This window comes from Panthera onca, chromosome A1, assembly GCF_046562875.1.
Source record: "Panthera onca isolate mPanOnc1 chromosome A1, mPanOnc1 haplotype 2, whole genome shotgun sequence".
NCBI classification, from domain to species: domain Eukaryota; kingdom Metazoa; phylum Chordata; class Mammalia; order Carnivora; family Felidae; genus Panthera; species Panthera onca.
The window spans coordinates 6,429,922-6,502,010 of record NC_138339.1 but is presented as its reverse complement, the minus strand read 5'-3'; the positions used below and the strand labels follow the sequence as shown (position 1 = coordinate 6,502,010).

Genomic DNA, 72,089 nt, shown 5'->3' with positions numbered 1-72,089 from the left:
AGTGAATAAATAAATATGTGGATAAGATGAATGAATGAATGAATGAATGAATGCAAGTGAATGAATGGGATCTCTATTGTAGGTACCTTCTTTCTCTCTGTGTACAACCTTCCTTGTTTGTTTGTTTGTTTGTTTGTTTGTTTTTAAGAGCAAATTTGATCATACTTCCCCTCTTAAAATCTTCCAAAAGCCTTTCCTTATCTGCACAGGAATGAGAAACTCAGCAATGTCCAGGAGCCAGTTCGGGAAGCCGAATGAGTGGAAGAGGCCAAGGAGGGGTGAGGACCGTGGCAAACCAGATCGCCAGGAAAGCACAGTCTTGGATGCTGTGTGGAGCCCGGGACCAGCCTTGCCTCATTATCTGGATTTCTCTAAACGGGTTGAGACCTTGATTTTATGTGTGTGTGAACTCCTTCAGAAATATTGGAAAATATTTTTTCGAACATTTTGGGGCTGATCCCGTAGGGATGAAATCAAATGTTTCCGCAGGCTGAATTCAGTTGCAGGCTGCCAGTCTCCAACCTCGGGGGTTTGGGATAAAGTCTAAACTTTCTGCCCATGTCTTTGTTTTGCGGCCTTTTCCACTCTGCAGCTGTCCATAATCCCCCTCTGTCCTTGTAATCCTCACAGCCTGCAAAATGCACATGGCATCCTTCGAGAAACCTTCCTAAATCTCTTCAGGGTGGTCTTTGCTTCTAAGGGATTGCAGCGTTCATGCTACCTCTCTACCCCTTGAATGTCATCGACCGACTCTATGTCAGGGATTGAGCTCTCTTGGGGCACGCAGCTTAGAGGAGAGAAAAGAGCCTGGAGTTTAGTCACTCAAACTCAGCCACTTGGGTGAGTTGATTTCCTCCTGAGGCTCAGTGTCCTCCTGCTTTCTTTGGTGATAAAGACTCAAAGAATGGATATGCGGAGCCTGGCCCACACTAAGCACCCAGTAGATAAAATATATTATTAACTGCCTGATGCCTGATGTAATTTCCAACATGTAGTAGGCATTACTAAGCATTTGTTGAATGGCTGAGACATGACACTTGGAGTCTCCTTTCTATCTTGCCCCACTCTCTCGTCTGCGTGATTGGTTGCCTCGCTGGCAAACCAGCTGTGGGAGCTGAGCTCTGCCGGCTCTCCTGGCCTGTCGTTACCTGCACCCAGGGCCCCCCCCCCTGAAAGCACATTTCACACAATGCCCGTTACTGTTCACCCTTGTCTAGACTTCAGCAGGATTCAGAGCCTCGGGGAGGCTATCACTCATCGTCATAACAGCTGTTCATAAATTGTGAGGAACAGAATCCTGGTACTGGGCATTATCCAGTGCCCGGGGCTAACTTTGTTCCCCTAAATTCATACGTGGAAGTCCCATTCCCAAGCACCTCAGGATGTGACTGTATTTGGAGACAGGGCATTTAAAGAGATAATTAAGGTACAGATGAAGTCATTAGTGTGAGCCCTAATCTAATATGGTGTCCTTATAAGAGGAAGAAATTAGAACACAAATACACAAAGAGGGGAGACTATGTGAAGACACAGGGAAAAAGTGGCCATCGAGAGACCAGAGAGAGAGAGAGAGACCCCTCAGAAGAAACCAACCATGCTGACACTTTGGTCTCAGGCTTCTAACCTCCAAAATTGTGAGCAAACAACTTTCTGTTGGTTAAGGTGCCCAGTCTATGTACTCTCTTAGGGTGGCCATGGTGTACTCATACAACAAATTCATCCTGCCCTTTCAGGTTGTACAAAGAAAAGTGTCTCAAGCCCCAGAAGATCTAGATCGAGCCTATTAACTATGGGGGAAAATAAAGAAACAAAACAAAACCAAAACCTTCTTTTTACATTCACTGCTTGTGATTAAGTTATCCGGGGGGCAATTTGTCAAACGATGAGGTGGCTCATAGTTCTTAGTTTGTCAGTTCCTAACATTTAGTGAGTTTGCCTGTACCAGAAACACACCTGGCATTTTTCCTACCCAGTCATTCACTCTTCCATCATCCATTATCCATCCAATCACCCAGCCGTCCATCCAGGCCCATGCCACTCCCTTCTCACTTCTTGGCATAATGCCATCCAACATCTTAAACCACAAGGTCTTGCTTTCTGACCAAGACTTGAAGTTTTCTTGAGTTGCAGGTGTGACGTTCTTCAACTTTCTGTCTTAGCCCTATTATTCTCGTATCCGTTACATATAATTTCATTTTCCCAACAAGAAATGAAGATTCTTAGGTAAATTCAAGATAACTGTACCTCCTCCTTTGTCAGAAAACAGTCTTGTTTACGTGTAATTATTCACATCATCCCTTTCATTCTCCGAAGCATCCTGGTTTGGACAACAAATTGTATGTTACCTTGAATACAGACACATTCAAATCGTTCTCAATTAGAAATATCAATTCCCTAGTATCACACAATGTTGTATATCAGACGACCACAAGCTTCAGTGGTCTTTACCAACAATCAATCGTTACCACGGGTGTGTGGTGTTCACTGAATCCGGAGGTGAGGCGGAACGCCTGTGGCCATCACAGGGGGGCTGAATGGGGACGAACTTGGTTGGGGTGACAGGGGAGACTCTTCTCTGTTCCACGCAGTGGTGTGGGTACGTCCTTTGGTGAAGACGGAGACATTAGGGAGGAAGTAAAAATAGGCACCTTTCCAAGCCTTTACTCGTGTTGTCTGCTGACGTCCCGTTCGCCAGATCCAATTCCACAGCCAAACCCGGAGTATGAGGGCACGGGAGACTGACAGGACAAAGGGTGTGGATATAGGGACAAAGGGAGACTTAGGCCATTAGTGTAACCGATCCACCACCCAATCTACTGACAACATTGCCTACGTTCACGGGCTCCTCTCTTCTTGCCCCAGAGCCTCAGAGGAAGGGGCCGCCCCTCACTCTACCTGAGGGCTGGTCTTGAATCCCTTCTTGCTTCTTAGATCCCTTGTTTCTCCAGGAAAAAGTACCGCTGGGGATGGCATTCTGAAAGATCCTCTCAACATACGGAGTCGAAAGAGTGGCAAAAAGGGTTCCCTGAGGCCACAGTCTCGGAGAAGTTACAGTGACAGCTAGAGGTGCAGAGACCGCGTCTTCGGGAGACGTTAGCAATCGCTTCAGTGTGGGGGACATTCCAGGCCCCCTGGTTCCTCCGGGCAGATGCCCCAGGTTGGCAGGGGTATGATTTGGCCCGGCCAGCAGGAGGCTCTGCAGGTCGCAGGTCGCGGGAAGCCCTGAGTAGGGGTTTACTAAGCTCCTTGTAACCCCAGTCACATCGTTCTCAAACTCCAGCATAAGCGTATCTCATGGGTGCAGAAATCTCCCTTTTGGAAGCTGGTCCTTTGGATCTAGGTGAGCTTCGTATCCCCTGTTGCATTATAACGCAAGTGTCCCCCTGTGGCCTGGGCCACTGGGAGACATCGCTACGCTGCACAGCACACGGGCACCGTTGATCCCATTCGCGTTTGGGAGACCCATCTGCCATCCTCACGGACCAGGGCGTGAGCGCGTCAGGCCCAGCCAGCACCCACCTTACTTCTTCACTTCTCTTTTCTTCTGCCTCTTCCCTGGGGTCGGCCTGCTCTCTCGGCTTCAGCTCCTACAAGCCCTCCAACACGTAGCCGCGTTTTCCTTTGAGGAGCAGCCCGCAGTCTCCTGAAGGCGACACACCCTCCCTGACTCCAGCTCCCTTACAAACGGTGTGGGTTTTCACTTCCGTCCCTTCCTTTTCCCCCTCTTGGCCCCTTCCTGCTCCTCCTTCACTGCCCTGTGGAGTTCTCGGTCTTTCTGAGGCCATCAGTTCTCCCTCACTTTTATCAGATCCCTGAGTTGTGGTGCTTACTTCCACGGTCCGGGAGCTCTCGCTCTGTCCTCTGTCGACACCTGCAACAGGCAGGCCCCACTTTCTGGTCTGGCGAACTCTGACGCCCTGCTCTCTGGTCCCCCACATTCCCCCTGTCATCGTCCCCTCTCGCTCTCTATCTTGTTCACACAGCACTGGCCACACTGGCCTCCTTAGTCTTTCTCTAAAATACCAGACATTCGTCCTTGCTTTTCCGCCATATGAAATTCCAGTGGGCCAATTCCTTCAAATCTTTGCACAAATATCAGTCTCTGAGTCTTATCATGACCTCCTTCTCTGACGTTCTAACCCCTCCACTTACAGCCCTGGCCCCTCTCATCTTCCTCCATTTATTTCCATAGCTCTGGCCGCTTTCTAACATACCACGAAAGAACGGCTTTTTATGATTATTTGCATTGTTTGCCTCCCGCTATTGGAGTGTGAGTCCCACAAAGCAGGCAAATGCCTATGTTTTGTTCACCGATGTCTCCTAAGTGCTTAGAGATACTTTTTTTTTTTTTAACGAATGAATAAACAACAGCTTTACGGGCTCCTTTAGGTCCAGAGTGACATCTTATTCATTGAGAGCCCAACATCGTACTCTGGACTCAGTCAACAGTTTGTGGATGTATAAGAGAGAAACAAATTATCTTGCAATTTAGCAGAAATGTTAAAAATGTTAAACAAGAAGGGGAATACTCTCCACTACTTATGACCAAGAAGAAGACAATAGGTCAATCTTATTTTAAACAAATGGGGGGGGGGCGGTAAAAATGGACAAATCTTACTTTCTCCATTGTTTGTACCCTGGTTCTCAACTCTCTTTATTGCCTTATTTATTTATTTTTGAGAGAGAGAAAGATCAAGTGAACAAGCAGGGGAGGGGCAGAGGGAGAGAGAGAGAGAGAGAGAGGGAGGGAGTGAGAAACACAGAGTCTGAAGCAGGCTCCAGGCTCTGAGCTGTCAGCACAGAGCCCGACACGGGGTTCGAACTCACGAACGTGGAGATCACGATCTGAGCCCAAATCCGATGCTTAACTGACTGAGCCACCAAGGCACCCCTCAGCTGCTTTTAATCATCTATTTGGGCAGTGGACTCATCTAGATAAATCACTAAAGGAAACAGGAACACAAAGTTCTGTGCGTCATGAGAAATCGGAGCCTCACGATTGGATTAGTTCATTTCGCCAAAACGGCTCCTAAAATTAAATGTGTGTGCTAAGGGACATGCCTAAACTATCATAATGCCCTTGCAATCTTAATCGGTGGGTAACCCTCTTTCCACGATTCTGTAAGGCAGGATTACTGAAAACAAATAAACCCTGAACGAATAATACCCCAAATAGAGAGGCTGTAAAACTTTCCTCCAATAAATAGCCTCAGGAACGGCCCTTCCAAATTAGAATGTAAAGCTGGGTTCCTGAGCCCCCAGGGAGCTACCTGCCTGTCTGTGGATTGGAAAGTCAGCGGGAACTTAGAAAATCCGTCTCACAAATCTTCACTGCCTCAACATGGACTTCAGGTCGGCCTGCACTAAATGACCCTAATTTGTCTTCCTTTTGCAGAAAAACAATTATTATTCTGTCCGCAGTAACCACAATGAATTCCACTGTTTCCTTCCTTCGTAGGGTCGTGACCTCATATTAAACGATCTTATATGAAATTCACTTACTTATTACTTATCTACAAGCCTCCTTAGTTCAACTCAGTCATTTTTATGAGCTATTATTTGCAATAAAGAAGACTCCTAAGCACACTTAATTGTTCTGGTTTGAAATGTTTTGACGATGTGAGCTAAGCACGAAATAGACTCTCTATGGTTTAAAAATAACAATCATTAACTTTCTAGTAATTAAAGGTAATTTAGTTGGAGGAAGAAAATCCGATCTGAGCTTAACTCAAGAAATCGTTTCCGATTATCGTGAAGACAGGTGCTTGGGGAGCCTGGAGCCCCTCCCTGGGAGCAGGCACACCCCTGAGCCACCCAGACATGGCCAGGCTGGGGTGGCTTTTTGGAGCTCCGTCCTGGGCCCAGGGAGAGCCCTGTTGGCAGAGTCCACACAAATCAGTGCCCCAAGGTACGGACTGCCGGTCGTAGGCTCCTCCCGGACCGGTGAGATTTACTCACGCTGGGAATTTATAAGTGGAAAAGGAAGGTGGGAAACAGGCAAAGCAAAGACAAGTGGGAACTGGGAATAAAGTTTGTTGGTGAAGGAATTCAACACCGAGATGAGGAAGGGACTAGGTAGGCGCAGGCTGGGCGTGGATTTTATCGTTGGAGAAATGCTTAAAAAGGGGCTCCTTTGTGAACAGTGGGCTCTCTTCACAATGTGCAAGCACAAGCCAAAGCCTGACTTATGGCGCCCGCCTAGCCTGCCAGCCTAGCACACCGTGTTTATCCCGCGTGCTGGAGGAAGTATTAGGACGTGTGAACCTCTCCTTCCTACCTTTCAGGCCCGATTTGGCTTCATAAGAAGCCATTGGGCAGATTGGGTAGGACGTGCAAGTCAATCATTTGATGTCACAGAGTCAGAGGTTATTTTAATGAAATAGACATTTCATTGTCCTGGCATAATAGCAGTATCTTGTTTCCCTCTTAGAAGTGCTCCAGCTTGGATCATAAATTTAATTGTCATCCCATCTATAAAATGCTCGGGTCTAGGTGTTTCAGTCAATTTGCTCCAATCATTTCAGCATTTTTTTCTCTAGTAAATTATGAAACAATCATTCATCACTGCATTTTGGGAAAATATCTCTGGAGTCTCTACCTTCTCTTTGTCTTGGCCTGAATCAACCCCTTATTTTCTCAAAACCATTTTTTTTCCTTCTAAGATCTAGGCATCAAGAACCTATGTTCTTTCAGTTAAACTCTTTCAAAAAAAAAAAAAAAGTAGACCTTTTAACTTTATTGATGTGTCTAAAATACAGAGTCTTCGAGTTCAAGTTAATATTGTTAAAATTATTTTTCTGAGTCGTTCACGTTTAAACGTTCCCCACAGTTCTAAGAGCTGTCGTTTCTGATCCTGGAGGTTACGTTATAAACAACAACAGTATTCACCTGTGATTTTGAAAATAAAATCAGGGAACCTAACAAGGCCAAACTAACTAGACCGTTCTCGTAAAACATTCACAGAAGCGTGTCCTGAAGAAACGTACATATGTAACCAGCCAGCCAGCCACGCTGGACTCTCTTCCTCTCCTGCTGTGGTTGTTCATTTTTCTCAGCGCCAAGTGTTTCTGTAAATTTCAGATCTTTTCTGAGCAATCTCAGAGACCTTATTTTCACACGACCATTTTGGCAGCGAAACCCTAAAACAAAACTCTTAAGTTACATGTAATTCCTTTCCTGCACACGAATTTTTATAGGAAACCGTGTAATTCATGGGTGCGCATACTACCCAAGCGCGTGCGATAAAAGCCGTATGTGCACACGCGCATCCAGGCCTTGCTTCGTTAGCACATCTATTCACGTGCAGTCGTGAGAATTATGTACAAAGCCCTTTCAGATCCTCCTCACTTACATGCGCCGTAAATTAGGCGCTGTCTGCTTTACGGTTTCTCTGATTGACTCAGAGGCCACACAAATTAGATTTGTGGCAAATTGCACTTTAGCAAGAAACGGACTTTAAATATTTAAGTGAAGGAGGGACAACATGTATCCCCCCCCATCCTCTGTGGCGAGACCGAAGCCCCCTCGCGTCCGTCTCCAACCAGACCGTATCGGTAACTGTGGGCCAGGGCAGGTGTTTGCCACCTAAAGGCTCCGTGATGCTGGGGTGGGCTCAAACCTTGTTCTTGTTCTCTGGTGTCTTTGAAAGAGAGAAGACGCTGCTGGCTGAGGGTCAGGAAGCTTTCTCAGAAATGGAGCGTCTCCCTTCCCACCGCAGGCCACACCGAGGCCGGGCCGTGTCCTGCAAGGTCCCACGATGGGGCCTCGCACGTGTTCCCAGGTATCATTTGCCTCCAGGACCACAGTGGCCCGTCTCTGCTGAAACGTGCTCTCTTCCTGTTTACTTAGCAGGGCAACATTTGAGCGTCTCTATCAAAAACGTGTGTTTCTTTTACAACATCAGAAAAGTCCTCTCTGGAGACAGAAAGATGAGGGAGTTTGGGGGCCACCGGAAGAGGCTTTTACGACGTGGGAGAGGCCTCCGTGAGAAATTCGGGGCGGGAGGTCGTTTAGTGTGATGCACGACAACCACGTGCCGGATGCACAAAGCACTCATGACACTGGGGCCGCGTGGGCGCGGCCTGAAACGGCGTGTCTGCAGCTGGGTCACACGCTCTCCAACAACGTTCTTATTTAGCAAGGTCTTGAGTTATCCCGCTTCCTGCCCTTGCTTCTTGGATGCATTCCTGGGAGACCTTGGGGCAGTGAGATTCAGTTCCACCTGGATGTAAGCAAAGAGGACAGCAATTGGGCCAACAATATCCAACGACAGAGTTTGCATTTCTCTACAGTGGCTTGAGATACCGGGGCGCCTAGGTAGTTCGGTGGGTTCAGCGTCCAACTCTGGATTTTGGCTCGGGTCCTGATCTCACGGTTTGTCAGTTCAAATCCCACATCAGGCCCTATACTGACAGTGCAGAGCCTGTTTGGAATTCTCTCTCTTTCCCTCTCTCTCTGCCCGGCCCGCACTCGCTCTCTTTCTCAAAATAAATAAATAACCTTAATCTTCTTCTTCTTCTTTTTTTTTTTTTTTTTTTTTTCATATTTTAGATGCAGGAGCTCAGGGTTAGATGCCGTGGTTTCTGACAATGGTGAATTCCAGTTTGTATTCAGTCTTTAGGAGAGTGCTCGTAACTCTCTTACTCTAACATTACCAGCCCTTTTTGCTGTCCAATGTGTTTTAACCGCTCTGTTAATTATATGTCAATTGGTACAATTCAGTTTAACCTACCGGAGCATACGACCGATTCGATTTCCCCCACCAGACATCTGATTATCCCTGAAGATGTGTTCTAAGAGATATAGTTGTTATCTGTACCTTCCCAGTCATTCTGAATACCGAAGGTTGTTTTGCTATAATTAGCCTATTCACACTGTAAAATTCAGTCACTTGCTTATTAATTGGAAAGTCTTCGAAATAGAAAAAAATAATACGAATCAACTCTAGTTGTTAGAATTAAAACAAAAGAACTAAATCTAAGGGACAACTGTGTTTGTAAAGGCATAGAGAGGTCCAGTGGGTACACTATCCAACAAAACGTTATGCAAATAACATTTGAGAACAGGCCCAAAGGAAAAAAGGAAAAAAAAAAAAACAGCTCCTTACATCTGGAAGCTGACTTGGTGCTCATGGATGGGCCAAGTTATTCTCCCATTACACAAAAACAATCTCAGTTAAAGCTGGTTGACTCTGAGGCTATTGTAAGATGAGGCAAAAACAAAGCCATTTCATGATTTGACCTAAGCACGGACAAGAAGAAGGTGACTGTTAGGGATGGAAGCTTTGTGTCTCCCCAGGTTCATATGCTGAAATCCTAGCCCCCAGTGTGATGGTTCAAGGAGGTGGGTCACCGGGAGATGATCAGGTCATGAGGGTTAAGTCCTCACGAATGGGGTTAGTGCCCTGATAAAGAGACCCCGGAGACTCAATCTCTTTCCATCGTGTGAGGACACAAGGAGAGGTCGGTAGCCTTACCAGATCCTGACCATCCCGGCACCGTGATATTGGGCCTCCCGGTCTCCAGAACTGAGAGAAATAAATTTCTGTTGTTTGTAAGCCACCGTCTGTGGTATTCTGTCACAGAAGCCTGAAGTGGCTGAGTCAGTCACTAGGCCACCCACAGAATAGCCCAGAACGCTCCCCCTCTTGCTAAACAAGTGACCGTTACTTCTTTAATGATAGAATCGCCCCAGCTTCGTGATATCACCCAGTCTACAGCAGCCCCCTTAGACCTGGCCCTGGATTTCCTAGCTCAACTCCAAATACTATAATAGCTTCATTGTAACCCTTTCTCACTGAGACTCACTACTCAATACTCACTACTGGTACTCACCCTTGGAGCAGGTAACAAACCCAACTCAACCATCTACAGATGTGCTCTGAGATCTTTGGCTCTCAAGTTAGAAATAAAACTTAATCGGAAGTGGGTACAATTCCCAAATTTCCCTTGAGTTTGCTCAAAGCTCTGTGCAATTTCGTCAGCTCTTTCTCCCCACTTTTTGGGGAGAAGCTTCTGGCAGCTTTCTAGAGCTTTCCTCTGCCTTTGGTTTTCAGAAGTGTTACTATGATAGGTCTCTGTGTAGGTTTCCTTGACTTTTTCCTGTTCGGAGTATCTCAACTTCTTGAATCTGTGATTGCGTATCTTTTGCCATATGTCAGAAGTTTTCAGCCATAATTTCTTTAAACACTCTTTTGGTCTTACCCTCTTTCTCCTTTCCTTCCGGGGTCCTGAGAATAAACGTGTTGGGTCTTTTGTTATTTTCCCACAAGCCCTAAGCTCACTCCTTTTTATCCACTTATAGTTTTTCACTCTGTTTTCTCTCTGTTGTTTGGACTGGATGAATTCTATTGATCTGGCCTCAAGCTCATCCTCTGTCACCTCCAGTTTACCGTCGAACCCATCCAGCGATTTAAAAATTTTTTCTCATCGTTGCATTTTTCAGTTCTAACGTTTCCATTTGCTCCCTTTCCGTGACTTTTTTTTTTTGTTGAAATTTTCTGTGTTTTCCTTTGTCCCCAGAGAGGGGGTAACAGACTTTGGAAGTTGTGTTATGACGGCCACTTTAAAATGCTTGTCGGATAGATCCAACCTGTGACTTATCTCAGTGTTTTTGTCAACAGATGGATTTTTGTTTTGTTTTGTTTTCAGTTCTAGGTGTGATTTTCTTGGCTTTTGTAGGATAGGTGAATTTTGACAGAATTCAAAATTCAAAATTCAAAATGACCTCAGACATTTTGCCTATTATGTTTAGAGATTCCAGTATTATTTAGATTTTTTTATTTTACTACATACTCTGTTCAGGTTGAGCATGCAGGTCCTGTGCTGCTTTGAGGGCATTGGTTCCAATGAGGGTTTGCTTTGTTGTATCTCTTTATTTTGAGAGAGCGGGAGAACACAAGCTGGAGAGGGGCAGAGAGAGAGGGAGAGAGAGAATCTCAAGCAGGCTCTGCACTGTCAGCGTAGAGCCCAATGGAGGGCTCGAACTCGTGAGCTCGTGAGATCATGACCAGAGCTGAAGCCAAGAGCTGGACACTTAAGTGACTGAGCCACATAGGCACCATAGGAGATTGCTTTTTATTGCATTAATGGTGTCACTTTGATCTCTTTGATGTATGCGATGCCACTTGAGCCTCCCATGCTTCCCCCCAAACCCCTGCTGGTGTTGTCCAATAGAGCAAAAAGTGTTTTCCTAGACCAGATGTAGGAAACCAGATACAGCGTGGCTGTCTGGTGGGGAGAGGAATCTCAGACCTGCGGGACCAAGAGATTTCCCTGGGGCACTGGCTGTGGAAAGACCCCACCCTGTCTCTGGGGATGGAGGAAGTTTCCCAAGATGGGTAGAGTTATTGTTGTGGGACTCCCATACTGGTACACTTTGGCTCTCCTGGTGTCTCTGGGTGGGGGTGGGGGGGGTGGAGTCTCAATTCAGTAGAGTCAAAAACTCTTCCTGGGCCAGGCTGCTTACTGTGGTGGAGTCCTTCTCCCCGGTTCTGCCTGCCCACCTCAGTATTTCTTGGCAGAGGAGGGAAACCTCACTTGCAGGAAAAGAGGGCTTCCCCTGGTTGCTTCTTATTGGTGAGGGTCTTTAGGGCCCCCATTGTAGTGCTGCTCAGACCACCTGATGTCAGGGCGACTCCTATTCAACTGGGGGAGGAGGGGACCTTCCTTTGCCAGGTCAGAGGCAAGCGAGTGTCAGGCTTGAGTTCCCTTCTCTGTTGGATGCATGGTTGTAAGACCTCCCGGTGGCCTGAGTCAGTTCATCTCCCCGCCACCTTTCGGGGTGCTCCTTCAGATGCCTCTTGAATTACTGCCAGGGTTTACAGTTGTGTGTGGTATGCGGCAGGGAGAGATAGATGGGTCTGTCCTGATTTGCCCAGCTGAATTTTGACAAAGGTATAACAGCAATTCGATAGACAAACGATACTTTTTTTAATGTTTAGTTATTTTCGACAGAGCGCAAGTGGGAGAGGGGCAGAGAGAGAGGGGGACGGAGGATCCCAGGCTGGCTCTTCACTGACAGCAGTGAGCCCGACATGGAGCTTGAACCCATGAACTGGGAGATCATGATGAAGACGGACCCTCAACCAACTGCATCACCCAGGTGCCCCAACAAAAGGTAGGTTTTTCAACACATGTGGCTGAAGTGATTGGACATCCATAGCCAAAACCAAAAACAAACAAACAAAACAAGCAAACAAACAAACCCTCAATCTTAACTTCACATCTTAAACTATAGGGCCTTTAGTTAAAAACAAATAGAAAAATTTCATGATCTAGGGCTAGGCAAAATGTTCTTAGACTTGACATTAAAAACATAATTCATAAAAAAATCAATAAATTTGTACATCATCAAAATTAAAAACATTGACTCTCCAAAGACTCTGTTAGGAGAATGAGAAAGAAAAAATGAGGAACACCCTGGGAGAAAATAGTTATGAACCATGCATCCAACAGAGGTCTCATATCTAGAATATATAAGGAAATGCCACTATGCGACGGTTAAAGAAAAAGAACACAACAGCGGAAAACAGCTCAATTTGCAGATGTCCAAAAGACACAAGGAGGCATTTTGCCATAGAAGATATGCCAACGGCAAATAGGCACATGAAAGGCCACCCAACACTTTCGCTATCAGTGAAATGCAAGTTGAAACCACGATGAGTTAATGCTGCTTATGGAAATGGCTGTCATGAGAAAGAGGGACAACATTACATGCTCACAGGGCTGCGAGGAACCCGGATCATCCTTGCATTGCTGGTGGGAAGAGAGGACGGTGTAGCCACCCTGGAAAATGGCTCAGCAGAATTGTGTGAAACGGTCATACGACACAGTGATTGCACATCGGGCGTTCATCCCATGAACGCTACTCTGCAGGACAAAGGCACAGACTGGTGACACGTTCAACAACAGGGACCTGCAGGAAGTTACTCTGAAAAAGTGGAAAAAGTCCATCCCCAAAGGTTATATAATACGTGATTCCTTCTATATAACGTCTTGAAATGACTAAATTATAGAAGTGAAAATAGGTTGGTGTTGCCAAGAACTGGGATGGCAGGGGGAGAAGGAGGGAGGGAGGTGTGACTATAAAAGTCAACAGAAGTGGTCCATTTGGTAAGGAAACCTTTCTGTATCTGCACTGTATCAATGTCAATATTCTGATCGTGCTATTGGACTGTAGCTGGGTGAGATGTTACGACGGGGTAAAGGGTATATGGAATCTCTGTATTATTTTGTAGAACTGCGTATGCTACAAAGATCCCAAAATGAAATTTTAATTAAAAAATCAAGGCCACGTGATCACCTCCTTTACTGGTAAGAGACAGATCAGTTATGACCTGCATCTTGACAACCAGGCAGAACCAGGGGCAGGGCAGTGCCCGTCACCTGACCTCGTGAAGCCTCTTCAACTGACTGGTAGGCGCCATAGGAAGGTTTTGGCATTGAATCAGGTATTAGACCTGGCGCGTAAAATCCCTTTGGCTCCAACATTCTAGAATCCTTCAGTGTTTCCTCTCCTCTTGTAGCATGCAGAACATGATATCAAATGCTTCCCATGTATTTCTACTTTTAAAAAGCATTGTATTTTTTACACCTCTAATCTATTATTAAAAGCAAAGATGGAAATGACATGTTATAAATGGTAGTTTCGTATTGTTACAGACAAGGAAATGTACTCCTATCAAGCCAACCCACATGAAATTCTGATCGTTATTTCCGTTTCCATTTCACAGGATTTAGAATATACAAATAAATTTTAAAAGGCTTATGGTTTCCTGACTCAGTCCTCTGCTTCGGGAAAGCTTCACTTTCTTTCCTAGATCTTTTTAGTTCATCCTTGCATCCTTTAGTTCATCACACAGGATACAATCCCAGCCCCCCTGCAACAATTAAATTAAACTTCAAGAAACTTCCAGATCTTTCTTTCCCTTTTAGGCACAACTTTCCTACTCACGGTTTTCCTCTCCTTGAACATCTCTCTCTTCCTTTATTCCTTTTTTCTCCTCCGTTCCCTTTTCCTTCTCTCCCTTGCCCTGTTTCTTCCCATTATGCAAAATTTGGCATGTTTCTCAGATTTCTAGGAAGTTTATTATTTCTTATAACTTGGAGTAACAATCTAAGACAGTAAAGGAAGCATGGATTTTTATAGCACATATGAACGATGTTGTAACAACATTATACCGTCGCCAGATGAAACTAACATAACTCTCCCTTCACGGCCTTATATAGGCCCGTTGCTCCAATAGGGAAAGTAATAAATCTAAATGATGTTCTTGATTGCTGCATTTTCAATTTGGGTGCCTGATTTATCAGACGGATATAATAATATGCATTTAGACAGACAGCTCCCAAGTGACTTAAAATATGCTGAGGAGTTTTTACGCATATGCTGTTCAAATTAAAGTCAGCAATAACTTCCGCGTTCTATTTTTAACATCTGATCATATGTTTCTGTAATGGAGTCGAGACACTCCCCAGATGTGATGGGTTCAAATCTAGAATGGGAGGGACCCGAGGGAGGGGGGACCTTGGAGAGAGCAGAGAAGCACACATGTTTGCACACTGACGTTCTTAACCTTCCGAGTCCCCGTCCCGCCGGGGTGGCCAGGATCAGCTGTGCGTGTCCAGGTGGCCGGTCCCCGTAACGGCCTGTTTTCCCTTGCAGTGTGGCACGGTGGACCAGGGCCTGTACATGAACCTGACCGAAAGGAATCTGCAGGATGCTCAGAAGTTCATCCTGATGCACGAGGTGGTCCAGCCTGTGACCTCGGTGCCCTCTTTCATGGAGGACAACAGCCGCTTTTCCCACATGGCCGTCGATGTGGTACAGGGCAGGGACATGCTCGTCCACATCATCTATCTGGCCACCGATAGAAGCTGTCTCCTCATTGAGGAGTTTCCTAACATCTTCTGATTCCATGGTTTGCCTTCAAAACATGCGATTTCAAGGTCAGGTCTTCTGTCTTTTTTCCTCATGTGGCCAAATCGCCCACATTCCCTTACCTTTGTCATCCTCCGTGCTTATTGTGGGAGGTCCTAATTTCTCTCTTTCTCATACTTTCTTCACTGCAATTGGAAAGACAATACACCGTACCTTACTATGACTTCTTCACTTGTCCCAATATAAGTCGTGTCTTGACAAAACCTTTTAATTTTAGTGATTTCAGACAATTGAACATTTTGTTCGATGACATTTCTAAATTAAAAAAAAATTATTTGAAAGTGGGAGCAGACGGAGAGAGAACAAATCATAAACAGGCTTCATGCCCAGTGCAGAGCCCAAGGCGGGGCTCGATCCCACGATGCTGGGATCATGCCCTGAACCGAAATCTTGAGTCTGGTGCTCAACTGACTGAGCCCCCCAGGTGCCCCATGTTAGATGACATTTTTACGTGAGGTGCAATCCTGTGTTTATCATGGCAATTTCTTAGTGGCTAAAAGATAATACACCAGAATATTTTTGTGGTAGGATGGTATATGGAAGCGTTCTTGGAACCATGCCCTTGGGACAAGGGGCAAAGTATCTTATGAAAAATCTAGAGGAAAACACGCATCAGGTACCACAAGTAGAATGTTGAGTTTCCAAAGTAGTGTCACGCTGCCGTGCAGCGAGTAAGGCAGGAATGTCCTGTCTCTTTGTTAATCGTACGTGCCGCTCAGGGCACCTCAGGGGTCTCCTGCAGTTGCGCATGTTCGTCCAGCGTCTCCCTGCATTCCGTCCCCATATTTTGGATTCCCTTGACCTGTGTTATGCACACTCCCTCCCCACTTATAACAATTCTCCGTTCAGCGAATTTTTTCCTCACTCTTCAGGTTCAGTATAATCAGCACGTCTCATCTTGTAATTATTCATTAGCTTGTTTAAGTTGTTCATTGATTCACTAAAATTTATTGAATTTTTACTAGTCTGTGCCTCAGGTGAGCACTGATGAGGAACATGGTGAACTTACTGGAGGCGTCCTGCCCTCTGGGAGCTTACATTCCAACGGGGGCCGCGGATGGTGAAGTAACCACTAACTCTTTCCACGACACTGGCCATTTGAAGGCCGTGTTTGCTTCCATTGTGTTTATAAGGACAGGGTTTTAGAAGCTTCGGGTTTTTTTAATGTTTATTTTTTTTGAGAGTGAAAGGGGGGAGGGGCAGAGAGATGGGAGACAGAGCATCCCGATGCGGGATGCATGAGCCGATGTGGGGCTCAACCCAATGAACCATGAGATCATGACCTGAGCCGAAATCAAGGGTCGGAAGCTTAACCGACTGAGCCACCCATGTGCCCCTTAGAAGCTTCTGATGACTTTTAATGAAACTGGGTTTTCACGTTAATTCTGGAAGATTCGGCTTGTTCCATCGTTATTCAGAACATGCCTACAAGGATGGGAATACATACATGAAGATTTTCATGCTACATAGTATGTTTTTTTTTTTTCCTTTTTTTTTTTTTTTCAACTTTTTTTTTTATTTATTTTTGGGACAGAGAGAGACAGAGCATGAACCGGGGAGGGGCAGAGAGAGAGGGAGACACAGAATCGGAAACAGGCTCCAGGCTCCGAGCCATCAGCCCAGAGCCCGACGCGGGGCTCGAACTCACGGACCGCGAGATCGTGACCTGGCTGAAGTCGGACGCTTAACCGACTGCGCCACCCAGGCGCCCCAGTATGTTTTGAACAAAATCTGAATCTGCTCAAACAGAACACTTGACCTAAATTACAGACTCCTAAATGACCTTCCACATCGGTTGTTTTTCAAACAGCACAGCCATCTAGAGACCTGAATGCTGAGTCTGTTTGGAACAATGTTCCTCCTGCACACTGCAGTGAGGGGGTCAGCTCAGGCCTCAGCAGCAGTGAGATGCGGGCTGTCTGGTCATGTCTGGGGCTGCAGTGGACCCTGCCATACGCTTGTAGTTTTTGTTGTTTTCTTTTTTTTGTTTGTTTTGTTTTGTTTTTAATTCACAGCTATTTACAAATTGAAATTATGTAACATGCATAATCAAGATGTTGCTAACTCAACTCAGAGGTTTGTATTTTCCTTAAATATGCTCATACATACACAGAACTCTGCTGTTTCTATTTCTTCCTAGCAAGGTTGTTAAATTCAAGGGGAAGAGCCATTGACAGTGAGAGAAGGCACCTTCCAGGAGGACAAAACCGTGGATACACAGGGTTCTAAGGTTAGATGCCTGCTCCAAACCATAGTCAGTGACACAAGAGAGACACGTAAAAAGTTCTACTAGAAGCTGGATTCCCAGACAGCATGTAAGTTTGTTTAGACTAGCTTGACAATTCTTCATCACCTCCATAAATTAACTTCATCACCTCCATAAATTACCAGTTTTATGCCTCCACTAACTTCTGGATCTTTTTATTTGAACGATTGCAGCACGTTTAATGTATTTTGAAAGAAACGTCATCTCGTACAAGAATCTGTTTGAAATCTGGGGTCTGGACTCTAGAAAAAGAATCCAAGTTTGGAGATAAATTTCTTTCCTCACACTTTGGTTTTATTCGAACAGACATAAATTGGAGAAGAGGCGCCAATGGCCGTTTGAAAAGCTGGCTTGTTTTTATTTGTGGTTACCTAGCAATCGCAGTCAAACAGACTCTGGTGTAGACACAGGACATCTTGCTTTCTCCATGTGGCATTTCCCAGCTGCCTAACACTGAGCTGAGTCAAACAGCTTCCCTAGACACTTAGGGACACTTAGGGGGCCATATGCTTGCTGCGCCCATGTCCTTCCACTGTTGGAAACCCAGCCAAGATAAGGCACATTATCTGGGCCGTCTCTGGGCAGATATTTTTGTGACTTCTTTGAAGGTCTTCTCAGGGCAGGAGGCCAAATAGTAGATGGTAACTCCTTTAGGATGTTGGCGAGTTGAGCTCTATAAATGACCAAGTCCTATCCAGACCGCTGCTCGGTTCCTCTCTACATGCATAAAATTAAAGTTGTGTTGACGGTCTGTGTATTTGGGGACTTGTTTCCTTACCTGATCTGCAGAACTCGGCCTCTTCGGCTCCTCTTCCACCTCTGTGGTTGTTCCTTTGCTCCTTCCATCTCATCTGCCTGCCTGGTGTTTACATGTGGCCATTTCTCAGGGCTCTGCCTGTGGCCACAGACCGGCTCTCATGGGTCTAGGGAGGGTGCCGGGTCAGTGAGGAGGCATCAAGTCTGGAATCCAGGAAAGCCATCTCAGCTTTGTCGGCCGATCAGAAAAGAGCGAGTAGAGAGACTCTGAGTTGCCTTTTGTTCCCACTCACCATCTATTGCCATTTTGTTCACATTAACATTTATTAGGGACATTAAGTGCAATTATGTGATTGCCCTGGGATAGGTGGTTTCAAGAACAGGGACAGGCTTTTTTTGTTTGAACTCATTACACTCAGTCCAAAAGGAAATGAGTTAAGGTAGACTTCGCCTTGGATGCAGAGTTGTAACAGATAATAATGCAGTATTGTTTTACATTGACACGTGAAGTTCTGCCATCTTAAAACGTAATATAATTAAGTCCCTCAAGTCCTTCATTCTGTGCTTTGGCTGCCGGGGACGCTTTGCTCTAATACTATTTACTTTGCAGTAAAGTTTAGCCTAAGACGTAGCTGCCTTGAATTCCAGACAGGGAGCTTATTAATTAATAAAGTGAGAAGGTCACAGTCATGCAGTAATTCTGAATACACATCCCTGCATTGTGTCGCATACTTTATACATTCAATAAATATTTGAAACAAAACTGTGTTGTGCTCAGAAGCTCCGGAGGTCCCCAAAGCAGGAACGTTTTGTGAGGGTTGCCAGGAGCTGGGCTCCATTTTGTTCTTTTAAAGTAATATGGTGCAGAGGGCGAATTACACCATATGGGAGACAAAGCAAAACAAATAAAACAAAGCCACAAAGTGGGGAGTGGGGGGTGGCATCCGTTCCCGGCTTAAATACAAACCCTCGGTGGGACTGTCTGTTGGCCAGTGGCCACACAGCCCTGGCTCTGGGGAGTTCTCAGAGATACAAACAGTCTTTGCTTACCATTTCACCAGTCTCCGCTTAGATTAAATAGGCTCAAGGACTTCCCAGATGCTGCAGAATTGGGGAAGTCTGTTGGAAGGGCTCGGGGAAATATGTGCACTGACTGTTACGTGAAGACCAAATTAGGTCCTTTTCACTGTAATGTATGCCAGCCTCTCCACCATGACGCTGGTTGGCTCATTACTAAATTTGGCCCATTGAGAGTGTCAAACAAAGTCAGATGTGTTGAGAAAAATATAGTGACATTAACTGTTTTTCAGGGAGTTAAAGTTCTAGACAGCCACCTCTGTTTCCTAAACAACGTGCCAACAGCTGACACGACTTGGAATAGAAACGACTCAAGAGCTGTATAATCGGTCACCTAAAGCGTGTGCAGATAGATGTAGTATTGACAGGAGTCATATCATAGTAAATGCCAAAATGATCGTTTTTGAAACGCGAGGTAATAAAAGGACACCGACCTTCATAGTTTTCAAAGTGGGAATCCACCTGATTTTAGTGACATCCTTGAGTTGGATGGGGCTGAGTTTTACCCACAGAGATGCTAAGATACATGGAACATATACGCACACGTAAACGTGCAGTGGAGCTGAGAGTAGGATTCGTGTCCGCTCACCCTCACCCATGAATTTAGACTAAACGGTACTACTGGGCCCTGGGGCACCTGGGTGGCTCAGGTGGTTAAATGTCCGACTCTTTAGTTTGGCTCAGGTCATGATCTCACAGTTCGTGAGTTTGATCCCAGCATTGTCTCTGCGCTGGCTGCTTGGGATCCTCTGTCCCCATCTCTCTCTGCCCCTTGCCCGCTCACATTCTCTCTCCCTCTTTCAAAAATAAACACACAAGCAAATAAATAAAGGCCACATAAGTTACCTCAATATTTTGTTTAGCTCTTTGCTCATACCTCGATGAATATTAAGACTAACTTAAATACAAATTAAAATCATATTGTAATAATAGATATATAAACAGATAAATAAACAAAAAAATAAATACATAAATATAATACAGCTGTATTTCCTTAAATTAAGACACAGGATCTTAAGTGATAAATGTTTTAATGCCATAGACCATTTTTGTCCTATCCTTTCACTTACATTGAATAATTTTTTAAAATATCACTCGGAACCTAGAAAGAATTACTTCTTCTTGCTAAGATCTACCTCCTTTGCAACTTTCAAAGATGCAAAGTAGTATTATTACCTACAGTTTGAGGATGACTTCTTAAAATAAGTCGGTAACAGAGGAACAACCATATTCAGAAGGGATGTGGGATCGAGCCCGTGATGAGCATGGTCAGTAGTCCACAAGCATGAAATAAAATATTTGGTGATCTATTTCCCACCAAGATGAAGTTAAAATAAATTTCACTTTTCCACTAAGTAGAATTTTTTTTCATAGTTACTAAGCACTCAGCTTGAGAATAGTAGTGCTTTGAATTGGGGCTAGAGAAAGAAAAGTCTGGCAAAAGAAAAAAAAACAGTTAAATTGCTGTCTAAACAGAAATATGAGTGTTTTTCCTCCTAACTGTTTGAATATATTTTCATGAATCAGTCTTCCCTCTGTTTTCGAATCTAAACCGTTTTTATTTATTTTTAATTTTTTTAAGTTTATTTATTTATTTTGAGAGAGACAGAGACATCGCTTGTGGGGGAAAGGCAGAAAGAGAGGGAGAGAGAGAATCTCAAGCAAGCTCCCAGCTGCCAGCACAGAGCCTGATGTGGGGCTTGAACTCATGAAACCATGAGATCAGGACCTGAGCTGAAACCAAGAGTCAGAAGCTTAACTAACTGAGCCACCCAGGTGCCCCTTTATCTATCTATCTATCTATCTATCTATCTATCTATCTATCTATCATCTATCTATCCCAGGACAAATGTTGCTTTAATGAAAGAATAGTATACTTATTGGCACTATAATTACTTAACAAATTCTGAGTCTCTTTATTATATCCCCCCCCGACAGCAAGCCAAGTATCTATGAAACACAAATAAGAACACTTACATATTTTATAATTACACATCGTCCTGTGTTCTCAGAAAGGTTTCCATAATACAGTTTTACAGGTTATTTTTTTTTTAATTTCAGCCTTTTTAACATCTGAGTGTAACTTAACACTTAAATAACATCAAGTACCAATTTTATTCCACACGCTTAAGAAAAGCTAATACAGATTTTAAAGAATAAATAAATACAGCGAAAAAGCCCAAATGATTGTCTCTGCAAATGTTAGCAGGCACCATGCAAGGAGGCTTATCAGCAGGCTGGGAACTGCCCTCCTGAGAAAGCGCTGGTGGTGAGTTCACACCTGGCGGGCATCCAGGAACTTGGCAGGTACATGGTGCCCTGAACTGATATAAAAGTCTTTCTCGATGATGTACCTACACTCTCGCTATGCCTATGCTGTTTGTATGAGCAACATAGTTCATGCAGAACACCTGCCTTCTTTCTGGGAGACTACGATGTTGGCGCATGCTGGTAGAGGGGGGCCTATATGAGTGCCCCCCGCCCCCATCAAACCCTGGTCACTAAGTCTCCAAGGAGCTTCCCTGGTAGGCGACACTTTACACAGATCATCACAACTCATGGCTGGAGGAATTAACCTTGCCCCGTGTGGCTCCCCTGGGGGAGAACTCTTGGAATTTTATGCCTGGTTTCCTCCAGATCTCTTCCCCCTGTGACGTTTCCCTTTGTATCCTTCACTGTAATAAATCTGAGTTACCAGTGCAAGTACCTGCCGAGTCTTGTGAATGCTTTTAGCAAATCACTGAACCTGGGAATGGCCTTGGAGACCCCAGACACAGACACCGGAATGGAAGACGCTTGTGTTTTTTCTTACAGTAGAAATACTAACTAACCCATGTCTGATCGATAATTTTGCAAATTCCCATGTTATTATTGTTTAAAAGACTGCTCACATATATTATGTATCACATCAAGGAAAGTATTAACATATCACTGAGACAGAGTCTTAGGCCCTGTGGAAAACAGGCTAACTATTGAGGTCCTCAGTTACTGAGGAAGAAATTCCGTGGTCAAGGTAGGCAGTATAATTCGTACTTTGTCTATTTTTAACATTGTGATCGTGGTCGGTATTTAAAAACGACTCAAGGATAAAGCACTAGTTGATAATTGTGGCAAAAAAGGCAATCATTTGTCGGCTGACGTTTTGAGAGTAACGTTAACGGTGGTAAGAGCCATGCATGCTTGGTCTCATGTACTCTTTTTAGCCGTTTCCAAGTTATGCAAGATTATAATCTCCAAGTTACGGAATCAGTTATGGAATCAGTTAATCTCCAAGTTACGGAATCAGTTACGGAATCAGTTAATCTCCAAGTTACGGAATGCCTCCTCAGCAGTAGATGGAAGGCCCACCTTTCACTGTTCAGGGTCTAAGGGCTGCGTCTCTCACCTTGTGTGTTGGTGAGGCCTGTTATCACAGTGAGTAAATGGGGCGAGGCTATTTGAACTCCAATTTGGAGGAGTGGAGGCCTGTGGAAATACACAGGGTCTCTTCTGCCACCGTTAATTTCAGCTTCAGCGTCTCCAACGCAGGAATGTGTGAAATGCCAAGTCCCTATCACCTTTTTCTCTACTTCTCTCTCTCTCACCTCTTCCAGCCTCAGAAATGGCCGATGAGGGGTAATTTGGTGGGAAAAAAAAAACAAAACAGAAAAACCCAAAAACCTGCTTCTTATCTCCTGAATCATGTTAAGTCATTTTGTTATTTTCCTTGCAAAGTGTCTGCGACTTCTAAGAAAGAAGATTAACTTCTTTGTTTGTTTGTTTTTACCAAACTATTTTACCTTTCAGTTCCCTCAGGTAACGTCTATTTGCTTTTGGAAAAAGTCATCTCAACATTCCTTTTCAAGGTCACCATCAAGTGCCTCTGAAGACGGACCACTCACTGGTGAATGATGTAACAGACCTTAAAAGCGAGATACGTGAGTTTGCCTGACCATGCTATGTTTTCTCATTAGGTAATACTTCTTTTCACATTTGATTTCTTTTCAGATGTTGTGAATACCTTTATTCCCCCAGCCTGATTGATGAATAATCAATATACTATATATATTTAAAGTGTACATATTAAGTATGGATCTCAGATGAACACTTTCTGAGAAAGGCGGTAGGATCAAAACAGGTCTAGAAATAAGACACACGGGAATCTGAGTCTAGCCATGTCAGGTCCGTACCACTGTTTTCTTCCCTAGAAATCATTCACCTCTCCCAAAGTATTTTTGTGTCCAACACAGCGGGGGGCCCGAGGTCTGGACGGCAGATTGCATTGAAGTGTGCATGTACCCTCTGTTCTGTTTCGTCTCTACGTCTAGGCATTTGACCAAATGGTGACTGACATATCCATGCACATATTAGTGGGTCAAGTCAGCTGCTCCCCAGTAAAAACTAGTGAGTGAAGGAAAAATAAAACTATTTGTGTGTCAAAAAACCCAAAAACCACACACACACACACACACACACACACACACACACCAAAACCTCTTGCTACATTTTTAGCTGAAATTTATGGGCTCAGAAATGTTCCATCCTATAATCAATTCAGCTAGTGTGGAGTGAAGATTTGCCCATGAAATGGCCCATGTAAACATGGACCTGACTGTGACTGTCATTACCGCCTGTAGGCTGGTAGCAGGTGCCTGAACGGCCAGTGTTGTCAGAGACATTGAATGAAAAAAATAATAGACTCAGTGCTTGGAATCCGAGAGAGTCTATTCTTACAGATTATCCCATGGATGTTGGAAGGAACGGGGAAAGAGCAGGGTCAGCAACTTCAAAAAGAGATCTAGCAATGACACTATCATTATCATTATCATTATTATTATTATTATTATATCTAGAGATTGAGTACATCTATAAAAGGTTAGCACCTTAACACATTCAATACCCGTTTCTTAGCCTTGATATTTTACAAATTGCAAAGGCTATACTTAGTCTGTACCTTTCCTCTTACTAGATCTTTATCTTGGGCAAGTTACAGAAGCTCCCTGAACCTCGGCTTTCTCATTTATAAAAAGGAGCTTAGCAATAATAGTATCTACATCTACTACCTAGAGACACGGTGAGAATTTTATGAGTCAATACAAGCACTAGCATCCGTGGGATGACGTCAAACTAAAAGGCTTCTGCATGGCAAAGGAAACCATCAAGAAAACGAGAAGTCACCCCTACTGAATGGGAGAAAATATCTGCAAATCATATATCTGATAAGGGATTCATATCCGCAGTATATAAAGAATTCAAACAACCCAGCAGCCAACAACAAACCAACAGCAACAACAACAAATGAAAAATGAGCAGAGGGTCTGAATAGATATTTTTCCGAAGAAGACCTGGCCAACAGGTACGTGAAAAGATTCCCCACATCATTAATCATCAGAGAAGCACAAATCAGGTGGGGCGCCTGGGTGGCTCAGTCCGTTAAGTGGCTGACTTCGGCCCCAGGTCATGATCTTGCCATTCCTGAGTTGGAGCCCCGTGTCCGACTCTGTGCTGACAGCTCGGAGCCTAGAGCCTGCTTCGGATTCTGGGTCTCTCCCTCTCTCTCTCTGTCTCTGCCCCTCCCTTGCTGCTTGGACTCTGTCTCTTTCTCTCTCTCTCAAAAGTAAATAAACATTAAAAAAATTAAAAAAACAAATCAAGACCACAGTATCACCTTACATGTCTTAAACTGGCTATTATCAAAAAGACAGGAAATAATGAGTGTGGTGAGGATGTGGCAAAAAGGGGGAAAAAGTGTTTATAACAGTGTCTGATAGAGAGTAAACACACACAGAGACACGCGCATGCACACACACACACACACACACACTGCTACAAAATTGTTAGCTACAAAATCAGCAGTCGCTGATTTTAAAAGCTTAAATGGAAGCATACATTTCGATGTTGTACTGAAGAATTTTCCAGTTCCCAAACAACATACTCGAGGTGTTTGACAGTTATCACCAGCAGCGATGGCTCACTGATTGAAAGGCCAAGATGGCAACCCGTCTTCATTTCTTCTGGCATGATCATTGTTGTCCACTCTGGTGACTATCATATGCCATACGCTTTAAACAAAGAATAACGACTACGTTAAATATGAGCTTTCTTCTAGAAGATGGTACGCATCAAAAATCAGTGAAAAAAGAAAAAGAAAAATCCTATCACTTTTTAAAGCAGTTTCGTCGAAGTATAATTGAAACAAAATAAAATTCTTCCATTTAAAGTGTATAATTCAATTTTTTTTTTGTATACCCACGAAGTTAGCAAACATCACCGTGTTCAATTTTAGAGTATTAGTGACCTCAAAAAGTCATCCCACAGGCTTTAGCAGCTGTCTGTATTTCTTCCCAGCTCCTCCTCCCTTGTTTTAAGCAACTGCTAATCTATTTTATGTCTCTATGGGTTTGCCCCTGTGGACATGTCTCATAAACGAAATCAAACAAATCCTTTGGCAGGTGTACGATTTGCAAATATTTTCTTCCATTTGTGGGTTGCCTTTTGACTTTCTCGGTGGTGCCCTTGGAAAGCAAATATTTTAATAGCAATGACAGCTAATATACAGGTTTCCCCTTCCATCTGAAAGTGGAGCCCTGCTTTCAAGCCTTTCGTAAGTGGAAACGGCAGAAAGCTCGGAAGCAATTATCATGCTGTAAAAGCAAAATCCGTCTCAGATTTTTTTTTTTTTTTTTTGTAGCGGAAACAGATAGTAATGTAGGTCTTCGGTGAAAGTGAAGCAGTTCAAATGGAACCTTTGGATAATGGAGAAACTGGCACATAGTTTTGTTTTGGTTGCTTGTGCTTCAGTGCGATAGCTAAAGAATCCACTGCCTAAACCAAAGTCGTGAAAATGGATACCTGCCTCCTTCTAAGAGTTTTACGGTTTTCGCTCATACATTTAGGTGGATGATCCATGTTGAGTTAATTGTTGACTATGACGCTGTGGTGATGCAACATCACTCTTTGCACGCGGGTGTCCAGGAGTTCCAGCACCATTTGTTGAAAAGATTATTCTTTCCTTCTTGAATTGTCTTGGCATCTTTATTGAAAATCAAATGACTGTGAATGTGAACATTTATTTCTTTTTTTTTATGTTTATTTATTTTTGAGAGAGAGAGAGAGAGAGAGAGAGAGAGAGAGAGAGAGAGAATGAGTCGGGGAGGGGCAGAGACAGAGGGAGACACCGAATCCGAAGCAGGCTCCAGATTCTGAGCTGTCAGCACAGAGTCCGATGCGGGGCTCAAACTCACAAACCGTGAGATCATGACCTGAGACGACCTCTGACGTTCAACCGACTGAGCCACCCAGGTGCCCCTGAGCATTTATTTTTTAGACTCTCAACTCTACCCATTGATCTTTATGTATATTCTTATGTCATTACCACTGTCTTGATGGCTATAGCTGTATAGTAAGTTTCTACACTGGAAAGCATGAATTCTCCCACTTGGTTTTCTTTCTCAAGATTGGTTATTCAAGATCCTTTGCACTTTCATATGAATTTTAAGATCTGTCAGTTTCTGCAGAAAGGCCAGCAGGAATTTTGGTAAGGAGTGCTTTGAATCTGTAGGCCAATTTGGGTGGTCCTGCCGTCCTCGCATTATGTTTTCTGATCCATGACCATGAGATGTATTTTCACTAAAGTCTTCTTTGTTTTCTGTAAACAGTATTTTTTAGTTTGGAGAGGATAAGTTTTGCACCTGTTAATTTTGTTTCTAAGAATTGTATTCTATCTGATGCAATTATAATTGGAATTTTTTTCTCAGTTTCCTTTTCAGATTATTCTTTGCAAGTCGTATAGAAATACAATTTTCAGCTTGCATCTTGCAACCATGCGGCACTCTTTTGTTAAAGTTTTAATTTTTTAGGAATGTCCAGGGCACCTGGGTGGCTCAGTCAGTTAAACATCCAACTCTTGATTTCAGTTTAGGTCATGATCTTATGGGTCATGGGATCAAGTCCCGTGTTGGGCTCTGTACTGACAGCATGGAACCTGCTTGAGATTCTCAATCTCTCTCTCTCTCTCTCTCTCTCTCTCTCTCTGTCTTTATCTCTCTCTCTCAATAAATAAGTAAGCATTTAATTTTTTTTTAGTAAACTCCTTAGAATTCTCCATATACAAGATCCTGTATATGGAAATAAAATAGAGATCGTTTTTCTTTTTCCTTTTAATTTTCTTGCCTAATTGCCCTGTGAGACCTCCAATGGAGTGCTGAATAGAAGTAATGAACGTGAACATCCTTGTGTTGTTCCTGATCGAGGGGGGAGAAACATCGGTTCTTTCACCATTCAGACTGATATTGATCTGTTATTTTCATAGATACTCTGTCACATTGAGAAGGTTTCCTTCTAGTTTGAGTTTGTTGAGTGTTATTATCATGAAAGGCTATGAATTATATAAAGTAACTTTTTGTATAAATCGATATGATCATGTTTCCTTTATCTTTATGTCTACCGACATAACGTACTATATTAATTAATTTTTACATGTTACACCTGCCTTGCTTTCCTTGGGTAAAGTACACGTGGTCATGGTGTATAATCTTTTTTGCATGTTCCTGTATTTGGTTTGCTAGCATTTTGTTGAGGATTTTAGTGTCTATATTCATAAGAGATATTTGTAGTTTTCTTCAGATGTCTTTGTCTGGTTTTGGTATGAGCCATCTCTTCTTTTTAAATAAACCTTCACCAAGGAAAATTTGACTTGAGGATTCCCTCAAATAATAAAAGAAAGAGATCTGACAGACCTGGGAATAAGAGAGTGATGTACAACTATTAATACCTGCTGTTCCGATTTGGAACCTATTAGCATAAGTGGACTTTGTCCAAATCATCATGGGTCACTTAGTACATTTCCAGCATCCTTTCCACCAGTGTGCCTGCAGTGACTTGGGAAAACAGCTTTACAGTGATGCAGTGCAGTGATTAACAGTGGCCAACTCTAAAAATAAATTCCTGGGATGTGCAAAACAATATGTTTTTCACTTGAATATATATCACTGTAAGAAATCATATCTTTTTCTGTTTTCTTCTTCCCTCTCTCCCTGTCTCCATTCTCTTTCCTTCTTCCTTCATTGCCTTGTCCTGCCCTCTCTTCCTTCCTTCTTTCCTTTCTACCTTCCTTCCTTCCTACCTTCCTTTCTTCTTCCTTTCTTCCTTCCTTCCTTCCTTCCTTCCTTCCTTCCTTCCTTCCTTCCTTTCTTCCTCCTTCCTTCCTTCCTTCCTTCCTTCCTTCCTTCCTTCCTCCTTCCTTCCTACCTTCCTTCCTTCCTTTCTTCCTTCCTACCTTCCTTCCTTCTTCCTTCCTTCCTTCTTTCCTTCCTTCCCTCCTTTCTAGTAAAAGATATAATTTCCAGTCTTCAAGAACAATTCCAATTAATTAACTAAATAAATAATGGAAGTAAATCTTTCTTTCCTTCTTCCTTTCTTTCTTTCTTTCTTTCTTTCTTTCTTCTTGATTAGTTCAAAAAATAGCTGCAGAATAATCCTACAGTGACCACTTTTTATGTTAAATCATAGCATTTTACCCATATTTTGGAAACATAACAATGAACCAAAATATATATTATACAATTTATATCCTGTCGTTTTTAAATGGAATTTTCCTTACTAAAGGACATTCCTGAGGATCATATTAGATAACCCCAAAATTGTCATAAACATTAATACTAGATTATTGTAATGCTTCATGTATAGAAATGATGTTTCTGGGAGTAGCTGAGCAATGAGAGGCATTTTTTTGTGTGTGATTCAGATATACCTTTAGATTTAGTAATACCTCTTCAGAGAAGCTGAGAGCATGAACTTTGCTAATGAGATGTTTATGAGCAATCAATGCAGCCTTTACTTAACTAGCTACCTGGAGACAAGAGTACATGAAATTATAATTATGAAGGAACTGATCCTTGGAGACCGAATAAAAGTCAATACAAAGAAACAAGTATTTTTCGATTTCCTATGTTGGCCAACGCTAATTAGTGCTGAATAATTGCTGGATGGGGGAGGTGGATAGAAAGCAGCTAGCTGCTAACCCGCCTACTATCCATTGTTATCATTTATTTTAACTAGTCCAAACTTGAAAAAAATAATATTTAGGTGGAAAACCTAATGTATATGTTTAAATATGTATTTAATGTATTGAACATGTAAGGGACACTTTTGAGATTAAAACAATATTCAGGTTATAGTTCTAATTACCTGATTTTCCTCCAAATCCTGAGCCAGAGAAGAATATAATAAATAATCTAGTGAAGAAATGGGCAGAAGACGTGATTAGACAATTTTCCAAAGAAGACATCCAGATGGCCAACAGACACATGAAAAAATGCCCAGCGTCACTCCTCATCAGGGAAACACACATCAAAACCACAATGAGATACCACATCTCACTTGTCAGAATGGCTAAAACTAACAACTCAGGAAACAACAGATTTGGTGAGGATGTGGAGAAAGGGGGACACTTTTACACTGTTGGTGGGAATGCAAACTGGTGCAGCCACTCTAGAGAACAGTGTGGGGACTCCTCAAAAAATTAAAAATAGAACTCATTACAACCCAGCAATTACACTACTAGGTATTTATCCAAAGGATACAAAAATGCTGATTCAAAGGAGCATATGCACCCAAATGTTTATAGCAGCATTATCAACAATAGCCAAATTGTGGGAAAAGCCCATATGTCCATCCACTGATGAATGGATAAAGAAGATGTGGTATATACATACAATGGAATACTACACAGCGGCCAAAAAGAATGAAATCTTGCCATTTGCAACAGCATGGATGGAACTAGAGTGTATTACGCTAAGCAAAATAAGTCAGTTAGAGAAAGACAAATATTATATGATTTCACTCACATGTGGAATTTATTTATTTATTTTTATTTTTTAACATGTTTATTTATTATTGAGAGACAGAGAGACACAGAGCATGATCCGGGGAGGGGCCGAGAGATGGAGAGACACAGAATCTGAAACAGGCTCCAGGCTCTGAGCTGTCAGCACAGAGCCCGACGCGGGGCTCGAACTCACACACCCCAAGATCATGACCCGAGCCGAAGTCGGATCCTTAACCGACCGAGCCACCGAGGTGCCCCTCACATGTGGAATTTAAAAAATAAAACAGATGAACACAGGGAAAGGGAAGGAAAAATAAAATAAGATAAATACAGAAAGGGACGCAAACCATAAGAGACACTTAAATACAGAGAAGAAACTGAGGGTTGCCAGAGGGGAGGTGGGCAGGGGATGGGCCAGATGGGTGACGGGTATTAAGGAAGGCACCTGTTGAGCACTGGGTGTCACATGTAAGTGACGAATCACTGGGTTCTGCTCCTGAAACCAATACCACACTATACGTTAACTAATCTGAATTTACATTAAAAAAATAATAAAGTACTTAATAGGATATCACTCAAAAGGAAAAGAATATAACAAAACCAATGAAATACACAACACTTTCAGAATTAAAATTGATTTGAGAGAGAGGAAAAGAAAATTTGGGCAACAAAGAAGATTTATTTCTTAAACTAGTAAATATGTTTTCAAACATTGCCTATAATTAGTAAGACGCACTTAAAGTAATATTGGCTGGAGTCCAGTAGAAGTTGGTATAAATTATCACAAATTAGCCTAAATGCTTTTATGGACAACATTTTTTCATGTAATTTTGCCAACGTGAGAACTTTTACTAGTTAATTACCTGAATGCCTCAATATCTTTCTGGAATTTTGGAGAAAAACTCTGACCCTGAGTATTCTAATTATTCTCTAAGCTTAATTGCTGGGATTTAAAGCTTCATTTTGAGACTCATTGATACGAACATTTAATTAATTTTTAAAGTCTGACCTTGACTATACCAAAAGAACTCTGGCTCAACATTAGAAATAGTGTCACCCCCCGTGGCCTTGACTTGTCCTTGGTAAATTGGGTCTTTAAAGGCAATCTTCACAATGAACTGCTGCTCTTTGAGTTAAAGTACACATTTTTTCTTTCAGTTGCATGGAATTGTATGGATTGTACATACAATTCATATTTGTGGGCGACATTGATGTATTTCTGCGTGGACTGGATAAGAGCCAGTTGTCTTGGTGTTTCCTGAATTGCTGTCCTGTGGTGATCCGCCTGGCAGTTTGTCTTCAGGAATCTCTAACTTTTGAAGGTGGGTCTTTAACCCGCACCTCCAGGTTCCTCAGATTCCTTCCGGGCCTTGGGCACAGAGCATGCTGGGAGCAAGAAGACGCAGGCTCAGTGCCGGCTCATCTCACCCTGGCTCTGGACTCTCTCCTAGTTTTAGTGACAGAGCCTTTGACATCTCTCCCGAGCGGTGATCCAGTCTTTTCTCCAGTGTCTGGGTTTTGTCCTGTGTCCTCTGACACATGGCCCTTCCAGGAATCAGGGGGCTGCTCGTGGACCCTGAGGCTGGCCCTGCCCCATCTCCGGACAAGAACTCATTGTCCCTTGCCCCTGGTCCCGTGTTTCTTGCTGTCTGATTGGGACCCTCACCATGCCCTTCAATGTATAACTGGTTTTAGGCTTTGACTTCTCTCAAATAGTCAAGTCTTAGTTATGGAAAAACAGTGTATTTTGTTAGGACTCATAATGTGCCTTCTTCGTGATTGAGAACTGGGCTGGGATGCCACGTAGATCACAAACTAAACCCATGGAAGATTCGGAGAGCCACACTGGAAAGTCAGCGTGGAAGCCAGAAGGCTGAAGGGCTCTGGAATCTGCCCATCAGTGTGGAGCCTATGATCTCAGAAGTGTCACGGGGAGAGCCCATTTCCTTACACGGGGACATTTGAGAATACATGTCACACCTGCCCGTTGGATCCAGCTCGGGCTTTCCTGCCCCTTGGATATTTGGTTCCTTATCTCAGCTCTCCCCACAATTTCTGTTAAGGGATCTCCGGTCTTACATTCTTAGAGCCCTGTCTATGTTCAGGTGGGATGTGTTTCTCTCAGGGTCAAACAAACACAAACTCAGTCCCTTTATTCATTTCTGCATTTAAAAAATAAATTGCAGGGCTCCTGGGTGGCTCAGTCAGTTAAGCGTCCGACTTCGACTCAGGTCATGGTCTCACGGACTGTGGGTTCGAGCCCTGCGTTGGGCTCTGTTCTGACAGCTCAGAGACTGGAGCCTGCTTTGAGCTCTGTCTCCTTCTTTCTCTGCTCCTCCTCCATTTACTCTCTCTCTCCCTCTCTGTCTCTCTCTCAGAAATAAATAAACATTAAAGAAAATGTAGAAAGTTAATTACAGGAAGCATCACATGAGTATGAAAGTTGTTGTTGAGGGTTCCGTGGTGGAATCTTTCTGACATCTCACTGGCTTCCTCTTTCTCTCAGTCACTCTTTTTTCACTCCCCCTGTTCCTTTCACCAGGAGGGTACCAAACTACTCCTCTGGCTCACGCAGAGTCTCTTCTTTCGTCTGACCCCCTGATCCAACCAACGTTCACACCCTGGTTGGAAGGGTCCCAAGTCACATACAGTTCAAGGTGTCCTGTGAAAAGGGTAGTGCTCTTCTAAAGAGCTCTGCTGTGAATCGGTTTGTCTGCTCCCTCGGATCCCTCTGTCCCTCTGTTTGTCATCAACACAAACTCTTATCTGAATGTATTTACTTCTAAACATAGCTTCCTATTTCGTGACCGTGTGTATGTGTCTCTGAGTGTGTGCATGTTCACAGGACGTGATCCAAGTGATATGGGTCTCGGCTACATTAAACTGTAATTTGGCAAGGATCACGACTTTCATCTTATATGTATCTTTCCACTTTTAAGAAAGTTATCTGTATTAAATATTGGATACATAATAAATATTGAGTAAATAGATGTGTTGGCCAAGGGCAACAACGGTAAAATGAAAATTCCACATTACCCACCAACCAGCTTCAATTCTAGGCCCTCCCCCTGGACCTTTCACATGTGCCTTGAACCTTCTTGCACTTGTCCCGGGTAACCAGTCTCCCGTGATGTTTGCTATTCCCAAGCTGTCTTTTATCATTTTGCCAAATAAATCTGTAACTCCAGCAACTCTCAGTTCCACGTGGTGTGGCCTAGAGGCAGATGGAAAGGCGTGGTATTATGGTTTTGTTCTGTGACTTGGCGTTCCCATTACTTCTGCGAGATTTATCATGTGTGCGCAGATAATTAAGGTTTCTTCGTCATCACCACTACAGAGCATACCTCTGTATTCCTGAATTCCACGTTCTCACGCCGAGTGGCATTTAGGTTGTTTACATTTGTGTGTGTGATTAAAAATGGCGTTGCTATGACCATGGCTGTCTACATCTCCTGGGGCAGAGGTTTCTCCAGCTCAGGGCTTCCCCATCGTGGCCACCATAGAAATGGGCATTACTGGTGTGAGTCAGTGGGAAGCAAATAAATCCACCTGTGATGGTCTCAAGAATAGAAACCTTCTCCAAGAGTGGACGAGATCAATGTCTTGGTGTACTTGACTTCTACTTCTGGATGAGGGGTTGAGAACCTGCGCTCTTAGCGTGGAGATGCTCGTTTGTCGGGTACATGACTCTTCAGCTCTGCTACGGTATTCAAAATGATTGTCCAAAGTCTCTTTGCAAATCTCAGGACTTCCATTACACTTGACCCAACTAGTTACATCATGAAAACACACACAAGATGGGATGTTTCTGTGACTTTGAAGAGGCCGGAAGGGACAGATATGATGATTCCCTAGCTCCAACCCAACGCACCACCCGTCTAGGTAACGCTGAGCCCCACATGTCCACCAGACAAGGCCCCAGTCTTCCATATTTCGGCCACGGCTTCATCCATCCCTCATGTTTCCGTAGTTCCTTTCTCTGCCTGGCAAATGCCTCTTCGTCCTTCGAGGTCCAGTTTAAAAGTGTAGGCTCTCCCTTCTCCATCCTCCCCCCGAAGACTGGTTATGCATTTGCGGGCCCTGGAAGCGCTGTCTTCACTCCATTTTCCTAACGGTGCACAGAGTCCTGTGTGACCCTTCCCTCCTTCCTGCCAGGCTCAGGGCCAGCATAAGGGCGGGAGGAGGGTAGGACACTGAAGCAGCCAGAACCCCTTAGAAAGCCAGAGTCTGTTTGTACTTAGACTAGAAGAGCATGGAAACTAAAATTCCAGACTTACAAGTGAGTACAATCATTCACCATAGCTCACATGTCCAGGTGAAAAGAAAGCCCTCCAGGTGACTCACTCCCTCCAGCCAGAGGAAATGGCAGATGCTGTGCCCAGATCCAAATATCTTAGAAGTTTCTAAGTGTGATATTTTAGTAGCAAAAGCAGCTAAACCAGAGCATGACCCAAAGTATGTGCTCAACAGATACTCACTAAATGAATGAACAAACTAATCCGTATTTGTGTCTAAGGGCCAATGGTTGGCAGTCCTGAGACAGGAGGTAATGGAAGGACGGAACCTCCTGAACAGCCTACCTGCAAATGTGAGCAACCTGTGTGCCACCCCCCCTTCCCATTGTCACAAAGCAGCCGTGCCCTTGACATGTGAGGAAACCAGAAGGGCTCTAGCCCTGGTCAAAGGCTGTTCCAGAGCTGCTCAGCGACGTTGCAGAGACTCCAGATGCCGGGGGGGGTGGGGGGTGGGGAGAGAACATGGACATACAGGGGGTTCATTTGTGCAGGGACAGATGGGGAATGACGGAAGAGTGACGGCAGGTGAGCAGACCTGGCCAGGTCTGTGTGACGTTCCCATCACAGGCACATTACATAGTTTGGCTTCTGCAGAGAGAATCCTGCTCACATACACGAAGCTGTCGGATGTCCCTTAACATTTCCACGTGGTCACATGTCTTGGATGTCATCCTATTCTCTGAACACGGCCAAGTTCTTTACACACCTGTTACTTGCATGGTTAATAAACAAGCATGGACAGAAGACATATTATTGACTAGGTTAGGTTCAGAATACACTAGAAACATAAAACATGCTTCCTAACTTTAAGGTATTTGAAATTATGGTGTTGGGGGTGGATATATGTGACCATAAGAAGTCACTGCAGAATGGTGTAAATGTGTGTTAGGTGTAACTGTGTAGGTGACAGTTAGTGCACTAAAGAGTTCAGACAATGAGAGATGAGCTGGAGGGATGGGAAAGAGTATGAAGTGCGGGGGAAAATGTAAACTTCAGTTTTAGAAAAAGCTGAGATCGTCTCCTTCCTCCACCTATTATACACTATGTGACATTAGTAAGTTCCTAGATATTTATAAGTCTCGGTGGCAGTAGAGTCAAATAGTAATCACAATAACTCTTCTGCAACATTTTAAATGAAAATAAAAGAGGAGATGCATACACAGTGCCTGTTACCTACAAGTTTAGGTTCAAACACCTTCCGTCACTGACCCACTGGCTTTTTCTGGATTTGTAAGTCTTGGCTGCATTTGCATTGCTGCTGTGCTTTCCCGGCTCTCCTCATCTGAGCATCCTACTGGAGTCTGGGTTCTCCTGGATGTAGATACTGGGACAGGACATGAGAGGTTTTAGGAGGAGTAACACCTGTGGGAAATAAAAGAAGGAAGCAGGATTGGGCAGGAGAGTCTTCAGATCATGGCACAGACCTGTCAGAAGGCTCTCCTAGCACAGTGGATCTTCGAGCAAATTTTTCTCTTGTAGAAATTGAGTAGAAATGGCTGGGACCTTGACCTCCTGCCTTGCCCAGCTGTTGGATGTGGGCGTCTCTGAGAAGAACATGCCCGTGGCTACCACTACCTTCCTCAGGCTGTGGACTTCCCTGAGAACATGTTGACCTCATTGGAAAGGCAAGGCAGTCCCTGAAAGTGTAAATAGCTCAAGGCTGTCACTTGACCATAGTCTGTGAGGCTGGGAGAAGATTAGGAGTCCTGCCTGATATACTTCCATGCCTGCTCCTCGAATTTCAGAACAGGTAGAATCTCTCCAAAAGTACTGTATGGGACTTTCAATCTTCCAAAGTATATGGCTTATTACTTGGGACCAAATGAGATGTTGAAGAAAATGGGATTAATTATCTACTCATTAATTTTACATCACCCATAATTCTCTTAATATTGTCCCATGATGTAGACATCAGTAGTTCTCATCTATGGCTCCACATTACCCTCACCTTGACAGGTTTTAGAAAACACCAATGCCCTTGTTCTACCTGGACAAATTAAATCATGCCTGTGCAGATGAAAGCAAGACCCAGCCATTTATAATATTTAATAGCCCCATAAGTGAGTCTAATGTGTAGCCTGGTAGAAGGTCCATGACATCTACTAATGACTTATATGGAGCTACTTTTTAAAGTAGGGAAAGAAGAGCTTCTAGAATAGAAGGAGGGTGTTTGGCCATGACATCCTCTCCTTCTTCCTCACCAGCATCATGACAATGGCTCAAGGACAGTTAATGCTCCTTGTGGTCCAGGCACCATGCTAAGCCCTTTCCATATAGTAGCTCAAAGGGCTTAGGGAAGTTAACAGATAGGTCACCATGTCTCAAGGCTCATCTACCACTGACCTTACTGTTACCATCTTTGATGATGTGGACTGGAGTCAACAGCCCCTAACAGTTGGTCAGAGAATCATCCGAGGTCACTCGTGTTAGATTTACCTAGAGGTCTTTTTAACAATTTTGGTCCTCAAGCCCCATGACAAGCCTCCTGAATCCCATTGTCAGAGGTTGAACCTGGAATTTCCATGTCAGCAGTCTTACTGAGTAACCTTTGTAGTCATTGAAATTTCAGAACCAGTCTGCTATACCTATAGCTCTCCTGTCATGTCTGCCTTTTCACATGTCTGTCCTTGTCCCCACCTCACTTCTGCTTCTCACCTCCCAGGTAACTTTCAGTTGAATGGACAGAAAGAGGGGCACATAGCAATTTAGGGGAAACCTGTGTACTCTGAACACTTAAAGTTGTCAAAATAAGTGATAACATTTTTAATGTGATCACTCTTCTCTTCTTTAGTAATAACCAGGAGGATTGAAAGATCGGAGTTCAACCCTTAGCTTAATGATTGACATTCTTCAGGTGAAATCTTCATGTATTCACTCCACCAGCCTTCTCTGACAGCCTACCACAAAAATAAAGGTATCATGGGCGAGAATAAGACTCAGCACTTGACCTCCAGGAAAGCTCATATCGTACAAGGAAAGATAGACACGTTTTCTACAGATTGACTCAATGCACTGTCCTAATTGAAGTCAGACTAACCTTCCATGAGCACAGAGATTTGGGAGCACTGACCTGGCACAGGAGGGCCAAAAACACTTCTTCCTTCCAGAGGAGAAGCATGAGAGCTGGCTCTCATGGAGATGGTTGCCTGGTGGAGAAGGTATGGGAAGGCAGAGACTGTGCAAAATGTGTAGCATAGCAAAGCACGGGATGTTCTGGAAAGGGTGAGAAGTGTAAGTTAGCTGCTTTTGTGGGTGGACAGACAGGAGATGAGGCTAAAAGAAAGGATGGGCCAGACTGAAATATTTATAGTAACAAAAGAATTCAAGATTTCAGGGGCATGGTCATGTTTGAGCCAATGGAAGGAAACACAGGTCAGTTTTGAAAATGGTGAGTTCCGGTTGCATGTGGTTGGTCTGACAGTCATTTGAAAATTTTTCTTTGAAACTGAAGAGAAAGGTTTGGGTCAGTAATAGAGACCTCAACACAGTTTTGAAGCCACAGGAATGGATAAGATCACACCCGAAGAGTGTACGTGGAAACCCTACCAGATAGCTTGGATCGTTCGTAATTAGTATAACGTAGCAATTCAGAAAAATGACATTTTGATTTTCTTATTCCACCGAGTAGACAGCTCCCTTTTTTTCTTTTAAATTAATGTACTGTAAAAGTGCTTAGCATAGATTTTTCTCAACCATCCCGACTCACACTAATGGGACCAGACGTAGTGTAAATTTCACCAGTGGGGTGCGAGGCTGATTTAGAATCTGTGTTCCTGCCTGGTGACTGTCAGAGAAGGGCGGCCGACACTGCCAGCTGGGTGACTGTTTTGTAATTTAGATACGATAAATCCAAAGGCAAGTAATCTCCCTTCAGAACCTTGAATTGCCTCCTTAGCAGAATAATTTTCCATCTAGTTGGAGTTACATTTAAGCTACAGAACTGGATGAGAGCTTGGAAACGACACTCAGAGGACTCGATTGTGCTCTTGTTTTAAGTAGAATTTGGTTTCCATTCACAGAAAATGTCGTGGCAAATTTCTCTGAAAGTTTCAGCCCATGATTTTGCGTACTCAAAGGAGTGTGCGGTCTGGTGTGGTTTTCCGTAAGGCAGTAGACGTTGCGGGGATTGAGGCAGGATCTCCCCTCCAGCTTTGGGTGTGGTGAGGACGGACAGAGGCAGGAGCCTGTTCAGTTTAGACGACACTTGAGTAGGGCTTATAATCCACGAGCTGGAAGTAGCAAGACAATAATTCTAGCGGATTCTTACATAATGTGCCCCGCGTGCCAGGCACCGTTCAAGCCCTCTGCACAGAGAAGCTCACCGCGTGGCCCCCAACCTGTGAGCTGGACCCCAGGGTGAAGGAGACTCAGAGGGTGACTGGCCTGCTCTTGGCCAGGTGGCCTGTAAGTGTTGGAGTCGGGAATCTAACCCGGGCCGTGGGGCCCCAGGGTCCACACTCTGAACCCTGTGCTCTGCTCGAACACCTACCGTGTGCCAGGCACCGTTGCAGATGCCAGCAAGATCACAGTGACGAAGACCAGCTATGTCCTCCAGGATCACCGTCCCTGGAACTTATCAACCCAGGGCGAGATGTGGGAATATGGTTTAAAATAATACTTAGGGGTAGAAGAATGTCGCATACAATTTATGACTAAGAGGCTTCAACTGGCTAACATATTCTTTTGGGGGGGGGGGAATTAGCCAGTAGCTGAATCTGATAAACTGAGTTAATTAAAATTTCCTATTCAGGCATACGCTAGCCAAAACCTGTTGTCTTTGAATCCTCCTTTACTCTATAAATTTAATGCTGAGCGCCCAGCGCCAAGACCAAAGTAATTCCCTGGTTCAATTACAACTTAAGAGCAAGAACTTTCATAATCTGTTAGCTATCTGCTACTTGGGGATAATGACCAGCTGAACTGATGAACTTCCAGAATGATGTGTTGCTATGGCAACATGCTGCCCGGTGAGTGGCAAAGGGCATTTCATCGTTACCTCACTGAAAATGCTTGCAAAGGTAACAAATGCAAACGCAAGAGGTTTCCCTTTGCTCTACAGCGACTCTGGGTCAATGAGACAAACACTCAAAATATCTGTCGGATACAGCAGCAAGGAACCAAATGGGAACACACATAATGCCTACACAGACCCTACACGATTTGAAATAAGGTAATCGAGCATTCTGTGTTAGCAGTCTTGGTGTCTACAATGAATCTCCATGCCTTGCCAAACATGACCACTGTTGGGGGGGGCTGTGTCTTTCATACGCAGGTATAATTTCCTCACAACATCCAGTGCACAAAAAGCATAAATGTGCCCTTGAACTATACCAAAAGTTAAGAGGAAAAATGAAAAGAAGAAAAAGTTAAAAAAAAAAAAAGTTGATCTCTCATACATTGGTGGTGGGAATCTAAAATGATACAGCCACTGTGGATAATAATTTGGCACTCTCTAGCACAACTAAACCTACATTGGCCATATCGCCCGGCTATTTCACTCCTGGGCATGTATCCCAAAGAAATGAAGTCCTATTTCCATATAATACATGCACATGATTGTTCTTACCAGTTTCATCGGAAATAGTCCAAAGCTGAAAAGCAATAATAAACGTCCCTCCGTAGGTGAATGATTGAGCACACCATGGTACCGCCATACCAGGGAATATCATTCAGCAACATGAAGGAATCAACTACTAAGGCAGACAACGGCTTGGATGGATGTCCAGGGCATTACACGCACTGAAAAAGCCAATCTCCAAAGGTTCTATGCCATATGATTCCATGTCTATAACGTTCTCAAAATCGCAACATCATAAAGAGGGAAACTAGATTACTGGTTACCATCAGTTAGGGACGGTGGTAGAGAGGAAGGCGACACAAAGGAGATCTTTATGGTGACAAAATGAGTCTGTATCTTGACTACGGTCGCAGTTACACAAAATTTCACAAAGGATGATAATTATATGGAACTAGGCACGCACACTGTAGCAATGTCACTGTTCTGGTGTCTACCTTGTACCATAATCGTGTAACATGTAACCATTGGAGGGAAACTCGATGAAGGGTACTTGAGACCCCCCTATATCCTCTTTCCAACTTTCTGTAAACCTATAATTATTTCAATGAAAAGAAGTTCTAAAATAAAAGCAAGCAGGCCTTACTCTCATGTCGGAAGGTTAGTCAGGATCATTTTATTTCCCTCGCTGTATTTCAGAACAAGTGAGACAGAAGCTACGTGTCCAAAGAAAAGTAGCAACCAAAGAAAAGTTGTGACCTCTCGTTAAAATAAACTCTACAAAGCAAACAAACAAAAATCAGAAGGACTCCTCTCTAATGATCGTGTTGCTTTGTGGCAACGCATCAGCTTCTGAAACAATCAGATAATGATCGATCGCATACTCTCTCACAGGACATTGGTCACTTTCTTGTGGGCACGTAGTCAACAGGTGATGCGAGGTGATGAGTCAGGAGCTGGTTTCAGGTCCAGGGCTGCATTCCCTGTCTGGATGACTGTGAGCCATTAGTTAACCTTTGGGGCCCTGGGTTGTCTTACCTGCAATAGAAGGTCTAGTGCGGCGATTTCCAAACTTTTTTAGAGAGGGAAGATTTTTTTTTTTTAATGTTTATCTATTTTTGAGAGAGAGAGAGGCAGAGAGAGACAGAGAGACAGAGAGAGCGTGAGTGGGGGAGAGGCAGAGAGAGAGGGAGACACAGAATCAGAAGCAGGCTCCAGGCTCTGAGCCATCAGCACAGAGCCCGACGCGGGGCTCAAACTCATGAACGGTAAGATCGTGACCTGAGCTGGAGTTGGAGCCACCCTAGAGATGGAATCTTGTATTCAAAGAAATTTTAAGACACTTTTCAATGTGTGAAATGCACTCGAATGAAGCTTGCCTTGCTGTGAATCACTCCACTGTTTGGTTGTGAGTACCAGGTTCTCTGGGGCAGCAAGAGGGCACCTCTGTACCTCTCCAAGGTCTAGCCCTCTGTTGACCAAAGATGTAGCCACTGGCCACAAGGCTATAGGGCACTGTAAATGTGGCTGGTTCGACCTGAGATGCTCTGTACGTACAACGTGCCTCGGATTTCAAACAGTATGAAAGAAAGGAATGCAAACTGTGTCATTTATCATCCTTTTATAATCGCTATACGTGTAAATCCTAATTTTTCCGTAAGTTGGGTTAAATAACGTTTATAATTAAGGTTAATGTCACCTTTTTTTCTTCTTTACTTTTCTAAAAGTGGCCACTCGACCACTCAAAACTACTTGTGAGGCTTGTATTCCCACTGGGCGGTGTTGGTCTAGAGAAACTCAACTGCCACCTCCAGACATCAGCGCTCCGAGTTTTGGTGGGGAGTTTAATCATTGTCACGACACAGGTACCGTGAGCAAGGTGCCTTGTTCCCATGAAGCACAATAAGAACTCGTCCTGGCAGCTGTATTTACTACCACACTCTGCTGCAAGAATATCATGTCATTTACACCCAATACTTTTTTCTTTTTATTTTTTATTTCCTGCTGAAAACACTTTTTTCTTTCCGGTCACTCTTCCCATAGTGTAACTCATTTTCTGTAGGACCTGCGTGCATTTTCCTGTGGGCTGGAGGTCAGGGGAGCTGGTTTCGGTGTTTCACACATGGCTGCTGTGGCTGGAATTCTTTGGGGGGATTTCTTCACTTCCCTGTCAAGTTATACTCCATTTTCGTGATAAGCCCCACGCAAATATTTCTTCTCCAGCGGTCCCTTTCAGAATTGACTTGATTACGGTTTCGGGTGAGGAGGTACAAGCTGTGCCTCAGTAAGCCAGTCTTATTTGTGGCCTTTGCCTGTTCCTTTGATCATTTTCCTGATGGTTCAGATTATCGAGGTGGAAATGACTCTCTCTGCTATCACGGTAACCTAATGGCCCTCCGCATTTTGTACCCACCTTCCGACTGAGTCCTGCTCTCCTGGGACTTCATTAGTCACCAGCAAAAATCAGTGTGATGAATTGTTTATACCCACAATCTGATGATTTTTGCCCAGGAGGGTTCACTTATCACAAGTAAGCATGCAGGGAAGTCCTTTAGTGGCTCTAGAGATAATGTCCTGTATCTTTGGGCAATCATCTCTTCCTCTGATTTCTAGAAATATTACTTGACTTATTTTTTGTTTGTTTACTTTCATGCCCTTGTCCATATTCTTTGTCTTAAAAAATAGGCATTATACTTTATAAAAACCATTAGAGATGTCTTAATTTATTGACTGATGATAAACATAGAAGTACAGATTATTGTGCTGGATATGACATTTTTTTTTTTAAATCACGTTTTTACGAGAGTTTGGCGGTTTCTTTCAAAATTAATCATGCTCTTACCACATGACCCAGCATTGAGCTTCTTGGTAGTTGCCAGAGTTGAAAAGTTATGTCCACACAAAAATCCTGGTCACAGATGTTTATAAAAATGTATTCACAATCGGGGCGCCTGGGTGGTTCAGTCAGTTAAGCTTCTGACTTCAGCTCAAGTCATGATCTCACGGTTCACGGGTTCGAGCCCCCCGTCGGGCTTTGTGCTGACGGCTCAGAGCCTGGAGCCTGTTTCGGATTCTGTGCCTCCCTCTTGCTCTGCCCCTCCCCTGCTCATGTTCTGTGCCTCCCTGACTCTCACAAATAAAGGTAAAAAAAAAATTTTAAAGGTATTCATAATCGCCAAAACTTGGAAGCAACTAAAACGTCCCTCAGGAAGTGAATGGACAAACGAACTGTAGTGCATGCAGACAATGGAATGTTACTCAGTGCTAAAAAGAAATTAGCTATCAGGCTGTGAAAAGACACAAAGGAACCTTAAATACATATTACTCCGTGAGATAAGCCACTCTGACAAGGCTACATATTGTATGATTCCAGCTATATGACATTTTGGAAAAGGCAAAATGACGGAGAGAGGAAAAAGATCAGTGGTTGTCAGAGCTTTGGGGAGTGGAGATGAGTAAACAGAACACAGGATTTTCGGGGCAGTGAAGCTGTTCTGTGTGGTGCTGTACCGATGGGCACCTGTCATCACACGTTTGTTCAAACCCAGAGAGCGCACAACACCAAGAGTGAACCTTAGGGTACACCATGGACTCAGAGTGATTTTGAGATGTCAGTGCAACTTCATGAATCACAGATGCACAGCGCTGGTGGCGATACTGATGGGGGAGGCTTGTGAACGTGTCGGGGCAGGACACATACGGGAAATCTCTGTACTTTTGTCCCGTTTTGCCATGAACCAAAGACTGCTCCAGAAAAATAGTCTTTAAAGAATAACATTTGAAACAAACAAAAAGATAGGTGAGTATTCATAGATACATAAGTGAGGAGCCTTATCCATTTCACTGAGACCCGTTTTAATAATGTATTATGTTCTATGTTTAATAATCATGAAATTTTTACATTCACGTTTTTGCCTCTTCACCCCGTGTTCTTGGGAGGAAACTGTGAATTACGAGATTGGGTGTAATGTGGTTTTATATTAAAAATAATCATGTTAGGGGGCGCCTGGGTGGCTCAGTAGGTCAAGCATCTGACTTCCGCTTAGGTCATGATCTCACTCTCCTTGAGATCTAGCCCTGCGTCGGATTCTGTGTCTCCCTCTCTCTGTCCCTCCCCTGCTTGTGCACTTTATGTCTCTCTCTCTCTCTCAAATATAAATCAAAACATTTAAAAAATAAAAAAACAGGCATGTAACTTAGTGAATGATTATGAATCGAATATCCTTACTTCTTTACTTTTCATTATAGGTTTGTTAAGTAACTGTGTATCCCTAAACACTGTAGTTTTTTGTTGTTTTGTTTTGTTTTGTGTTTGTTTGTTTGTTTGTTTTAGTATTTCTTGTTGTTGTTTTTTAAATAGTTTTACCAGGTTATAACAGCCATTGCAATAAATTACATATATTTAACTTGGACCACTTGATATGTTTAGATACAGTCACATACTATGAAACCACCAATACCAATCATAACACTGAACATGTTTATTGGCCTACAAGTTTTCTTGTTTGAAATCCTCAAAGATAATTATTTCTTCCAGCTTTTTCTACCATTACTCATCCCTTCGCCTCTGGGCCCAGGCAACCACCATTCAGCTTTCTGACATTTCAGTTTGCATTTTATGTAAATGGAATCACACAATTTGCGACTCTCTTTTTTGACTTCTTTTACTCAAAACTTATTTTGATATCCATCTATATTGTTTGCATTACTAATGGTCCATTCTTTTGTCTGCCGAATGACATCGGATTGTATGGATCTACCATAATCTACCCATTCACCTGCTGGGAGACTTGTAGGTTGTTCACATTTTTGCCCCGTGACCGGTACGCCCGCTGTGAACGTTTGCGTGGAAGTTTTTTTGTGAACGTAGGTTTTCATTTATTTGGGGTAAGTGCCTAGATGTGTAGCATCTGTGTCACGTGGTACAAATATCTTTGAATGTTCACAAACTGCCATACTGTTTTCCCTTGGGAAGCGACTTCCCAAGTCGTCAAGCGACTGCTTGACGTTCAAAACGTCCCATTGGGAGGGCATGAGAATTCTGATTGCCGTTCATCTTCGCCAACAATGATACCATCAGTGCTTTACTGAGAAGCATGTTGGTTTCCATACAGTTGGTGATTTTCCACATTTCTGTGATCGATTTCGTATTTAATTCCCTGTACTCAGAGCACACTTTGTGTATTTTGAAATGTTTTATTTATTGATATTACTTTTCTTCCTTTGTTCTTTCTTTCTTTCTCTTTCTTTCTTTCTTTCTCTCTTTCTTTCCTTCTTTCACCTAGATTCTAGTCTATCCTGGGAAAGATTTCATATGTATGTGACAAGAATGTGATTCAGCAGTTGTAGGACTGAGGACTTTATAACGCAGTCAGGTAAACATGGGGGACACCACTTTTCAAGTCTAGCAATGTTCTTATTGATATTTTGTAATGTATTTCTAGAACAGCGTTCTATTAGTTGTTGAGAGGGCAGTGTGAAAATATCCAACTATAGTTGTAAATGTGTCTGTCTCTGTAGTTCTGTAAGTTTTTGCTCATGAATTCTGAAGTTCTGTTACCAGTTGCACACATGTTTAGTGTTACTATGTCTTATTAATGGAACATTCTCTCAATCCATGGTAAATGGATTTCTTGCCTTGAAATGCACTTTGGTATTAATTAAACCACTTCATCAATTTTTGGATTAATGTTAGCTTGTTTTATCTTTTTCCATCATTTTGTTTAACATAGTTGTGCCTTTATGTTGAAAGTGCAAAGGGGTTTTTGTTTGTTTGGTTTTTTGTTTTTTATAAACAGCTTGTATTTGGGTCTTGCTTTTTTTAATCCAACCTAGCAATTTGTGCCTTTTTAATTGATGTATTTACACCATTCCTTGTAATCTGATTACTGACCCAATTGTCTTTAACCCATTGTATTACACTTTGTTTTCTATTTGTTACACCTAGTTTTTGCTCCCTGTTTTCTTTTTGTCTGTCTTATTTTGGATTAAGCATTTTAATTTTTTAATGTTTATTTATTTGTTTACAGGGATCTGCAGAGAGAGAGGGAGAGAGAAAATCCCAGTCAGTCTCCACGTTGTCAGTGCTGAGCCCCACATGGGGCTCAACCTCACAAACCCTGAGATCTTGACCTGAGCCAAAAATCAAGAGTCGGACGCTTAACCAACCAAGCCACCCCATAAGTGAGTATTTTTTAAAATGATATTTACAGCTGTTGGCTATGTGGTCAGACGAGCCTGTAGAATGTGTAACTCTGTCCTTTACTAACTAGCCTTACTCACCCACTACTTTCTGTGAGTTTGGTTACATGCTCATTACGTGCTGCATTCCCTCAGCCTCTACATCATCTTGTTTCCCACCTCACACTGTGAACGTTGAATAACATGGTATAAGGGGCTGTATAAGCTCTGTGACCAATGGCGGTTTCTTAATGACTTGGTTTTGCAGCCCCAGAACAGGTTGACTGGACCTGTACACAACTCCCTCACCAAGGTTCAGGCATGTGGTCACAGGTGTGTGTCAGAGGAAAAGAGGGAAACTAGCCAGTCTCAAAAAGAAGACACAAGATCAAGTGGCCAAGAAGACACAAGATCAAGTGGTCAAGAATAGCCGTGGTGCGAATGCTCTAAGAGTATCATGAGTTGCTCCATGGATGGGAAACAAGCTCTGGTAGAGAGCCCTCAGTGTTCCCACCTCCCTTCATCAGGAAGAAAATCAGGATCCCAGAACTTGAATGTTTATGTCTGTAAGATAGGATGCTATTTTCTCCCTAAGAAATTATTGAAGTCTTCCAACAGACAGCTCGTTGCCTCTCTTCAGTTTTAAAAAAGGGAAACCGTGAGGTCATGGGAGTGGGAGGATCTTATAGTTTTTAAATCATTTTAGATGTGTATTAATTAGCTTATATTTCAGTGGATAAATATGTCTTTAATTATATTACATGCTGATTTATAAAATGAGCTATTATATTTGTTAATTTGGTTATTAACTATTGAATTATACACACTAATAACTCCTGAACAGCATAGTGCCTTATATTTTTCAGATACTTACATATATATTTATTCTTCTGTTTTCTCACCTTAATTTATAAAATGAGATAAACAGGTCAGATTTTAGGGTCAATCTCTTATTGTTGTGGAATCTGAATCAGAGAGCATGAGCAACTTGTCCAAGGAATCATCGTCAGTTGGGTCAAAGAGAAAATCACACCACACAATGTTAAACAGGCAAGTAGACTTTATTTAAGGCTATTGCAAAAGGAGAAAGAGTCAGGAACTGAAAGTGGACTCAATTCTGCTGAACAAAGGTGATAAAGTTTTTTAACTGCTGGTGTGAACTAGTAGAAAAGTACCAGAAGACTTTATGGGTTTGTTGATCAATGGAATGTGTCCGACACTTTGAGTCATTCCTGACTTTGCAATGCTGTTCTCTGTTGATGAAGACATCTGTATTCGCTGGTAGGTAGGTACCCATCGAAAGTAGGTTCCCACCCTCCCACAGAGTCTGGGAGATAAGGACCCTAACTTCCTTGAAGATTACATTTCAAAGGGATGTCTCCCAGGCTTTTGAGAAAGACAATCCTGTGTTGTAAAAGTGACAAAAACTTTAAAAAGGTTTATATCTCAAAGGGGCAGAGAAATTATTTCCATTTTTCAAAACATTGAAAGTTTTCTTTTTTTTTATTAAAAAAATTGTTTGAATGTTTATTTGTTTTTGAGAGAGAGAGAGAGAAAAAGAGAGAGAGAGAGAGACAAAGACAGAGCATGAGCGGCGGAGGGGCAGAGAGGGAGACACAGAATCCAGAGCAGGCTCCAGGCTCTGAGCGGTCAGCACAGAGCCCGACGCAGGGCTTGAACCCACGAGCCATGAGATCATGACTTGAGCCAAAGTCTGACGCTTAACCTGAACCAGCCAGGCTGCCCCAAATTGAACGTTTTCTAAGTAAATGCTCTAAGCAAAGGGAGGTCAGGGGCATAGGTCAGGAAGAAGCCAGTCTAAATCATGGCCAAGGTGAGGGGAATTTTAAGGCCTCTGAGTCCGTTGTAAAGCACAGACTAGAATTCTGAGTTCTTCCTGTCACTTCCTGTCCTGAGCTGCCTTCAGCTCAGGGGAACATGAACTTCCCAAGGCTCAGGCTTGTTTTTTCCCAGGTTCCCTTCAGCCTCTAGCTTGGTTCTCCGTGCAAGATGGGTACAATGAATACTTGTGGAATGAACAAATGACGCCCCTCGCCCCGATTCTTCCCTTCACTGTTATTTTACTGAGTACCCGGAAAGAACATCCAAATCCCTAGGAGAGCCTGAAACTCCCTCCGGTATCAAAAAGTGTGGCAATCTCAGACAGTAGCGAACCAACTGGAAACCTTTGGACCTTAGGCACTATTTTTATTTTCATTTTATTAACCAGCTGGGGAGACAAGAAAAGTAGGAAATGGGAAGAACCTTAATCTGTACAAAAATGGAGTAGCCATGAAATTGACATCTTCCTTTATAAATCTGGTTTGGGGGGGGGGATGGTACCATTAAACAAATGACTACCTCTGCCTTTGTGTAGGCTGGCATTAGGACACCATTAATCCCATCAGCCACTGGTAGTGTCATTTAGACCACAAAATTAATACCTCGTTAAGAAAATTAGTATGGAAATTAGGTAACTGCAGAGCAATTATTGCTTGAAAGGGCGAAGTTTCAAGAGGTGGAGTGAAGAGGTTGGCACTTTTATTAATTAAATATTCTCTGAAGACAGCATCAGCCTGATGGGAGAAGCACACGATGTTTCCGTGTTTCGAGAGAAATTGCGGGATCCCTTGCAAGGTCCTTCATCACCCCAGCAACACATCATTAGTCATTCAGTGTGAAGCACGTAAAGATCCAGAAGGGTATTTTGGCATGCACCATGTTACAAAACACACCTTCTGCCTTCAAAATGAATTTCATGTTTTCCAAACTTCCATGTCGAGCTTTTGTTTGCATTGGCTCTGATTCAGCCTCTAAAGACTGTGGCCTTCCTTTCGTTAATTCACTCATCACATATTTACTGAACTTGCTATGTGCCACGCAGTGAGCCCGGTCCTGGATGTCTGGTGATGGAGGAGGCAGATCTGACCCTGCTTTCATGGGGCTGAAAGTTTAAGGTGAAATTATAGCATAAACAAAAGCTCCTCAATATATATTGAGGACTTGGGCTAAAGGGACTTGGCACTAACTGAGAGTTCGCTTTACCTTAAAACGTATTTACATTAAAGTCAGATTCTGGAGTAGACTCAAAACCAACCTACTGGCCCAACATTCGTCTCCAACTTGTTTTTAAAGCTATAGTTGAGTAAGGACTTGAGTTTTCCCCACTTGAGTTTTCAATAAGAAGAGGATTATTAGTAAAATAATGGCACATTCACATAGTGGATTATTTTGATGATGTTAAATGATGATTATGAAGACATACTCATAGCATTAATTGGGGAAAACAAGACAGCATTATATGTATGCCATCATTATAATGATTTAAAAATAGGATAACGGTCAAAATTAGATACATTACTAGTTATGATTATGTTACTACATTATTACAGGGACACTGAGTGAGAAGGGCTTGTGTTAGAAGGAACATGAGTAACTACCCAAAGTCTTGGGAGTTAGGCTATGTGCTTAAGGAGTCACTTAAAATGCAATAGGGAGTAGAATATCGCAATGCACTAGCCCACCTAGTAAATTACGAAACAATCATTATGTTCGTGTTTGTCCTATAATAATCAAGGACAGATCTAGACTTGGGGCTGAACTTATAATTTATAAACTTGTGCAATTTACTCTTTTAAAAGAAGTAGATTTTATTTGTCTAGAGCAGTGAAGCTGAGTACAGAGAGTCCCCGGGTGGCATTTTCCCATACAAAAGCACAACCTCTCTCACTCTCAATGCCCACCCCCCACCCAGAAGTGGTACATTTGTTATAACCCATGGATCTACAATGACACGTCATTCAAAGTTCATAGTATACATTAGGGGTCCCTCTTGGTGTTCTACATTCTGTGGGTTTGGACAACTATACAATGGCCTGTACTATTTATGTTATTACACAGAATCATTTCCCTGCCCTGAAACTCTTCTGTGCTCTGCCTGTTCATCTAGCCCTCCCCTCATGCCTGGCAACCACTAATCTTTTGTTAAATTTTTTTGTAATGTTTATGTATTTGAGAGAGAGAGAGAGAGAGAGAGAGAGAGAGAGGAGAGAAAGCACATGCACAAGCAGGGGAAGGGGCAGAGAGAGAGAGAGAGAGAGAGAATCCCAAGCAGGCTCTGTGATGTCAGCACAGAGCCTGACGCGGGGCTTGAACTCACAAACTGTGAGATCATGATCTGAGACCAAATAAAGAGTCCAGATGCATAACCGACTGAGCCACCCAGGCATCCATCCACTAACCTTTTTAATGTCTCTATAGTTTTACCTTTTCTATGCTTTTTAATTAATTTTATTATTCAAGTATAGTTGAATGCAATATATATAACAATGTATAATAACATATATATGTAATATGTAACAATATATAACAGTATAACAATAATATAACATACAGTGTTATACTAGCTTCGGGTATACAATATAATGATTTAATCATTCTATACATTTCCTGGAGCTCATTGAGATAAGTGTGCTCTTAATCCCCCTTTATGTATTTTGCCCCTCCCCCCCACCTCCCCTCTGGCAACCACCATTTTGTTCTTTGTATTGAAGAGTCTGGTTTTTGGTCTCTTTTTCTCCTTTGTTTATTTGTTTTGTTTCTTAAATTCCCCCTTTAAGTGAAATCATATGGTAGTTGTCTTTCTCTGACTGATATTTCGTTTAACATTATTCCTACTAGGTCCATCCATGCTGCAAATGACAATACAGTTTTGCATTTTCAAGGATGTCATATAGTTGGAATCCTCCGTAAGCAGCCTTCTCAGAGTGCTTTCTTTCACCGAGTCATATGCATTTAAGTTTCCTTTATGTCTTTTCATGGCTTGGTGGCTCATTTCCTTTTGTGCTGGATAACATTCCATTGTGTGGGCATACCACAATTTATCTGTTCACCTACTAAAGGACATCTCGTTTGCTTCCTAGGTGTGGAAATTAGGAATAAATCTGCTTAAACATTTGTGGGCAGGTTTTTGTGTGGGCATACATTTGCAGTTCGTTCGGGGAAATACTAAGGAATGTGATTGCTGGATCACAGGTACGAGGATGTTTAGGCTTGTAAGAAATCGCCAAACCACGAAAGACATTGCCATGTGACTGTACCATTTTGTATTCCCAAGCGCAATGAATGAGTGTTCCTGTGGCACTACGTCCTTGCCAGAATTTGGTGCTGTTAGTGTTTTGGATTTTGACCATTCTAATAAATCTGTAGTAGTAGCTCCTTATGATAATTTGCAATTCCCTAATGACATGTGATCGATCATGTAATACGCTTCTTTGCCATCTGTTCGTCTCCTTGGGCGAAGTGTCTTTCATTCAGGTTTTTTCCCCATTTTTAAACATTGGATTGTTTGTTTTCTCATTGTTGAGATGTAAGAGTTCTTCATACATTTTAGATAAAAGTCCTCTGTCAGCTGTCTTTTGCAAATATTTTTCTCTTTTCCTCATCTTTATTGATGTATCACTGACAAATAAAATCATATATATTTAATGTGTACAACTGGATATGTTTCCATATGTATACTCTGTGGATAATTGCCACAACCAGCAAAGGAGTTCGTTCATATATTCTTATCTCCATCAAACAGGGTTCCATCATATGATTTCTCTACTTCAGAGATCCTTAAATCAGTAACTGCCCACCAGGGAGCTGAGGTCCATGATCAATAATTAATTTAATAAGTTCTGGCCTCTCCAGAAAGATTTTGTGTTTACGGTACAGGAAATTTCACACGATGACCGTGATTATGACTCAGATGATTGAAACCCTTAGGGGAACCCTCATGAGCTCTGGCTTCTGGAGTATGGAGACGGGTGAATGCCGTGGATGGTAACTACATCGTAACAAAAACAAGAGCGTCAATTAATTATAATTACTAGATTTCAGGAAGTGTTCTTGGATTGGTTGTTTCAAGTGCCCTCTCTTCTTTCGGCTGCTTGTATCTTAGCATTTTTTCCCCAAAAGACATCATGGTAAACTTTACATCAGACTCAATCATTTTGAAAACGTATCTTTCAGGAAAACTGGAGTGTTATAACCACCTATTAATATTTTAACTAAAAATTATTTGGTTAACATTACTGGTATTACATACAAGCTAAGAAAATTTATAATTAAAAGCAAATTAGAAAGTGAAAAACTATCATTTGCATTTTATTATTTTAATTTATTTTTAAATTCAAATGTAATCAGCATAGAGTATTATATTAGTTTTCAGGGTGTACAATATAATGATTCAACAATTCAATGATTCAAACGCTATTCAATGAATTTTAGACTAAGTATATAATAGATAAATAATTAGCAATTTTTAGTGTGTTAAAAGCAAGTCCTTGCTTAAAATATTATTTATTAACATGCTTTACACATAACAGCATGTAATATGAATTACTGGGTATGTTTAGCAAGATATACAGGTATTCTTGAGTTGCTATATGTTTGTTGGTTGGTTATATGCCCTTATTTAAAATTGCCTACCTGTTTTACTTGTTGTTGCAAAGACTGGAACACCTAGATTACTGCTCAAAATTAAATATTTTAAATAAATTATTAATTTTTTAACGGTTTGAAAAAATAAATGAATAAAATAAAATAAAATTGCCTACTTGTAATTATAGTTAAACCATTTATCATGCATTAGAGTCATTCATTAATATTCTAATGTCTTCACTGCCTTTTATTGCGGCAAGCCCAATACATCGTATACACTACAGGCAATGTTTATCTTCTTTTTAAAAATGTTAACTTATTTATTTTGACAGAGAGAGAGAGAGAGAGAGAGAGAGGGAGGGAGAGAATGCCAGGCAGGCTCTATGCTCAGCACGGAGCCCAACTTGGGGCATCATCTCGCAACCACGAGATCATGACCCGAGCGGATATCAAGATCCAGACGGTTAAATGACTGATCCACCCAGGCGCCCCAATGTTTTTCTTCTCGAGATCCTCTACCCCAACATTTTCCCCATATCATACCTCTTTATACCTCCATGTACTGGAGAGGTCTTTCACACAGCTAAACTATCACCTTCATTCAAAAGCCAGCTGAGACCTTCCGTTTTCCTGGGACCCTTTCCTATACTCTCTCCTCTGAGCTCCCCTCACCTCCTGCAGCAGCTACAGGCTGGGCTTCTCGCTTCACACTTAGCCCTTGCCATGCTGTACCGTGTAGGAATATTCGTGAATGTGTTCTTACTCCGTCACCAGGCAGCAGGTTCTTTTGTATTCTTCTTTGTGTCTTCAACAGGTGCGATGGGGCCTCAGACATACGAATGGTCAAACGAGAAACATGAGTTAGGCAAACTGATAGATTCAGAGATGTAACCGAATTGCTTTGCACCACTTAATGGAAAACATCGTGACATCTCACATGCTTTGTCAGACAATGAACCTTTTTGCACATTTACGATTTTCACATTGGCCCATTTAGCACTTTTTGTATAAAATATTTACAAACACGCCTGAAGCGGCATAATACGTAGCAATTTTCAGTTATGTTGGGGCATAAATCAGAATAGCCATATGCATCCCATCTTTAAAAAAAACTTTGTTCTCATTTAATTCATAAATATTTAAGCCTCACAACAGCTCTGTGGGTTGGGTATTACTGTTCCAGTTACAGAAGAGGAAACTGAAGAACATAAATTCTCCAATTGGATGTGCAAACTTAATCACTTGTGAATAACTTGGGATATGTTCCTCTGCCATAGTGTTGATCTACGGTCTTGAGGCTTTGGATATTAGTTCTAGTAAAACAATGTCAGCAACATCGCTCTTAACTAATTGGAAATGTGTCTTTTGCACAGTATTTGGGAAGCACTGTGAAGTTCGCAAGCATTACTCCTTCGACATGTCTGCAACTTCCAGATCCAGTGCTCTGGTTCTGTTCCCATGGCAATCACCATAGAGGGAAGAGTACAACTCGGTGGTAATAATAATCACATTTATTCAATAGGTTCACAGGGGGAAAGTGTATCATCACCGTCTCAACGAAACGAAATTGAAGAGTTTTTTTCAATTTTTTTTTTCCCTTGGATGTCTTTGACATTTAAGCTTGCTTTATTTTTTTTTTAATATACGAAATCTTTAAGTATAGTTAAGATAAAATTACATTAGTGAGAAAGTAACATTAAAACAGAAAATCAATTTCTACATGAAGCCAAAAAAAATTTTTTTTTAAATATTTAAGTACAAAGAAGTTCAAGGAGGAATATAAACAAAAGATGAAGTGAATAGATAAGGATAGAATATATTTAGGGGATGATAAGTTTTTTTTTATTTTTCTTTTTTAAATTTAAAAAAAAATTATTTTTTTTTTTTCATTTAAATACAAGTTAGCTAACATATAGTGTAATAATGATTTAAGGAATAGAATTTAGTGATTCATCACTTACGTATAACACCCAGTGTTCATCCCAACAAGTGCCCTCCTTAATGCCCATCCCCCATCTAGCCCATCCCCCCCACCCACCTCCCCTCTAACAACCCTCAGTTTGTTCTCTGTATTTAAGCACCTCCTATGGTTCGTCCTTCTCCCTGTTTTTATATTATTTTTGCTTCCCTCACCTTATGTTCATCTGTTTTGTATCTTAAATTCCACATATGAGTGAAATCATATATTTGTCTTTCTCTGACTGACTTATTCTGCTTAGCATAATACCCTCTAGTTCCATCCACACTGCAAATGGCAAGATTTCATTCTTTTTGATCACCATTGCATATATAAACCACATCTTCTTTATCCATTCATCAGTCGATGGACATCTGGGCTCTCTCCATAATTTGGCTACTGTTGATAGTGCTGCTATAAACATGGGGGAGCATGTGCCCCTTTGAAACAGCACATGCTGTATCCTTTGGATAAACACCTAGTAGTGTCATTGTTGGTTGGTAGGGTAGCTCTATTTTTAATTTTTCATGAACCTTCATACTGTTTTCCATAGTGGCTGCCCCAGTTTGCATTCCGACTGGCAGTGAAGCTTGCTTTAAAATAAAAATTTTTATTGTGTTTACACTGGTTGATTTAACTGGTGCCCAAGTTCTTTCCCATGCGGATGGGCTAATTTGCTTTCCCCCTTGGGTGTAGACATTGGCATTTCATCCAGACACAGTATGGTAGATAGTCCTGGTCCATGAAGGGGGGTGTGGACATATAACCTTAATAAAGATGTGTGACCATAGATCATAAGAGCCATAAAGAAGCTTAACACTTAAACTGACTTTGGGAATTTTTCCTAAGAAAATGACTCAATTGAATCAAATGACCCTTTGCATGAAAGTACATATTATTTCATCTAGGACATGAAATAAATGAAGATACCTACAGTATCCAAAAGGATGGAAATGTTTAGCAAATTATGTAACCAAATGTAATGACTGGAAACACGAAGAGAAAGATGGAGTTTGTGCATAAACATTTGAAATATGTGTGTGGTTTTTTTTTAATGTTTATTTAGTTTTGAGAGAGAGAGTACAAGCAGGGGAGGGGGAGGGAGAGAGGGACTGAGTATCTGAAGTGGGGTCTGTGCTGATGGCAGAGAGCCTGATGCAGGGCTTGAACTCACGAACCATGAGATCATGACCTGAGCCGAAGTCGGATGCTTAACCGACGGAGCCACCCGGGTGCCCCAAATAAATAAAGTTAAAAAAATGTTTTTAAAGAAATAAAACTTTCCGCTCTGTGAGAGACACTGTCAACAAAATGAAAAGGTAAGACACACATCGAGAGACACTATTTGCAGAAGACACGTCTGATAACAGACTGTTGCCCACAATATACAAAGAACTCTTAACAATAAGAAAACACACAGCTTGATAAAAGTGAGATGGTGTTTAATCACCGCGACTGCATTAATTCCTGTAGTGATGCACATCTACCTGTGGGACAGCTATGTTCTGACCTCTGCACCTCTTCAATATCACCCGAGGCGTTTTCTAGGTGGGCAATATTCTCATCTGTGTTGCATCGTGCTGTTTTTCTGGGGGTGTTTGTTTTTTTGTTTTTAAGCAGGGTCCCTGCCCAGCACAGAGCCCAGAGCGAGGCCTGAACTCATGACCCTGAGATAAAGACCTGAACTGAGACCAAGAGTTGGACGCTTAAGAAACTGAGCCACCCAGGAACCCCTGAATCATGAGGTTTTTTTTAACTTGTTTCCCTTGTGCCGGTTTAACTAATGTGTCTTTTGTGTATCACGTTTATTCTCAGAATGCCCAAACACAGATTCAATACGTGTTAGTTTTGTCATACAGCCCAAAGGCCCTATTTTCCAAAAAATCTGGGCCTTTGTAAATGAAAGGTACAGTCAGCATCTTCAGCATTATTTTATAATGACTGTGTTTCCTCACCAAGGGCACTGTTGACATTTGGGTCAGGCAATTCTCAGCTCTGGAGGCTGTGCTGTGTTTGCAAAACGTTTAGCAACAACCCTGGGATCCACCCATGAATTACCAGCCGTGTAGAACTAACCCAATAAAAGTCAGTTTGCACTTAGAGAATCTAATAGTTAAGAGGACCATACAATTCCCAAGGATGCAGTGAAAAATTGTTGTTGTTTTTTGAATTTAAACATTTATTTATTCATTTTGAGAGATAGCACGAGCAGGGAAAGGGCAGAGAGAGGGGAGAGAGAGAATCCCAAGCAGGCTGTGTGCCATCAGCACAGAGCACGACGTGGGGCTCGATCTCACGCACCATGAGATCATGACCTGAGCTGAAACCAAGAGTCACATGCTCAACCGACTGAGCCACCCAGGTGCCCCAAATGTCGCTTTTTTAAAATTGATATCACCATTTTCTCTGCCATTCAAGTTAAAAGTATAACTAGATACTCTTAAGTGTAAAAGTAAAGTATAACTAGATATTTTCAAATAAGAATGAATATTACTGTTTTGTTTATAACACACACACACACACACACACACACAGGAAAGGAGAAACGTATCCTTCTTCTAGTGGCAAAACCTACCTCTAAATACATATTTAGTTCTAAAACATATTTTCAATAATTAAGTGTTAAATCTTAGGATTCCAACCAACAACCTTCTCTAACGTGTGATTTTTCAAAACCAGGACAATATACAAAATGAAAATAGTCCAAGAACTCCAACTTAAAACAGTAAGACAAGAACTTCAGTAACTATTTTATCACAGAGGGAAACACAAAGTGGGGTAAAAAAACAAAAACAAAAACAAAACAAAAACAAAAACAAAAACAAAAAGCAAAAAACAAAAAACAAAAAAAAACTCGGGCCCTTGACTTCATGATCCTTATTGTCACAGAATGTCTGTGAATTCCCACAGGTTACTCTAAGGAAGCCGTCTTCCCAAAATAACACTTTTTGTTGGGGCGTGGAAGTAATTGACCACTCTTTCTTAATGTAATTTAGAATAAAGGTTAAAGCAATCAAAGTTTTGCCCACAGCATAAAATATTCTGCACAAGGAAAAAAAAATACATATTATATTCTTCTATAGAATTGGATTTTGTCTCTGGATAGAAAAAAAAAATACACAGACTTAAAGTTTTGAGCAGAATTTTAAGAACATAAACCACCTTTGACGTTATCCGGAGAAAGAAATATTATTATTGCAGGCAGCTTTTTATTTGAAACAGCTTCAACTTTTTTCATGGAATATCATGCTGTTTTTTAGGGCTGCAGACAACTTTCCAAGAGGAAGCCTGGCAAAAATCCAGGGAATTCTGTGTTATACATCTATTGGAGAGGGCAAACTTTAAAAAATAAGCCCACATTAGGCATTAGTGAAGGTATCAGTAAGCACGGCCACGTTGTTGACTGGTACAAAATTAATAATAATATCTTGCATTCGTCAGCATTCTTGAGATAAAACAACTAATAAAAAAATATATATATGATCATATAAATATATATGTATTTATATGTATACATATATGAGCTTATATAAATATATAAAAATATATAAGCAAATATAAATATAAATATAAATATAAATATAAATATAAATACAAATATGAAAGCTCATGCTTATGGAGGCCAAGAGGTCCCGCAAAGTCTTAACAAGCTGGAGACTCAGGAAAGCTGATGCTGGGACCAGGCCTGAGAACCCTGGTTGCTGATGGATGTAGATTCCAGTCCAGATCTGAAGGCCTGAGCATCTAGGAGTGCTGAGGGCAGACAAATATTAGTGCCCGAGCTCAAACAATCTTCCTGCTCGCTCTAGTCCTAAGTAGATTGAAGGATGCTCACCCACGTTGGGTCGGAGGCGGGTGGGGTGGGCACTGGGATTTGCACTCTACCAAGTCAAATGCTAATTTCATCTGGAAACACCCTCAGGGACACACTCAAAACTAATGTTTAGCCAAACATCTGGGCGGCCATGATCCTGTCAAGTTGACACATAAAATCAACCATCACAAAATTCTAACGGTCAGCTCAGAATTCCACTTGTCCTACAGTAACTTTTACGAAAACGATGTTCGTAGCAACCTGTTTGTAACAAACAAACAAACAAACAAAAAATGAAAATAGCCTAAATTCCCTTCAACAGGAAATCATCTACATGAACTTAGGCTTATTCTTGTAATGGCATATTCTGCAGCTTTTTTTTTAATTTTTTTTTTTTTTGATGTTTATTTTTGAGAGAGAAAGAGACAGAGCCTGAGCGGGGGAGGGGCAGAGAGTCAGGCACAGAATCCGAAGCAGGCTCCATGCTCTGAGCTGTCAGTACAGAGCCTGATGTGGGGCTCAAACTCACTAACCGTGAGATCATGACCTGAGCCGAGGTCGGCGCTTAACCGACTGAGCCACCCAGGAGCCCCTGAAGCTTTTATTCATTTATTTTTTTATTGTTTATTTATTTTTGAGAGAGACAGAGACAGAATGCGAGTGGGGTAGGGGCAGAGAGAGAGGGAGACACAGAATCCAAAGCAGGCTCCAGGCTCCGAGCTGGCAGCACAGAGCCCCACACGGGGCTCAAACTCATGAACTGTGAGATCGTGACCCGAGCCGAAGTCAGATGCTCAACCGACTGAGCCACCCAGGCGCCCCTCTGGAGCCCCTGAAGCTTTTGTAAAAAGGGAAACAGATTCTTTACTGACTGACATGAAAATGTGTTAACAAGTAAAAAAGGCAGAAGTGAAGCAGTTTGTATAATCCTTGAGCCGCACCGATGTTATTTCTCAGTTGTGATGAATGTGTTTTGGTTATGATAGATGTCAACATTGGGGAAAGGCAGGGTGAAGCTGATACAGGACTCCTGTGCTCTCTGCAACTCTTCCGTAAATCTAAAATTATTCTAGAATAAAAATTCAAGTATACATCCCACAGTACCTTTCTACTCTACTGCGAATAATATACTATATAATTGATTATTAACATGGAACTGGTTTATCAAAATAAAAGACAAATATGGGAGGAAACGATGCAGAGGAGCTAACAAGCGTCCTATACTACGTCATGTGAGGCTGGTGTGAAGACAGATATTAATTATCTCCTAATCTCTTAGCTCACACAAGAGACCTTTGGAGAAGACGCAAGAGGGAGGGCTGGAAAACAGGGAGAGGTTGAAAATTGCAACTCTCAAGTGGCAGGGTCTTTAATACTTAATACTTAAAGATCTTTTAATACTTAAAAGATTTGGGTAAGCCGTTAGGGGTCTGGATTATTCTGTCGTCCCAGACTCAGGTCTTTAGGGGGGCACTGAGGTCTCCGTGGGAAATTTATGGAGCGAGCAGGAGTTGTATTTTCACCTGACCAGACAGGGAGGTGACAGAAGCTATGGAAACTGATCTTTGGGGGGGAAATTTCCTTTTCTAGGTTCACCCACACCGCAGCGCATCAACTTTGAATGCTTCCAGCCGAAGGTGGAATGCCATTCCCCCCCTTCTGCCACAGCTTCTTGCAGAAAGAGCCAAGCACAGTAGGGAGTTGCCAGCTTCACCCGCCTTGGTGGGTACGAAACATGAGAGTACCCATGAGAAGGGAGGAAGGACAGATGCATCCCTGCCGCGGCTGAACCCGGGATGGACCAACCAGCCATGCCAGAAAAAGTGTAGATGTTTAAAGTCTCTGTCTTTCCTGTTGTTTTGGGAGAAATGGAGCAGAACAAGATTTGCCTGTATTTTCATAAACAAAATGGTGTCCACATCACTTTGGAATGGTGGAGTACAGGTATACTCTGAACCCCAGAAGGAAGAACTTGCTTCATCCGTGGAGCTCTCAGGCGAATGCCGAGTCATTTCAAATGTGATGAATGAAGAGTTGAGGGCGGGAATCTTAGGCCCAGCGGATGGGGAGGCAGCAGGCACTGGATGGCAGAGGGAAAGCATCCATTACTTTTACGCACGTCTTCATTTGTCAACGGTGAGGGAAGTGGCAAAAAGCCAACGGCCTTCTGCTCGTTTCCCCGGGGACAGCACCCATCACACCACCAAGGTGAAAGGGCCATCGCAGAGCCAATCAGAACCATCAAGACGAAATCATTGGGTGTTACCCCCGAATACACCAATGAGAGAGATGTGTACCATCCTTCTAAGCTGTCTTCTAGTATTTCTTTAATTAGATGTTTTCTACTGACACCTGCTAGAGACTTTATGCACCGCTATGTATTATTATTTGAAGACCACAAAAGTGAATCATACATTCATGTGCCTCATTTGATGGAGGACAGGGCCATCAAGTGTAGCACTGGGACTTATTCTGTTTCTTGTTTTAGTTGAAATTCCTTTCTCTAACAAGGAGTGTTATACAAGTTAGAATTTTAAGATGAAAAATGAATGTGGCAAACCAGTTGTAGGAATTATTATTATAATTCACATATAATATTAATACAGATATAATATAATAGAAATAATATTATACAATATATATTATATAATATATTATATAATATTGTATATTATATAATATTATATATATTATAACAATTTCTATTATTTCTATTATTTCTATTAATATAATACAAATATAATATTTTTGTATTATTTCTCTATTATTTCACAGTCACAGGCAAACCTATGTCTCCCTCAAAGGAACATCTACAAGTATGTAAACCTAGGGATACGTGAGAAACCCTTCCATTTAAAACTGTGTATATAGATGGGGCACATGGCTGGCTCAGTCCCTGGAGTATGCAACTCTCGATCTCAGGATGGTGAGATTGAGCCCCATGTAGGGTATAGAGCTTACTTAAAAAAAAAATAAAATAGGGGCGCCTGGGTGGCTCAGTCGGTTGAGCGTCCGACTTCAGTTCAGGTTACGATCTCACAGCTCATGGGTTCGAGCCCAGCATCGGGCTCTGTGCTGATGGCTCGGAGCCTGGAGCCTGCTTTGGATTCTGTGTCTCCCTCTCTCTCTGCCCCTAACCCACTCGCATTCTGTCTCTGTCTCTCTCAAAAATAAATAAACATTTTTAAAAAATCATAAAAGTAAATAAATAAATAAATAAATAAATAAATAAAATCTTAAAAAAAAACTGTGTGCAGAAATTTCCTTGTATATTGTATCTTACTTGTTTTTTATATATAAATAACATATAACCTATAGGACATATATGATAGTACATATACATGATAACATATAACAATATTTGATAATATATCACATACAAAATATAAATATTTTGTAAACCTACCTCTCTCTATGCTTGTCACATATATAATAAACAAAATATTTTGTGATTTGGCATGTTGTTAAAAATGTTAGGTGAATTAAATACTCCACACTTGTTTGGAATTTTGATGGAAAACTTGCAGTGTCCTGTCGCATTAGGATCTTGGTCATATGTAGAGATTTCAAAATAAATAAATAAAATCATTTATTTATGTCGGAAACATTTCGTTTTGTTTTTTGCGTTTTAATGAATGAACTGGATAGCTTTAAAATGATAACAGCTAGCAGAGCGGAAGAAGCTAGCTAATTAACTTGGTGGGAAATTTGGAATTATCCAGATACATTTTGTGATTATTAGTGTAAATTAGGTGGTAACTGCACTTTATCACGTTATCATGTACAAAATAATTACAATATTTTGTCATAGCTAACTTCCAGAAAAGAAAGTGAATAAATGATATACGTACTTAGAAATGTCTCGGAAAAAAATTTCACATGAAATTCTTTTAGTAATTGCATATTTAATTTATTGTTTATATTAGGAGTTTTAACTGTACAGGTATAGATTTGCATATTTCTGAAGGAATAGGTAAAAGTAAAAATGGAAATTAATGTCAGTTGATTTATTGTATCAACAAAGATCTGAATCCTATAAAGGAAGGTGACAGGTAATTATAGAAATGCATATATGATTCATAGGTAGAAAAATAATTTCTGCATGCATTAAGTGGACTGCAGAAAGGTTTGGACTCTTTATAGAACAGATGTTTCAATGCCTAAAATCCTTAAAATCATCCATACGTTTTTTAATATAAGGATAAACAGATTTTAATAAAGCATTTCAACTGAAAAAAAGATTTTAAGTCCTAAAATAATCTAATATAAATACTGAAAACAAGAAATACAGTATAAACCAAATTTCAATAGCTGTCACTAACAATTTATTTTATATCAGTATATATTATATATTTTATAAGATCATTTATATTATGATGTCTATGTATATATCTATATATACAATTTGAATTCCTAATTCTATTCTTTGAGTTGTCATGGTTCATTGTTGGTTTCAAATGAAATCATTTCAGTTTAAATGTCCCTGCATTTTAATGTTTTATTTAGTCTTGAGGGTTGCAACACTATCTATACAAAAGTGTTCAAGAGAATTGCTGATTTGCACTGACGTTACAGATTTTAGGCTTATGATTATATCTATGGATAATTTTTTTTGTTCAAATGTGATTTTGTCTCACATTATAAAAAGTGTGTGCAATTAGGGCAGCATCAGTACAATTTCTGGTGTTTGGGGGAGATTATCTCTAAATATATTTTAATTAAAACAATGTGATTTGCATCTTCAACATATTTGCATGATTCAACTTTCTTAGTGGTTTCTAGTGTACCTCTTTTGAATTATTAATGATGCATTTTAAAATATCTTGCTCAATTTTCCATCTTGACTCTACAATTTTTTTTAATGTTTATTTATTTTTGAGAGACAGAGTGTGAGCAGGGGAGGGGCAGCAAGAGAGAGGAAGACACAGGATCTGAAGCAGGCTCCAGGCTCAGAGCTGTGAGCCTAGAGCCCGATGGGGTGGGGCTTGAACTCACTAATGGTGAGATCAAGACCTGAGCTAAGTCTGAGGCTTATCCTGAGCCTAAGTCCTACTCTAACTGACTGAGCCACCCAGGCGCCCCCTATCTTGACTCTGAAACCAGCTACTTCAAATAACCACTCAGGAACTGAGATGATGTGGCCTGTTACCATCCAACATTCAGGAACATATGAACTTGGGGTGAATGCAGAGAGGGGGCAGACTGGGAGTCAGTCTGACTGTGCGATCCCATTGTTTCCCCCTCCCACAGGAAAGGAGGCTGCCCCCCCCCCCCCAGATCTTGTGATCTTCCTGCTGTCCCACCTGTGGGATGGGTTTTCAGATGCGCCAGGCGTGTGGGGGGCAGAACCCCCAGGAAAGGTACTCAACCGCTCTGCTACAGGCACTGCCGTCCTCAGCGTGGATTGGTTTGCCTGCAGTCAGAGGTTGGGAGCTGGCTTAGCTCACCAGCAGCATCCTTTTGTGTTACAGTGAGTGGCCTTCTCCCTTTTCTGCCACCCCCCTTTCCTAACCTCGAGTGCACAGCCCTCCTGAGCCTCAGTGGTGCCTTCTACTTGCTGGGCTGAGCTCGTCTTCATCGGCCACCTCTGTTCCAGGGCCTCCATCTCGGGGCCCCCGGGGCATTCCCGTGGTGAGTCTGCTGGAAAGCCGAGTGTCCCCCTTAGAATTCAACCCATCGTTCTGAGTAGGACCCAGCGAAGACCAAGGTTTATGATACTGTCAGACGAATAAAGCAACGTGAAATAAGCAAGCACACCACATCTGGGATCATTTTCAGGGTTTTTGGTTCTATTTTATAACCACCTATCACGATCGCTGAAAACACTCTCAGTGCAGCTGCGGTCTAAACGGTTCCGGGAGATTCTTTTCCATGTGTTTCCAGGTTCACCATGAAGACATTTCAGCTCGGTCCTGGATTCAACCGTGGGTTGTTTGGCATAGATTTAGGGATCGGCTTCAACCTCACAAAGTTGTGGGTTTGATCTTTCATTCTCTCGTGGGCCTTTAAAGTACATTCTGGCTTATAGTTATTATGAATCAATGTAGGTAAATTTCACATCGTTTTTAAAATCCTATTCTGCTCTCCTGGCATACCCTTCTTTCTGTTTTCATTAATGAAAAGGCACATGGCTCACAACGATCCTTTAATTAAGTTGTATTAACACTATTTCAGGTGATACCACTTCAAAGGGCACTTTGACTGAGGGAGTCTCTCACAAAAATATCCCAACCAGATATTTGATATTTGATTAATATTCCAAAGTACACCTACATGAGATTCACTGAAACCTTTATTAGGAGAACATAACAACTGATACGTAAGCCATCAGCCCTTTCTTGCTTAATCATGTTCCTCAGTTACCAATGAAGGTGTCACTCATTTTTTAGTAAAGTGTAAAATGGGAGGATGATGTTGACAATGCAGAGTTTATGTGTGAAGCAATGCACTGAGACAGTCCTATGCCAGACCTGTCACTGTGTGACCCCCATTGGTAAGGGGAAAGCCAATCACAGATTGCGTCGACTCCCCATTGGTAAGGGGAAAGCCAATCACAGTTTGCACTGACTCCCATTGGTAAGGGGAAAGCCAATCACAGTTTGCGCTGACCCCCATTGGTAAGGGGAAAGCCAATCACAGATTGTGTCGACCCCCATTAGTAAGGGGAAAGCCAATCACAGATTGCGTGGACTCCCCATTGGTAAGGAGAAAGCCAATCACAGATTGAGTTGTCTCTTTGCTGTTTCAGAACCGTGTACCTGCTAAGATTGGCTGAAAGTTTTGAAACCCTCTAAAACATCAGATGAGAAGGCAAGTGTTCTCCCACTTTGCTGGGCTTCCTCAAGAAGCACAAGAATCCGTCTGCAATCAACCACCCCTTGCCATGAACTTTCTCAGGCTGAGCATTCAGGCGTGCAGCGAGGACCCAGCTCTTTTATTTTGTTATGTGTGTTTATTGGGTGTCCACGTGCAACTCTGTATGAAGCAAGTCTTCAGGGCAAGCTGGGTGGCAAGGTTGGTTGGAGAGTGTATATATTTAAAATACACTCAAGGAGGGGCGCCTGGGTGGCTCAGTCGGTTGAGCAACCGACTTCGGCTCAGGTCACCATCTCGCGTTCCGTGAGTTCGAGCCCCGCGTCCGGCTCTGTGCTGACAGCTCAGAGCCTGGAGCCTGTTTCGGATTCTGTGTCTCCCTCTCTCTGACCCTCCCCCGTTCATGCTCAGTCTCTCTCTGTCTCAAAAATAAATAAATGTTAAAAAAAAAAAAAATTTAAGAGACCAAGATTATGTAAAATGGATAATTAATAGAGAAACAACAATTGCTTTAAGATGTAAAATGAAAATAAGTCATTGCATAACAAAATTAAGGTTTTCATTTTTAATGCATTCTGAAATGCATCTGCGACTTTCAACACCTTAAGAGAGCCAATGAGATGCAAAACAACAAACAAACAAACAAAACTTGCTAGTTATTTGGTACAAGTCAATAGTGTGTAGAAGACAGTAGAATGGAAATCCCAAGAACCTATCCACTGTGTCGACATTTGTCCATCACGATGGACAAACAAAAAAATCCTGAAGCAAGCAGAGTCAGAATGACCAGAGTCACTAACTTCCTGTCCCCGCTGTTGCTGGTGATTAAGAATAACATGAGGCCACTCTCTCAGGAGCAGAAGTCGTTTGGGGTGGAAGGAAGGCGGTCCGAGAGGACCCCACAATTACAGGGAATCCAGAGTTCAGGGCCGGCAAGGGTCTCGCCTCTCAGCAATCACTAGTAGGTTGGATTCCTGAACGGAAGGCACAGAGCTAATCTAGCCATTTCTATTTTCCTTCTGACCTCCTTGTCAGGACCCTGCAGTTGAGGAGGGTGGCATTTTAACAGCTCTGTCTGTGGCTTCTCGTGGAGGACTACTGTGGCTCGATGGGTTCCAGGGGAAAAGTCTTAAAGGAGAAAGGTAAAAAAAAAAAAAAAAAAAAAAAAAGAGAGAGAGAGAGAGAGAGAAAGAGAAAAAGGAAGACAAGTTTCTGGTAGCAGATGTGATAAAACTGTTTGAAAACCCCACACTAGCTGTACCTTTCAGTTATTCCGCAGTTTTTGTTTTGTTTCATTTTGTTTTTCTGTTTTCGGCTGTAAAACCATGCCTAGTGTTTCAGAGGCATCTTACTGTGGGCGGTAAGAAGGCACCTGAGCACTGTGGTTTGTGTCTGTGGGGAAAATGAGAGCTCAGCTGCCCTATTTTTTATTAATAATCAAGGCTTTGCTGAGAATTGTAAGGAAAGAGCTCTCCCCCCCCCCCCCACTCTTCTTTTATTAAAGCTGGACTTAATGTCATGGCGCCTGGGCATGCAGCATCTTTTAAATGGCAGTAAGTCGAGTGTTTTCCGTTTCCTGTTGGACAGTGAGAGGAGTTACCCAGGGATGTTTGGAATTAAATGCTGAGAGTTCTGATGCTAAATGGCTTTTCTGACTTTTTTCAAACAGATTTTCAGAAAAAATCCCAGTTTCCTCCTGGAATTTCTCCATGCACCAACACATATGTTAATGTTTCCTGACTAGTTGGTGGGTTTCGCTTTTCCTGATTCTGCAGGCATATTTGTCTATGCTTCCTAAGATCACCTTCTTTCGATCGATTGTCTCTTCAATTTTATTTTCTCTCGTTTACATTTTTTTAATGTTTATTTTTGAGAGAGACAGAGACAGAATGCGAGTCGGTTAGGGACAGAGACAGAGGGAGAGACACAGAATCCGAAGCGGGTTCCAGGCTCCCAGCTGACTGTCCACACAGATCTGGCACGGGGCTCAAACTCACGAGCTGCGAGATCAGGACCTGAGCTGAGGTCAGACACTTAACGAACTGAGCCCCCCAGACACCCCTATTTACCCTCTTTTATAGCCTGGCTTCAAGATACCCAGAAACTACTGTCTCTTAGAAGACCACCTTCTTTCCCTGGTACACAAGGATATATGGAAAAACAAGAATGTCTAAGGTCTGATGAAGCTTGGAGAGTTGGGGCCATGGGAAACATGTGGGATCTTGAGACAGAAGTCTAAGATTCCTCTTTTATCTTAAAAATAAAAGATAAAGGAACACAAAGAATAGCTAGGCAGTATACATAGGTTATGCCTTCAAGTGCCCAGAGAAATGTACTCCCAATATGTAATGACTATTTGCCTGATTGATTTCCTGGTTCTCTCGATCCTCAATCATGAGATAGTCAACAGTCTTTCTCTGAAACTAGAAGCGACTCCCTCCTTCACGATGAGATCTTGGTTTTTGGCACCGTTGCTGTTTGTGGGTTCGTTTTGCTCGGTGTATTCGCGCACAAGCGACAAATCTTTTTTCTGGTTTTATCAAACCCCATATACATGCTCTACCTCTCTTTCAAATGGCCACCATCGCATTTTTTCGAATTATTACTTATTTTTTTTAATCTGCATCCAAGTTGGTTAGCATGCAGTGCGATAATGACTTCAGAAGTAGATTCCAGGGATTCATCCCCTATGTATAGCACCCAGCGCTCATCCCAAGTCTCTTCCTTAATGCCCATCACCCATTTAGCCCATCCCCCACCCACAACCCCTCTAGCCACCCTCAGTTTGTTCTCTATATTTAAGAGGCTCTGAGGTTTTATCCCCCTCCTTGTTTGTATATTATTTTTGCTTCCCTTCCCTTATGTTCATCTGTGTTGTATCTTAAATTCCACGTATGAGTGAGGTCATATGACATTTGTCTTTCTCTGACTGACTAATTTCGCTTAGCATAATACCCTCCAGTTCCACCCACGTTGTTGCAAATGGCAAGATTCCATTCTTTCTGATTGCCAAGTAATATTCCATTGTGATTGTGTATATATACACACATATATCACAGCATGGCCAGCACCACATCTTCCCCTTTTATCGTGCGACCACTCTGCACACAGAAACCCTCCCACGCGGAGCATGCCCATGTGTCCGACCCCCCGGTGCAGGGACGGACAGCGGAGAGACCCGTGGCTTCAGGTTGCGCTGAACCGTTTCCTTCTCCTCTTGGTTTCCCCCCCACAGATACTGCAATGAGCATTTGCTGTGCCCCCCACACATGTTCTGGACAGGCTGGGGTCCTTGGGAACGGTGCACAGCCCAGTGCGGGGGCGGCATTCAGGCTCGCCGCAGGACCTGCGAGAACCGACCTGACTGCGTGGGCTGCAATGTGGTGAGTACGGTCCCCCTCGTTCCCAGCCCCTGACGTAGCGCTGGGAGTCCAGACCCAGCACCCGCTAGGTGCTCTGTACACACTGGATACGCTGCAAACATTAGGTGTTCTGCAAACTGCACGCTCTGTACATACTTTTACACCAGATGCCGTGACTCATCCAGGTTTCTCTGGTTGATAAGAATGACCAGAGGAAATACTGCAAGGTCAGAGTAGCTTATAGGTTTCCTGAAGTTAAATATTAACATATGAATGATCTATCTCAGAAATATTTCCGTTCTGATTTCTGTGTTATGACCAAAACTTTAGGCTGCTTAGTTCTGGTCAGTGTATTTGGTTGGAGGAAATGGAGGGAGCTCTCCGTACGAGTCCACACTAAGCTATAGAATGCACAGCGAACTTGACACACTGAGGATAAGAAAACTCTGTGAAGTCAGAGCAAGTTGGTGCCAATTCAGAGGGAATAAATCACAACTTATGGCCTTGTTTTTCTCTGCCGTAGCAAGTCATATTTCTTTTAACACTTTAAACCCTTGAATTTTATTTGTGCCAGCACCTTTCCAAAGGTCCATACTCGCCACTCCTGCACCATCTGCCATCTGTAAGAATGACTGAGTGCTCGGGGCTGCTGGCTTCCCGGGCTTCCGCATCATTCGCACCCCCCGCCCTCCTCCCGGCCGGTGCTGACACCACAGAGCTCAGGCGGTGGGTGGGGATGTTCTGGGGGAGGGTTTAACACGAGAAGGTCTGGCTCAGCATCCCTGCTGATCTTTCCAGTTGTTCCTTGCGTGGCTTTCGTTTGTCGGTCCCTGAGGCTGAGCAGTGTTTTTGTGCTGCAGTCAAGCTTGTTTTTTGTGAGATGCGAAAGGCTACATTCCCCAGATCGCCTTGGGAAACTGAGAGAGAGGAAGGAGGTGACAAGGGGCTTTGTTAGATAGGTCCACCCCAAGGAGGTTTCCGTTGTTAGGATTTGCGGTTAGATTTCTTTTCCTGCAAATTGGCCGAGATATTGTAATAGCGTTGCTAGCTTCTACTCACGATTACAGACAGAGATGGTCATTTCCGGGTTGGCCTGAACTACTTTTGGAGTCAACAAAATTCTCAGTCTCTATATATGCTGATATATTTATTGACTTGTCAGGTGCTCAAATTTAAAAGTATTTTTATAAAAGTGAAGGTAATTCCTAGTGATTACCAGCAGCATCTCGCATGTTCTTGGAAAATAAATCAAATACGGCAACTATTCTTTGCTGGAGCCTGTCACTTCCGGCACTGGGGGCCGAGTGTCCGGGACTGTGGTCATCTGTCTCGTCCCCTGGGAAACCACAGCCCAACTGAGTTGTCCTTGATCTCTCGCCCCTCACTTTCTAGGGCTTTGTGGGTCTAAGAAACCTGAACACGTGTGGCATCATTTATTTGTTGTTGCTTATTGGCTTCATGATTATATCCATAAAGTGTTTTACTCCGACAAAAATTTATATTAAGGAAAGTGTAACACATCTGCCACACGTAATATGTCTTGTGTATCATAAATGTAAATGATTTAAGTTCTTCGAAATGGTGACGAATTTGTCTTTTGATACGTGTCTATATTTATTGCCTGATAACTTATAAAATGAATGCAGCACCAGCATCAGAATCTAGGAAAACTTGACATGAGTCTCGAACAACTCTGGTTGGGGTTTTTTAGTTTTTTCTTTTTTCTCCCAACTACTTTCAACTGGAGTTTACTTTCTCAAGGGTGTAATTAGCATAATTAATCAACCTGTTTATTTACCGTCGAAGTACAAAAATGTTTTCTTGGTCACGCAGCTCTTTTATTTATTCCAGCTCAGTCTCGCCCAAGGCAGGAACACTGGCTCAGGTAAACTGAGGAGAACAGACAGGTTCGAGCAGAAGCTACGTTTGTTTGAATTGCTTAGAAAATGTATCATCTCAATGAAATGCCCGAGAACGTTATTTAAAAAGGCAAGTCACACAGACTTCGTGACACGGGTGATCCGTACGTCCTAGCTGCGGTCTTCAAATTTTCAGCCAAGAGGGTGATTGGAGGGTGTCTTTTGTAGAAACTAGCCGTAAGTCTACGTAATACATTAATTTGACGTCGTGGATGTGATCGTCTGTTTCCCAGCATCTGGCTGGATGACTGGTCAGGTGATAACTTCAAAGTCTCACTCTTCCCTGAAAAGGAGATGATAATCCCTCCCTCCTAGAGTCACTGTAACTATCACAGACTGTGACCTTCTCTGAAGTTCTGGCAGAAAATGGCACATTTAGAGCACTTGAGAGCAAGCTTTGCTCCAACTCACATCATCTCAGTTGTTAAAAAAAAAAAACAAAACAAACTCATTCCCTTAAATCCTCAGGTTTTATGATGTTATGAGCAGGTCTACTGAAAAACGGTAGGAGCATTAGGGAATTATCAATGGCAAGGGAGTAAAGATAAAGGTAAATTCATAAGGAACACGACTTTTTGCATTATTGTAAATAACAATACATTATTATAATAATATCAAGGTGTAATAATATCATTGTAATTATTATTATAAGTTAACTGTGGTGAGAGAATTAAAAACCACAACACAAAAAAGGAAGGAGAGTCCAGGACATTTATGCTGAGTAAACAGAATTGCTTCTCAGTATAGTGTACATCAAATTCTCCCTCAAAAGTTTAACAGATGCATTAAAAAAAAAAAAAAAAAAGTTAATAGACACGTTAAAGAACGTAAACGTTGGGCTAGATACATCCGGGGCATTCCAAACACAGAATCAGCGTGTTTCAAAAGCTGTATCCTTCACCGAAATTTCACACGAAAGACAAAATAGTTGGTCAAAAGGCCCCCATCAAAGATACTGACTTTGAACACAGAATAAACATAAACCTTCCTGACGCAGGAGAAAGAACCACAGGAGACTCATAGAGGTCAAAAAGAAAGACCTTAAAAACCAATACATGCTGGCAAAGGGGTTCTTTGAAGGGTAGTCAACATTGATACAAGGTAGAGTGTATTGTTTGTACCAAACAGTGCTACTGAGGAAGCATTTAAAACTAAATGTGTCTGGTGAGTGGAAGGTTAACTAGATTTGTGATATGAATACTAAGGACAATATTACAAGGCGCCTTATTACCAAATGCTTTTGGAAGTATTCCCTCATGTGGTCCTAGATTTCCAGAGAGATCTCGTCATTTGTCTGAAAGCCCGCAGCCCACAAAGCTCGGCCTCCATTCAGATCTCATGCCACGGGCTCTCCTCCCCAGGACGCTGGGGTCGATTCGGAAGAAACAGAACAGGCCTTGAGCAATGAGGAGGTCAGTGCAAATATCACCCCCAAGCGGGTCTGTTCAAAAAGCCCAAAGACGTAGGGACACCTGGGTGGCTCAGTCGGTTAAGCATCCAACTCTTGATTTTTGGCTCAGGTCATGGTCCCAGGTTCATGGGACTGAACCCTGTGTCGGGCTCCATGCTGAGCCTGAAGGCTGCTTACGATTCTGTCTCTCTTCCTCTGCCTTACTCTCTCTCTCTCTCTCTCTCTCTAATTAAAAAAGAAAGGCACAGAACGAACACTGTAATTAAACAGTTGTTGTAAAGTGCATTCGCTTGTATTTGCAAATATTCCTCTGCCAAGGGCGATCCCTAATTATAGCACGTGAAACGTGATAACCCATCTCCATAAGAAAGGAAATGCGGATTTGCTTTCAGCTTTTTGAAACTTCTTGGTGAAGACCTCGCAGATACGAAGGATTGTCATGGTGAAGATGTCGGGTTTTGTTAAAAGAAGTTGGGGTGTCTTGAGATAGAAGTGATATCAGTGGGTGTGATCACGGGCTGCAACAGATGGCCACAACACTATACATTTTC

The 72,089-nt window shown here is 42.3% G+C and overlaps 2 long non-coding RNA genes across 4 annotated transcripts; one reads left to right on the top strand and one right to left on the bottom strand.

The window, feature by feature from the left end:
* Positions 1 to 38,114: 38,114 nt before the first annotated feature.
* Positions 38,115 to 39,885, bottom strand: LOC132680092 (uncharacterized). Of its 2 annotated transcripts, none has more exons than XR_009610505.3 (2): positions 39,708 to 39,885; positions 38,115 to 38,370 (listed from the first exon to the last, which is right to left on the bottom strand). It is a non-coding gene; the product is annotated as an uncharacterized LOC132680092 (long non-coding RNA). The 2 variants fall into 2 exon arrangements; XR_009610504.3 differs by lacking the exon at positions 39,708 to 39,885 and adding an exon at positions 38,631 to 39,047.
* LOC132680091 (uncharacterized) lies at positions 39,175 to 55,222 on the top strand. 2 transcript variants are annotated; one of them, XR_013552409.2, is made up of 6 exons: positions 39,175 to 39,311; positions 41,384 to 41,521; positions 44,942 to 45,031; positions 45,686 to 45,839; positions 53,636 to 53,757; positions 55,128 to 55,222. It is a non-coding gene; the product is annotated as an uncharacterized LOC132680091 (long non-coding RNA). The 2 variants fall into 2 exon arrangements; XR_013552403.2 differs by lacking the exons at positions 53,636 to 53,757; positions 55,128 to 55,222 and adding an exon at positions 46,757 to 46,986.
* Positions 55,223 to 72,089: the final 16,867 nt, after the last annotated feature.